At 43.0% G+C, this 64,778-nt stretch overlaps 2 protein-coding genes across 2 annotated transcripts; one reads left to right on the top strand and one right to left on the bottom strand.

The window, feature by feature from the left end:
* The first annotated feature begins 6,738 nt into the window (after positions 1–6,738).
* On the top strand, positions 6,739–51,880 carry MTAP (methylthioadenosine phosphorylase). Its single transcript, XM_037491730.2, has 8 exons — positions 6,739–6,878; positions 15,965–16,051; positions 17,131–17,189; positions 19,783–19,950; positions 36,558–36,660; positions 40,251–40,490; positions 44,487–44,609; positions 50,140–51,880. The coding sequence occupies exons 1-8, from the start codon at positions 6,846–6,848 to the stop codon at positions 50,176–50,178; spliced, it is 852 nt and encodes a 283-aa protein (XP_037347627.1). The 5' UTR covers positions 6,739–6,845; the 3' UTR covers positions 50,179–51,880.
* Positions 48,569–49,921, bottom strand: LOC119230525 (FGFR1 oncogene partner 2 homolog). Its single transcript, XM_037491731.2, has one exon. It carries the CDS (start codon positions 49,801–49,803, stop codon positions 49,156–49,158), a length of 648 nt encoding a protein of 215 aa, XP_037347628.1. The 5' UTR covers positions 49,804–49,921; the 3' UTR covers positions 48,569–49,155.
* Positions 51,881–64,778: the final 12,898 nt, after the last annotated feature.

The raw sequence follows: 64,778 nt of genomic DNA, 5'->3' as shown, positions 1-64,778 counted from the left end.
TGACTCAAGCACTAAACAATGTTGATCTGAGGTTTTAAAAAAAAGCAAACTTTTGCTGCCCTCTGCTGCTTAAGTTTCTTAGCATGCCTGAGCTAACCTTTCTTGCTAAACCTAAAACATAATTAATGTGTTTGGTCTCCCACTCATTCATCTAATCGTTCGCTCATTTATTCAATGAATGAATATAAACCATGCTACAAGCTCAAGAAGCATGCATTATGCAAGATCCCTGGGACACAAAGCTGGCAATGTGACAAAGAAAGAAAACTGAAAAATTTGAAAATTCTCCAAATTTACATGAAAAATATATTTTAAAGTGTCCATAGAGGGCCTCCCAGGTGGCGCAAGGGGTTAAGTCTCAGCACTATGAAGCTACCCACAGCCACTGCAGCACAAGTTTGATCCCCAGCCAGGGAGCTACCCACATGGCTCAGCAGACCTCTCCTGGCTCTCCCGCTGCTCCCCTTAGCAGTGTATTCTAGTACATCTGGAATACAGTCCTGCTCCCCCCTCTCTCTAGTGAATCTTCTCACCCCCTGCACCCCTGGCTTACACCCCAGTTCAAGTGGCACACGGGAGAGGGAGGGAAAGAGACAGTGAGTGGGCACATTGACCCGTGGGGACATAATCAGTCCAATAGCACGAAGAGGTAGCTTGTGGCTTCTTCTTTATTTGAAGTCCATTATAAGCCTAAAGAGCTAGGTGAGATCAACAGGAATATCTCCTTTGGAACAAAATTTGTGTCTGATGTTTCCATTAATTCTGGCAATTTTTGTTAGATGGGCTAGACTAAAACTTTGCATCTGCCACAAGATCTCTCGGGAGACCTATGAACGTTTTAGCAACACTATGCTGCCTTCTCCTTCCTTCTGCTCCACGTGACCAGCAAGAGAGATCCTCACAGTACGATGAGAAGCATATTCTTTAAAAATCAGCCACTTGGGGGGCCTGCCCGGTGGCGCAGCGGTTAAGCGCTGGGTTGCAAAGCTGCCCGCAGCCTCTACAGCGCCGGCTCGATCCCCGGCTGCCGGACGAGGGTCCCATATGGCGCAGCAGACCTCTCTTGCCACGCCCGCTGCTCCCCTCAACAGTGTACTTCGTCATTCTGCCTGTTCTGTTCCCCACTCTGCTGAATTCTCTCACCCTCCCGTGCCTCTGACTGTACCCAGTGCTTGTAGAAATAAATCTTAAAAAAAAAAAAATCAGCCACTTGGAACATATGGCAGTACCAAGAGAGGTGCCTTATCTCCATGAAATACTGTCACTTGACTCTAACCTCTCCCTTTCCTCCTTCCTCCCCCCTTAACGTGCTAAGTAGGAAATGTCCCCCAAGCTTCCTATCACATATCACCTCCTCTGGGAAGGCTCATCCAATTCTTCCCACACTACCAATCTCATTCCAGTTTCCTGATTTATTTATGCATACAAGAACTGTGGTTCAGGCAAGAGGTGCAGGGTGGGGGTGGGTGAGAGGATTCTCCAGAGGCAGAGTAGGGAACAGGACAGACTGCCTGAAATACACAGCTGAGGGGAGCATGGGAGACAGAGGAGAGGTCTGCTGCGCCATGTGGGTAGCTCCCTGGCTAGCTGGGGATCGAACTTGTGCTGCAGTGGCTTCAGATAGCTTCACAGTGCTGTGCTCAACCCCTTGCACCACCGGGGAGGCCCAACCCTCAGCACTTTATAAATACACTTCTCACTAACTCTGAAAATATTGCTCAATTGTTGATAAACTCCTCTGCGACCTCAACCTCCTTATGAATTGTCTTTTCCACATTTTTGCCTTTACTGAAACCTGATCGACCAACCACCTGACACCCCACACCCCCAACTCTCTCATTGGGGAAGCTGATATCCTCCTACTTCCCTTCTATGAGAGGAATGAGGACAGGTAGCCTTCTCCTGGTTCCTGGCTACTGGTTTGATTCATGTCCATGACCTCTATAAAATGAATACTATTGTGAGTATCTTTGTAGCATCCTGTGGCTTTGATTTGTCAACCCCTTGAGCAATTAGACACTGATTCATCATTTTCCTTTTATCCCAGGCCCATGGAGATGCAGTATTCAGACAACAGTATGAATTCAGACAACACTCACCAAAACACCTTCTATTTGGGCCTCCCCGGTGGTGCAGCAGGTTGAGCGCAGTGCTGTGAAGCTGTCTTCAGCCTCTGCAGCACTGGTTCGATTCCCGGCCAGCCAGGGGATTGTCACATGGCACGGCAGACCTCTCCTGTCTCTCCCGCTGCTCCCCTCAGCAGTGTATTTCAGTCAGTCTGCCTGTTCTGTTCCTCTTATCCTCCCTCCCGCGCATCTCACCTGTACCCCAGTTCTTATATGCGTGAATAAAATAAATCTTTTTTAAAAAACTTGAGTATTTTCTGAAACAGAATTAATTTTATACTTATTTTGAAGCTGTTGATATGACTCAGAAATATAGCAAATCAAGTATCTTATACAGTTTGATACTGTATAAAAACTTAGTCAAATTATTTTGTCTTTTAGCTTAAAATCAGACTTATAAATAATAGCACGTTACATTGATATTACAAAGGATAACCTGTGAAATTCTATGTCTGTTTATATACTTCTAAAAATTTTAAATAAGAAATATAGGACTTTGTTTTCACTTAACTTGAAGGTATTTATACTCTCTGTATGACTTCATTTCTGTATTCAAAACTTTCCCAAGATTACAAGACATGTCCCTATGGTTGTCATACCTCCTAAACTTGGACAGTTTGGAGAGGGAAAGTGGAAACACTAACAATAATTAAAGTATCTTATTGGATTTATATAAGAGATAAACCAGGATTTTCCCAGGCAAACCAGGTCACCCCATACTTATTCAAGTACAGGGCGTACTTGGCTGAGCTGGACGTCCTGGGTCAGCTGGTAACAACCTCGATGTGGTTATATAAGTGAGATATGAGACCAGGTTACAGGCCAAGCGTCACCTGCTTTCTGAGAGGTTCTGTCTATACTGCAAGTGAACCTACAAGGTCCTTTTTCTACAATTGCTGCACAACTAAGAACTTCCAAATGCATGTCCCTCATAGTGATTTTGTGATTTTCACCTCCCAAGTTCTTAACCTAATTTTTTATTTCCTTTTATTGCCTGATTTAGGTAGACCGAATTCTCTACCATCACCATCATGGGTTCCTTTCCAAGTTTCCAACCAGTCGCAATTCTAAAGTCATTTTAGTATCGTCTCACTGGCTTTGGCATTTCCTTCATAGTTGTTTCTGGCTCTGCAATGACAACTTTTTGTCATGCTAAGGGTTAAGATCACCAACAACTTCCTTACAATAAAATCTAGTCAATCACACTTCTAATTTTTATGAACTATATGGTATTTAATGATCTAAACTCTCTACAACTTCAATTCCCTTCATATCCCTTTCTCTCTCTTTCTCTCTCTCTCACAAACACACACACGCACCACACACACACACACACACACACACACACACACCATCTCCCTAATTTCTTGGTTTATCCCTTAACACTGAACTCAGATAATTCTTTCTCTAGGAAGACCAGGAAATGTATCCAGTGACAGTCTCCACCTCACCCTTAGCACACTTATACAAAATCTGACTTCTCTTTTTTTTTTTTTTTAAAGATTTATTCATTTATTTATGCAAGCACTGGGTACAGTCAGAGTGCAGGAGGGTGAGAGAATTCACCAGAGCCAGAGCGGAGATCAGAACAGGCAGACTGACAAAGTACACTGCTGAGGGGAGCAGCGAGTGTGGCAGGAGAGGTCTGCCGCACCATGTGGGACCCTTGCCGGCCGCCGGGATCAAACCGGTGCTGCAGAGGCTGCGGACAGCTTCACAGCGTGGCGCTCAACCACCTGCGCCACCAGAGGAGGCCCTCAGCCTCCTCATTTATAAAATGGGGATTAAAGCAGCATCCAGGTCAAATCCTCAGTAATGAGGATAAAATTAAGATTGCATTTTTTAATAAATATTATCTCTTTTTATTGTTGCCCTTGAAGACGCTCAGAGGACTAACATAACCCCATTTATTTGTAGTACTTTATTTCAAAATAGCAATGGATATATTGGGGGGTGGAGGGGGATAAACAATCTTTCTGGAGCTATTTCTTATATCTTCATTTTTCTTCTCCTCTGCCCACAGGTGCACCTGAAGTTCTACAAGCAGAATGAAGAGTATTAGCCACACAAGGGCCATTTTTATGGACCACTCATTGTCTTAGTTCAGCTGGAACCAAATCCACAGCCTGGGTGGTTTAAACAACAAACTTATTTCTCTTCTCATGTCGCCATTCAGTCCCTGCTCAGTTCCTGCTGAGAAGAGCTGATTATGCTGTGAAATTAAAATAAAACTCGGCATCTGTAATTTCTCAGTCCTTTTCTATATAGAGCAGAAATGAATGTCCCTTCTTCACCAGGGAGGTGCGTGGGATTCAGGTTTTCATCTTGCAGTTCACTTATCCTATGATAACTCTACTTCATATGAGATGAAGGGTCCAGGATTCCAGGATAAGTAGGCGTTTTGCCCAAGAGAATATATTCTTAATGTTCAGGCTTATTCTAGGGTCAGTGGAACACTGGATGTTTCTTCACTACATCCACATATGTAATTTGTCATCTTCAACAGGGTCTCCAGAAATGAAAGGATAGATACAATTTGAAGTGAATTTTGAAGACAAAATGACTTTGAATGGAAATATTTCTAGCCTCCTCTTCCTATTTCTAGGGTCATATGAACTTAGACTAAAATAAGGAGGGAGAAAACAACAGTAGAACTTGATTGGATTGCAATGATTGGATTAAACAGTCAGGGGGAATCTCCAACTATTTGAAGCACATCAAAACCACCCCTGCTTATCATATGTCAAAACTTGTGACTCTCCCCTTGACAAAGAATACAGATGCCAAGTGTTATGTCATCACTGGACACTACATTTTCATGAAAGGTTATTACAAGGGACTGCCACCTAAAACTTGCTATATTTTTAGAGAAAGGTAACTTCTAATTCTCTCTACAAAGTATGCCACAGTAAAATGTATTGTAAAGATTTGAATAAATTATATTATTTAAATAACATTTTCTTTCCTTGTGCCAATTTACTATGCTTTTTCACTCTGCTAATGGGGGAATGGAGGGTTTTTTCCTTGTTTTCTTAAAATTTTAGTCTAAATAATAATCACTTAATAAATATAAGACAAGTAGAAGAAATTTAGAACGAGCCGATTAAATAGACCCAAGTTTCCAACTCCTCACTTGGGAAGGTGAGGCGTTGTGAGAGGGGGTGCGCTAATGCTTACAAGAAATAACTTGTTTAGGGATCTATCTTCTGGAAGACAGGCAGGAATAGGTGGAAATTGAACTTCGGTCACCTCAAAGTTCCTAAGTTGGTCAAGATTCCATAATTGGGTAGCAACCATAAAACCTCAGGCTCCCCAGAGTAATGGGGCTTCTGCCCCCACAAAGCAATTAGCAGAAAGGCTGTAAGAAAACCTCTAGAAATGTCTCCCCATTACCTGAGCACACCAGTCTTCTACTTCATTTCTCTTTTGCCATTTTACTTTATGATTTAAAATAAAGACGGTTTCATGACTTAAAACAAATAGAAGAAAACTCTACATTGTAAAAGTTAGACCAAGAGAGCAAATAAAGAGTGAAAGTTTAAATCGGTGATAAAAGCAGCGCGGGGACAGCGATATTTGACAGGAATTGTACTTGTGTCTGGCTCCGCGGTGCTATAGGGAAAAAGGTAAGTCTATCCTTCACAGCCATCCTGCCACGACCAGAGTGTCTTGGAACACTACTGCCACCTAGTATTTTGTTCAGGAGAGCTTAATTCATCGAGGCAGGTTAAATTGGATCATGCCAGTAGAGAAAGGAGGTGGATTTTAAGAATAAGGGATTATCCTAGTGGAGATTGGGTGGGGGTGTGCATGGTGGGAGATTGTGGGAGCTGGTTGGGTGGAGTCAGGGGCAACCAGCCGGTGCTAAATGGTGGAGATGTGAGTTCTGCATTTTGAATCCTGGGATACTGGACGTTGCTCCAGGGTGGAAAGGGTTAAAGAAGGCCCTGGCCAGGTAGAGCCAGGCTAGAAGTGGGGCAGTGTCTCCTCCCCATAAAACCCTCCCCTCAAATTGAAGAGGCGTAAACCACAGCCTGCAAATCAGAAAGGTTGTCCAGCAGCCTGTGACTGTTCATTTCGTCTTTGTCAACCCTGAGTTTGGGGTCCACCCCACCCCTCCACTGCCCTCCAGCAATCAAGAGAAAGGAACAAAGGCCGGGTTCGGTCAGGGAAGTGGGCGAGCACAGCGCGCCCGAACGGTGTTATCAGCTGGAGGGAATCTCCAAGAATAGCCGGTTTCCTCCGGGTGACCAGCCTCCCGCGAGAGCTTCTGGAATGCGCCCTGGTCAGATTTCCCACGGGGGCCGAGGGCGCAGCTCGTCCAGGGCGAGCATTTTTTGTGAAAGTTAACGGAGCTGATTAAAGTCTGGCACAGCCAAGCGCTCAATGCACAGCCTCCATTCTGCACCACCACGATCACCAACCCGTTAGTTATAAAGGGGGTTGGGGGTTGGGTGGGGACGGAAAACCGGAAAGGTCCGCAGAAGGGGGCGGGACGCGGGAATCTCGATTTGGGGAGGGGCGTGGAGGGAGGGGAGCCCACACCAGCAGCCAATCCAGCTGCCCCGGGGAGGAAGAGGAGGAGCCAGGGCACCCCACGCTGCAGCTCTGCTCTGTCCCGCGCCGGGCTGGAACCTGCTCGCGCTTCCCCGCCAGCGCACCAGCCACCGCAGCCTCCTGCGCGCGCTTGGCGAGGCTCCGCGCCTTCCTCACGCTGACATGGCTTCAGGTGCCGCCACCACCCCGGTGAAGGTGAGATCAGCCGTCCCTGTGGCCACGGTCAGCCCTGCCCGGTGCGCTCTGGTTCGCGCCCCGGGGGACCGCGCCTCCGGGCCATGCGCTGGTGCGCGCCCCTGCGGCGGTGGTGCGGGTCTGGGGTACCCGGGCGCGAGCGAGCCAGCCCAGGCGCGGGAGGCGGGAGCAATTGCACACCAGCTCCCACTCCCACCTTGGAGCTCAGGGACACCCTCGCCACGCTGGGCTCGCAGAAGCCATTTGGTGAGGGGCGATGGGCGGGGGCTGCGCGCGCCCCAGGGCTTCCCGAGCTCCACTTTTTTATGGGGAGATGGCGTGGGGCTGGGGTGGGTGTGCCCGGGGATTGGCCCCTGCAGCTGATGAGACCGGACCTTCTCGGGTTTTCTGCCTCTGCCAGACTCTCGCTTCCGTTCTGGCTGCTCATCGCCCGCGGCCCACGTGGGAAAACTGCGTGCTGGGTCTTCTTGCCAGCTTCCGGCTCTTTTTCTTCCAAAATGTAGACCTTTTTGTGTCCTGAAGTTTTCCCTCGCGACGCAATGCTGTGGGGATTCGGAGACTTTAAACAAAAACAGCAGAACACTGAGAGGGAGTCCTGGAGACCAGGCCCCTCCTCGTTGGAGAGCCCAGCCTTGCAACTGTTTTGTTTGCAACCTTGAAAGTGAAACCGTTTGCTTATTCCCGGGGTCTCCGAGCCCAGGTTTCAGGGTACGTGGTGTGATGGGAGCTTTGGCCAGAAGAGGGCATGAGTTGAGGGGTGCACGCCAGCTTCCCAGGGGCTTTTAAACAGTTCTTTCCTGGTTGGTGTCTCGAAAGAGAAAGTGTAGAATTACAGTGCCGAGGAAAAAATTGATAATGAAACTTAAAACCTCTTCTGGGTTGCTGATGATTGGCTAAGAACTCAGTTAACTTGTTTGACTTGTAGAAATTCTTCTGGCATGGGCTGCCCTATCTCTTGAGTCCCCGCTGTGTGTTGTTTTCTCCTGGGAGAAGGCAAATCTCTGCGGATCTCTGTGTCTTTGCTCAGTGGTTGGTTTATTGGGACCTTGCAGCTCTTGAGACATTTTTGTTGGTAGGGGTGAGGTCGGGTGGGGTGGGGCGGAGATTTAGATAAGAAATTACTTCTGTCATTTTGAAGAGAATCTTGCATTCCACAAATAGCTGAAGACAGCCTCTTCCTTCCCAGTCACAGAGCAAGACAGTTCTCAGGAAGCTCATGGGCAAAGTATAGAAGCTCCTTGGTACCCCTCTATAAAGTGGGGGTTTCACTGCAGAGCTTGCTGGGAGGGTTGGAATTTTCTGCCTAGCACGTGGTTGACACTCAATAAATGATAGTGCATTTTAAGTGGAGGAGCTGGATTAAACTTGAGCACCTTTTTTCCAGCCACTAAATTATTAGGACAGATATCATTAACGCACAGCTTTTAGCAGGCAAGCAGGAATATATTTAAGGTGATATTAAAAACATAGAGAGATGGTATTTAAAATAGTCTCGCTTTAATCGGATTTAATCTTCTGCCAACCACAGTTTCCCTGTAAAATTAGTGCAGCATTTAAGTGTGGAATGGCCTGTGATGAAAGCCCTGGTGTAAATATTGAATGATGTGTATTTTTGGTCTTGGCAAGCTGCTGAATATAAAACAGAGAGGTACAGAGAGTGCTAGACTGCCTGCTGATTTGTCTTTGTGGTTAGAACAGGTGACAGCTCTGTGGTGGGGAACCCATGATGCCAGCAACAAACCCTCTCACTGCCAAGGCAACATTCTATATAGAATACACAAGGTGCTGATGTCCGAAGCAGAATAGCTCCTCAAAACTATCTGATCCCCTGTTCTTAGAATGGCAGAACTGGAGGATTCCTTAAAAACTAGCCATGCAACCCCCTTTTTTTTTGCAGACGAAAAAGAGGCCCAAGAATGTCAGAATGACATGGGCCTAGGACCTGGCAGATCACCAGCTCCATGGCAGACATTTCTGAGCTCTGTGTGGTCTCTGCGCCCCGTGTTGTATGTGCACTCAGCTGTCATGCAGCCTGAGGAGCTGGTGTAGGGGACTTGCGGGCCCCACTCTCCACCCTGCCCCTGCCGGGGGCTGCCACAATGGGGGGTGGGGCGCCGCCTCTACTGACAGGTGGCGCATGAGCTCAGATTCCTGCAAGGTTCATTTGGTCTTTGACAGACCATCATTGCAGTCGGAGGCTGGGTCTCTCCCTCCCCTTCCAGCCGTCTAACTGGTGCCTCAGTCTCTAGCTGGGCATCGGGCAGGACCAGCCCACCGCGCAGGCCTCTTCCAAGCAGCACGTGAAAGCAGCCGCGTTTTCAAGTTCACAAGCATCACACAACCTGTGGCCAGCTTAAACCCAGATATCTGATATACCGTTCCAATCTAGCTGTCCTGGCAGAATCCTCTTCAAATATATTAACCTAGTACTAGCCAAACGCTGGGGATAAATTCTGGTAATGTTGCAAGCTCTCCTACCTTCTACAAGCTCCTAGGGGTAGGAGTGAAAGACCCACAAATAGTGGGAGATATTATTAGCACTTAAGCTAACCCTGGAAAATGAGCATCCAAAACCACGCAAAGACCTGGAAGACTGTGGCTGCCACCGCCGGAGCTCAGGTTCTGAAGGGATGTGAGCTCCTGTCCCCGCCACAGTGGGTCTAGAACTTGGTGTCATTGTGGACCGAGCAGCAGCTGGAGCCATCATGAAGAATTTGGATCTCATTCTAGATGTTTTGGGAGCCATCGAAGGCTATGAACAGAGGTGAAGCCTCTGAATTACCCTTTCAGACACACTCCCTCTGGCTGCAGCAGACAGGGGGATAGCCAGGAGATCAGGCCTGAGGCCTTGGTGGGGGAGCCAGGGTGGCGGTGGAGGTTGTGAGAAGTATGGAGGGAGCCTTCTTTTCAAGTAGAACAGAGAGCTGGGTGAGGTGTGGGGAGGGCAGGGAGAAGAACAGGAAGGTTCTGGATTTGACCTGGAAGCTGCAAACGAAGGCTTGCTCGTGAATCTTTACAAGCTGGGAGAGCAGGACCACCATGACACTCCTTGGAGCCAAGGAGTGTAGGATTCCTCCCTCTGCAGCGAAGGGCCTCTGCTATAGAAACAGTGGGTGACAACTGGGTGGAGAAGAAGGGTGGGGGTGGGGATGTAACAGGGTGGTCTCCAGGAAAGGGGGAGGTTCGAGGTTCCCTGCCCCACCCAAAGGAGGGTGGAGCTAAAGAGAAGAGAAGAAGCTGAGAGGTGACTGAGGAAGGAAGGAAGCAGGATGGAGCCAGAAGGAGACCTGGAGGAGGCACATGGAGCAGAGAGACACATGAAGAAACTGCACTTGCCTTTTGGTCGTGGACTGGGTGACACAGATGTGGGTGAAACCCGTGGGGAGGTTCACATTGGCAGCTTTTATATTGGTTTGATTTTGCTCTTTTCCTCCCAGACTTGTCTGGTTGTTTCTGACCCTTTTCTGTGGGTCCCCACTGGAAGATGCTTTAGACTTGTGGCAGGCTTTGGGGCCTTGCTCTGGGCCAATCCTGCATGGATGGACTTTTCCCCACGAGGGGATGAGTAACTTTGGGTGCTTGATTTAGAAACTATATTCTTTGCCTTTCCTGTGTTGTTTCCTAATTGTATTAAAGTTCCTTTTCATTAAAGTCTCATATGTTTTGTGTTGATGCGGCAGATGGTGGGTGGAACCTATTTAGAGCAGACAGGTTTGGGGGGGTCTGGCATGCCCCTCTCCCTGCCCTGTAACAGGGAGAGGATCCACATGGGCAGCCATGGTGTTAACAGTCACTGTCCCAGAGGACCGCAGATAAATGCTGGACCACACAGAGGATTAAAGAGTTCGTTCTGGAAGCTTGAGGGAGGCGAGGGCTCCCCCAGGCAGCTGTCCAGTTTACCCCCTGGGGGAGGAAAAGGAGTTTTGCTATGCGTGGTTGCTGTGATGAGATTGGGGATGTGTTTCCAAGGTAAGTGGGTGGTGGGCAGTAAACAAAATGGCATGAGGGAGGAGGAGCATGTCCTGGAATCTAGACCTGGAGAATGGGCCTTATAAGCTCTCCTCTTGTCCTTTTTACCCCCAGTGATCAGATAGTGCATTTAATAAGTGCTGTAACTACTCAGGAACTTATGCAACCTTGTGAATAATACAGTAGAAAGTATTTGCTAATCAAAAATGTTCTCAGGTTTTTAAATCACATTTTAAAATGTGAGTATGGGGGGCTGGTGGAACCTGGGTGGTGGGTGTGGTGTGGGGACAGCCATCTGAAGAGGTGTGAACCTGTACCCCTAAAGCATGTATGGTGTTTTTTTTTTTAATTTTATTTTTATATTCCCCATACAATTACAACCCCCTTATTTTTACCCCAAGCCCTCCTTTCCCCGCCCCCACCCCCATAGAGTGTCTCTTGTTCATAGTTATTTGTTGATTTTGATTTTTTCTTTCTTAAAGTTATTCTTTTTCCTGGTCCCTATTTAGGTTTTCTAAATTCCTGCTATGAGTGAGACCATCCGGTATTTTTCTTTTTCTTTCTGGCTTATTTTGCTGAGCATGATCCCTTCCAGCGCCATCCATGTTGCTGCAAATTGCATGTGTTTATCTTTTTTGAATGCTGAGTAATATTCCATGGTGTATATGTACCACATCTTCTTGATCCAGTCATCTATTTTTGGGCATTTGGGTTGTTTCCAAAGCTTAGCTATTGTAAATAGTGCTGCTATAAACATAGGGGTGCAGGTGTTCTTTTTTTTTTTTTTTTTTTTGTGGGACCCTTGCCGGTGGCCGGGGATCAAACCGGCACTACAGAGACTGCGGGCAGCCTTGCAACCCAGCGCTCAACCGCTGCGCCACCAGGGGAGGCCCTAATGTACGGTGTTTTGAACCAGTGTTACTGCAATTTTAAAAATCATGCAGTTAGGGCCTCCCCGGTGGCGCAGCGGTTGAGCGCTGGGTTGCGAAGCTGCCCCCAGCCTCTGCAGTGCCAGTTCGATCCCCGGCTGCTCCCCGACCACCGGAGGAGGGTCCCGTCTGCCTCTCCTGCCGCCCGCTGCTCCCCTCAGCAGTGTACTTCGGTCCTTCTGCCTGCTCTGCTCCCCGCTCTGGCTCTGGTGAATTCTCTCACCCTCCCGCGCTTCTGACTGTACCCAGTGCTTGTATAAATAAATAAAAATAAATCTTTAAAAAAAAATCATGCAGTTAAAAATGAAGACATGTTAGTGTTGTATTCTCTGAAAACTGCACTGCTGATCACACTGTTTCCCTTGGCATTTTCTTTCTTTAATTATCAAAAGACTTCGTTGTCCGTGCATAGCGGATAGCATATTTAACAAAGTGGTAATAAGTGTTAATTCAGCAACTAAAATCCTTAATGTGAATTCTGTATAATAAAGATCACAGCCATCTATGTAATAGTCTCACAGCAGAGTCCTGGCTATGTTGATAAATTTTTAGAGAAGCTTTATCAGTTGGCAGTGCATCTTCCTGACATTCTCTCCTGTTGAAATCTCTGACTGAGCACACGGCTGTCAGAGTCCACGAACTGGGGGACTCAGAAAACTGGGGGACAACCCACAGACCCCAGTTGGAAACCAAATCACCAACAAGGCTACTTTTTTCCCTAGGGACACAGAGGCATGTGGAGCAGGATGATTCCTTCTGTGGGACATATAGCACATCTCTGATCTCCCCCCATCCATAACCTGACCTACAAGGATGGTTTATAGAAGGGGGGTGGATGGAGAGATGGCCTCAGTATCATTTTGCACATTTTGAACAGGCATCCAACTGAGGTGCTTGGCCACCCAAATACAACTGGGCTTCCAGATGTTACAAGATCCAGGAAGCCTGAAAGTCACATCGGCCTGATAAAGAGGCTTTTTAACCTGCTGTGTTTGCCAGACCTGCTGGTGGAACCAGGGCTGAAGGATGGAAATGCTCTTTCCCTCAGGCAGCCTATCTTCCTGATTGAAGCTAGTTTCAATGGCCTGGGGTTATGGGGTTTTAAGACTACTCTATTGAAATGCTATAGGTTCCTTAATGCAGTGTGGCCAGACCCTAAAGTGCTCTTCTTGAAACTGAGTGCATGGGGAAATAGACACAGAGTGGATGGGGGTTATAGGAGCCCTTTTAGCCTTGCTAGAAGTCACTGTTCTGGCCCAATAAGCCACCATTTATATTAAATGCTTATAAAGTCTTAGCAAACCTTACCTTGAAGAAGTGACAGTGGGGAAGTATAGGATGAACACTAGCTCTTAAAATCTGGCAGTGATCTTACTTGACCAGAGGGTGCTTATTTCCAGAACTTTATCTTGAGTAAGGCAGACAGAATTCCATTTCTGTCTCCAAGTGCATTTCCCAGGCAGTCTAGGATGCCTGTGCCGAGGGCAGAGGGTGGAGGCTTCCTGTATGTAGATGAGGTCTTCAGTGAGGGCCCCTCTCCCCTGCCAGGTGGTTCACTCACATGTCCAGTGTCACTGTTTCTAAGTTGAAGTTTGATCTTGAAGTGTGTGACCTTGGTCAAGAACTTGAATTCTCTCTCCACATCAGTATCATGATGACATGGAGACTAACATTTTTCCTGATACCTTGTGATATTATGAGATGCAGGAAGTCGTACATCATAGTGGTTGAATTTAAAAGACCTGGGTTCCTACCTAAGCTTCACTACTTAGGATTTGCTCCTGGACAAGTTTTTTCATTTTGTTTCTCTTTACTGTTGTAAAATGGGTGTACTGAAAGGTCTACCTACCTTATAGAGGGGTTATGGAGATCAAACGAGATCAGGCTGCTGAAGCACTTAGCAACATGCCTGTGACATGCAGGGGCTCAGACAGTTACTTTATTTACAAAAGCAGCTAAGTTTACTTGAATTACTTCCAGGAGGAAGACAGGAGCAGACAATCTGTACTTGGGCATTTCATCCTAGTTGTACTTTGCTGTGGTACCAGCAGGTGGCGACATTGGCCACATCTTGACTCCACTGGCCTTTGTCTGCCAGAAAAATGGTTGGTTCCCTGGCATAGCAATACTCAGTTACTACATTGTTCTGTATCCATTGCAAGATAAGGTTTCTGTTAATGACTAGAACATGTGGGTGACTGGCCAGATTCACCTGCAGATAATTCCAGTGCCAGAGGCCCCACGTTGACTCTCCGGTGAGCAACTCTGACTTCCATGCTCAGTACTGAATGTCCCCTGATGAGCGCTGAGTTGGCAGTGACTTAATGTAGGATCATCATATAGCCAAGATGGTGAGAACAGAAGCTTTGCTGCTGAGGATACATCTGAAGACACTGGACTTCAACCTACTATTTAGCATTTCTTAATCATCCCTGCAATGCTGGACTAGCTTACCTATGGCTAAGAGGGCACTCTGAAGACAGATTGATTTATATATCCGAGTCTTAGAGTCCACTGTTGAATCTAGAGTATGAGATCCCATGGCCCAGGGAACATCCAGAAACTTCCAAGTCAAAGTGGTATTGTGTTATTTGGGTTTTTGTTGTTGTTTGTTTGTTTACTTTTTACTTTGGTTGTTTTAAAAAGCCAAAGCTTTCATGAGTAGCTGAATCCCTGAAGAGTAGACAAATAGTAATCAGAATCAGCTAGTCACATCTGTGGTCTGGGATGATGGGTTGGACAGAAAATAAACCCCCCCATGATCATTGGTGCTTCAGAAGGATAGAGTAGGAAAGGCCAGCTAGAGGAAGGTTTAGGTTTGCATGAAACGATTTAAAAGCAAAAAATCCTATTGGACTGGCATGATTTAAATGTACTGACTTAAGTTAACACTTCTGTTGATTTGAAAATTAATAATGGTTAGTTTTTACGTTGTTAAATTGTAACTAGTAGAGAAATTTGGGATGGTAGAGCATAGTAACCAGTTGTGGTTTCAATAGTGTACCACTAGGTGGCGCCAACTTCAAAGCATATTTTAGTCACTTGTGGAAGTTGTAGGGAAACCATGAACTGGTAATTTTTAAATAAAAGCTCACTAAATTATCTTATTTTCTTGTTTTTAAAGATTTTTTTCCCAGGAATCTCAGGGTCACAAAGGTGACAATTTTTCCGCACATTAATATAAATCAGCTTCTGCGGTCAGATCTGAAAATTATTTAATAATAAATGAGATAAATCAGTTAATTCTTAACTCTGGAATTTTTTCTCAAGGGGCTATTTTCTGGTAGTAGCAATGTAGTGGCAATAGATTTTAATTTTTATTACAAAGAAATGCTCTTGTCACTCCCATTAGGATTCTAGTAAAGTGTCATCTGTTAGCTTATTTGGTTTTTAATTAACAGTTAATATTTAGTTATCTTTGTAATTGTTTTAGTGTGTTTCTGTCACCAAATTAGGTTAACTACACAGACTAGTGTAGTACAGGTTAACTTCAGAAGTTTGTGAAGAGAAGTGCTGTTCTATAGTCTCTGGAAAATGCAATAAACACACAAACTTTACCTATCTTTGGATGATTCATATTTACACACATATATATGTGTGTAAGTTATATGTATATGAACAATGGTATGATTTCATAAATAAACATGAGGCTGATTTTTCATTCCTCTATCTGTAATCCTTACATCTCTATGATTTTAATGGCAAAGAAAAGAAAATCTTGCTTGTTTATCAAATGTGGTAATAAGGAAAAATCATTACCAAATAGGTATCCTGGATAGTCCCTTATCCTTACAGTCCCTTGGACATTCTCTGTTCCATAGCCCTAAATTTAGTAGGGAAAATGAAAATGGTCGGGAAGTACTGTCTACAATCATATTTGTCTATTTTTAGGATTGATTTTCTAGCTTTAAGCTAGTGAAGGCACCTGCCTATGCTAATTTGTTTTCCAAATAGTCCACAGTATATGCGATACAGTCAAAACAGTACCCAGTGCTTTAATTATTCCTGGGATGCAGGAGGTGTTCAAATGCTCATTGAATGACTTTTTCAGTGATATTCAGCTTATCTTTAAAAAAAAAATTTTAATACTTAACAGGAATGGAGTGAATAAATGAATTTGCTTAAAATAATGATTTTTGTCGTGAATGAAAAATGACAAATATGGTATCTCTTTATTGTTTCCTTTAGATTGGAATCATTGGTGGAACAGGCCTGGATGATCCAGAAATCTTAGAAGGAAGAACTGAAAAATATGTGGATACACCATTTGGCAAGGTTCATATCAGTTAGTGGAGACATACTAGCTTTTTCCTCTGACCCTGTGCTAGCCTGATTTTTAAGATAAAAAATTTATTATAATTGCTTTTGTCCTGGGAGTCAAGCTGCCTGCCCACATCTGAGGGGAGCCAGAGCCCTGTCGCTGCCACCCATGATGGAACCAAGGATGCCTGGGACTCGGCCATATTGAGAATATGGCTTCTGAATTTGCAAACGTACCTTCTCAGTTTTTACCCCTAGAGGCCAGATATTCATTTCAGACACGCCAAATGACTTTTCAGATCTCTGCATTCGAATAAACTTCTTACTTCTTATTTGGGGTCATTATGTCACACCACACTAATTTAGGAGGTAGACTGATGACTAGGGGGAGGAAGTGTGACCTTTTTAGTGAGTCCTGGCCCTAAGGGAGATGTCATGGGAACCCAGAACACCATCGCACACTGAACTGCAAATAGAATGTGCTTTTCTAGTAGGAGACTGTTTGTGCCCGTCCCTGTGTATCCAGCCTGGGCCAGGGTAGGCACCTGCTTCCTAATCCCTTAGTGCTACTGGGATTTACTGCATTTCCTCTCAGCTTCCTATGAAGGTACCTGCATCTGGCAGTCCCAGCCAGCTTCTCCGATGGACTTAATGTGCCCTCAGGTCTTCTGCAGCTTTGGCCGTCAGAGCCTTGTGAACACAGTGCTGAGTCCTTGCTTGTGACCGGTGGCCTGATCTGATTTCTGCATTTTACTTTCACACCTGTTCTCCACACATCTGTTTGACCAACCTCCCATCAGAGTCCCCTGGGGCACTTTTTACAAATACATGGTACTAAATGGTACATACCTACACCTCAAGGCATCAGCAGTTGTCAGTGAACTCTATCTAGGCTTACCGTGGACTCAGTAAATAGTTGTCAAGTGTGATTACATTGGTCCAGCAAATCTAGATTCTTGCTTTTTTAAAGTATATCTTTCAACTCCAAGCTCCAGGAATCCTATGGTGGCTGAACAATTGAAATGACAGCTTTTTGTTGTTAGTATATATATTTTTTAATTCACTGATGTGTGGCTATTTTTCATTATTTGCAGCCTTCTGATGCCTTAATTTTGGGGAAGATAAAGAATGTTGATTGTGTCCTCCTTGCAAGGTAAGGCATCTTGAGTTTTTTGAATGTTACCTCCAAAGGAGAATTAAGTTCTGGAGAAAGAATTGTTGCCAGTGTGAGTTTTTTTTTGTGTTGGTAGAACCAGAACCTCTTAGTCACCTCTGTTGACCACTAGTGTTTGGGGTAAATTATATTGATTTTGGAGATCGATGATCTACCCACTCCCCTCTGAGGTTGAGAGCGTGGTTCAACCAATTCACTGTGTGAGCTTTACTAAGATTTGTGCTCTGGCTTCATTTCTCACTGCAAAAGGGAATATTTTTTTCTTTTTTCTCATTAGAAATATGAAGAAAAATAATGCTTTATTCATGACCTCTTGTGAAGTAATAGCTCTAGGTTTATGAAGTGTTGGATATTGGGGTCCCTGAAGTGGGCCTTCCCTGTGGTGTCCACGCTCTTTAGTCCTTGACTGTTAGAAAATGAAATATATTCATTTTCTTTTGCTGAAGAACAAATGACATTTGTCCCCTTATTCACAGTTTCCGTTTCTGCCATTTCAGTTACCCTTTGTCAACTGCAGTCTGAAAATAATTACCTGTAATCAGATAACTTGAGGGGGGCCTACCTTCACATAGCTTTTATTACAGCATATCGTTATCATTGCTTCTATTTTATTTTTTGTTAATTGTTAATCTCTTATTGTGCTTAATTTATAAGTCAGACTTTATCATAGGTTTCTTTGTACAGAAAAAACGGCTTAGCACGATTCCAAGTTTGAGGCATCCACTCAGGGCCTTGGAACAAGATTCCCTGAGCATGAAGGGGAACTATCAGACCACAAATTCAGCAGCTCAGAACCACACACATTCTCTCACAACTTCACACATTAGGAGTGTGTGTGCAGCTCTGCTGAGTGTTCTGCTTGGTGTCGGGCGAGGTACATTCAAGGCCTTGTTTTCCCCGGGAGCTCCAGGTCCCTGTCCAAGCAAATGGTGGTTCTTGGCAAAATTCACTTCTTCTTGGTTATGAAACTGAGGTCTTTAGCTCCTAGGGGCTCTCCACAAATATCCCTGCCAAGTGGCCCTGGACACATGTAGTTCGGTGACACGGCTCTTCAGGGCCAGTGCCCAGCTGTCTGTAGGGCAGGCTGGCAGAGCCTAATCACTGGGGCAGCTCCCTACACCTTTGCTAATCCTGTGGGTTTGAAGCAAAAGTCTAGTGTCTACTCGCCCTGTAGGAGAGAATGATACCGCATGAAAGCGGAGCCCCTCCTCCATATACACACACACACACACACACACAGTGCCAGCCTGCCACACTGCATGATTTGATATGGAAGAGCTTTGCTGAATCCATCAAAACCAGATTTTTATTTTAGCTGATTATATGAGGTAGAATTCAGGCAACTTTCATGGGTCTGTGATGATCACTTAATTGTTCCCAGGCTTTAAGAAAACTGGAAGTGGGGCCTTCCTGGTGGCACAGGGGGTTAAGACGCAGCCTATGTAGCTGTCCACAGCCACTGCAGCATGAGTTCGATCCCCGGCCAGGGAGCTACCCACATGGCCCAGCAGACCTCTCCTGTCTCACCCACTGCTCCCCTCAGCAGTGTGTTTCAGTAGATCTACCTGTTTTGCTCCCCACTCTGTCTCTGGAGAATCCTCTCACACATACACTTCTCCCCATTCCGTGCACCTCTGGCCTGTACCCTAGTTCTTGTATGCATAAATTAAAAAAAAAAGAAAATTGGAAGTGGTGAGGGCTTTATACTCCTACCAGCTGAAGTGAACCATCAGACTGAAATGCTTGACCCTCTAATGCATTGCTTTTGAGTTTTGAATGCCAAGATTGAGGTGTTAGCAGGTTGCTTCCTTCTGAAGGGAGAAGGAAGGAGTTATTCCAGACTTGTCGATGGTCATGGTCTCCCCGCTTTGCTTGGTCTTCCCTGTGTGCATGTCTGTCTTAATTTCTTCCTCTCATAGGGACATCTGCCATATTGGATTAGGGCCCACCTTGATGATCACTGTTAGTGAAAGACTGCAAGACTGTACTCTCCAAGTACAGTCACAGTTTGAGGTTCCAGAGGTTGAGAGTAAGTGTAAATTTGCGGGGAAGACCCAGTTCAGCCCATAACACTGGTCTTGCCTGAGATGATCAGTGACTGAGCAAAACCTGCTAATGTCAAAAAGCCTGGAAATTATAATATTTTCAGAGTTTTGTTACCTTTGGTGGGGGGAGGGGTGATCGGGCAGATGGGAATAGAGACATTTACTGGAAACCTGAGCTTCTATTTCTGCTTCGTGTCTTCATTGGCACCTCTTGTTCTCTGTGTCACGGCTCCTGTGAGATCTGGGGCCTGGTGTCTCTGAATCTGAGTGTTGGTGCCTCACAGGATAGACACATGCAGCTTCCTGGAGGACAAATTCCGTGCAAGTTACTACCTATTCTGGGTAGGAAAACACAGAATGTAAAGCTGACCTTCCCTTCAGAATGTTATTACCTGACCTGTTCTCATTCATCCTCAGCTAGTGAAGGTACTTTGGTACAAGGGCTAGGAGCTCAGTTCTAAATTCATTTTCTAGCCATATAATGGTGCCTGTTACCTCACCTACACTATTGGCTGTGCTTTCCCTAGGCACGGGAGGCAGCATACCATCATGCCCTCAAAAGTCAACTACCAGGCCAACATCTGGGCTCTGAAGGAGGAGGGCTGCACGCACGTCATCGTGACCACAGCCTGTGGCTCCTTGAGGGAAGAGATTCAGCCTGGAGACATCGTCATCATCGACCAGTTCATCGACAGGTGAGCCCTCATCTAAACTACCTGGGCTCTCATGAGATCGCTCCCAGTTCCCATGGGATGTGTAGGAACTGGGGGAGTGGGAAGGGCAGCCTCCAAGTTTGATTTAAGCATATGCCAGATGAAAGGATAATCCTGAATTCCCCAGTTCAACCTTTTTGTTTTTTAAAAGATTTATTTATTTATGCATACAAGTACAGGGGTACAGGCCAGAGGTACGAGGAGGGGGTGAAAGGATTCACCAGAGACAGAATGGGGAGCAGAACAGGCGGATTGACTGAAATACATTGCTGAGGGGAACAGCGTGAGACTCGGAAGAGGTCTGCTGCGCCATGTGGGTAGCTCCCTGGCTGGCTGGGGATCAAACTCATGCCGAGCTGCAGTGGCTGCGGATAACTTCATGGTGCTGCAGGTTAACCCCTTGCGCCACCAGGGAGGCCCTCCCCAGTTCAGTTTTAATTCTCAGTTTCAACTTTCTTCCATTCACTGCTCACTACAGGGACTTTTTAAAAAACAAACTGACTGCTAATATTTCCTTAGTTGTAAGTGGCCAGGCAGCGCTTGCCTGTCCCTCACCAGCTCAGTAACTTTGTTCTAGTAAGTGTCCAAGGGGAATTCTGCCCATAACACTGGTGAGCTTCTCAATAAATGCCTTTTCATTTGAAGGGTCCAACCCCTTTTTCTTTTCACCCTGAAAAGTCTCCCCACATTCTAAATTTTACTGATTCATCCTTAAGTGTCATTTAGTGTTTTCCCCTGTCCCCTGTATTTGCTGTAACCCAGCAGTTCACTCTGGAAGCTTGTTCAAAACCAGGTTCAAATTCTAGATAAGAATCCTCAACCTCATTATCAGGAGGCACCTTGTCTTTTCACCAAGTTAGGCTTGATCTGTTGGTTCAGTAGTTGGGGGATTGGGGGAGGGGTGGTAGTGGGGGTTGTAATTTAATTACATAATAATGGGCTGCCAGACTCCTGGGCTTTTTCTACACTTGCTGATAGCCAGAGCAATCACTAGGCATCCCATTCCACAACCCCATTCCTGGTGGAGCGATCACCTCCCAGGATGCTCTGGAAGGGGATGGTGACCGCACCTGGTGGGCCTGAGCAGTGGGGAGCAGTGCACAGAGGGTGAGCCACATGGGCTCCTGCCAAAGCCTCAGACCAGCCTGCTCTTCTGCACTCTTCTGTCTCTGAACTGACAACACACCTCTTACCTCTTCTGGTCTGTGAAGAAGGTTTATTCAGTCCAGTTCTTATGTCTTCTGCCATTCAAGGATTCATTACAGTTTTTAGTCCATCAGAAGCCTTATTGATTATTTTCTAATGAGATGAAGGCATTAGATTGAACCATATGAAATGGCCCATCCTGTAAGTCAGATATGGTTGAATATCAGCAATTATATGTGGTTCAATCTAATAGTGGGGGTAGACTGAACTCATGACATGCCCCTCTTCTGTCATTTTTACTTTCCTCTTGTAAACATTTGACACCATCTGTATATTAGCCCTCTTCCCCTCTGGTATGTAAGTCTCATGAGCCATTTGTCCTGTTTGCCACTTTTACCCTTATACCTACTGCTCTGCCTGGCCGGAGTTGCTCAGTCTGATATTTGAGGCATTGAATGATGTGATCGTTCGGAGAGAGAGGGAGACTGCTGTTTGTGTTTAGAGAAATATTTTTTTTTTTAAGATTTATTTATTTATTTATACAAGCACTGGGCACAGTCAGAAGCGCGGGAGGGTGAGAGAACTCACCAGAGCCCGAGCGGGGAGCAGAACAGGCAGACTGACCAAATACACTGCTGAGGGGAGCAGCAGGTGGCAGGAGAGGTCTGCGCGCCATGTGGGGCCCTCACCCTGCGGCAGGGGATCGAACTGGCACTGCAGAGTCTGTGGGCAGCTTCGCAACCCAGCGCTCAATCGCTATGCCACCGGGGAGGCCCTGTGTTTAGAGAAATCTTGATCAAAAGCTCTGTCTCTCAAAGTCTGTGTTAAGGTAATGGCTTAAGAAAACATTTGTAATATGGTGGTTTAATAAAGCAGAGTACCAAAACTATATATTCAGGATGATCTGGATTTATAAAGTATTATAGGTGACACTGAAAGAAAAGTCTGACTTGGGCACTAAGCCTGAGATTAGTTGGTGACTTAATTGGTATATCACTACACTGCTACACTAAACCATTGCATTTCCCACATCCTCTTTCTCATGAAGACATTCATGAGAATGTTTAACAGTCACAAAAATGTTTTCATGAGAAAACATTCACTGACTGACTATTGCTAGAAAACATTTGGGACAAAAAGATAGAACCAAAAGACAGTGGACAGGTGTTGATACTTGTTTCGTTTTTTTTTTTTTTTTTTTTTTAAGATTGTTTATGCATCCAACAACTGGGGTGCAGGCCAGAGGTGTGGGGGATAAGAGGATTCAGCAGAGGCAGAGTGGGGAGCAGAACAGGCAGATCAGGCAGATCCACTGAAATAACACTGCTGAGGGGAGTAGCGGGCGAGACAGGGGAGGTCTGCTGTGCCATGTGGGTAGCTCCCTGGCTGGCCAGGGATGGAACTTGTGCTGCAGTGGCTGGGGGTAGCTTCATAGGTTGCGTCTTAACCCCTTGTGCCACCAGGGAGGCCCCTTGGCATTTTAGATGTGTAATTCTGAGATCTAGTATCTTGGTGGTTTGTTGTTTTTTTGTTTTTGTTTTTTAATAATGTGCTTCCTTAGTCTTGCCTTGGAAGTTCAAAGTCTCCAGCAAGTGCCTTTCGTGGGCCCTAGCATATGTTGCCTCTCCACACAGTGTGGCCATGGGGTATTGACCACAGGGACCCATTCTTAACATTACTTGGTAACTGTAAAAGGAAATCTGTCTAAAGATCTGTTCCTTGATCCCTGAGGAACTGTTATTTGGAAGATCTCAGATTTCGTATTGATTCCATATTAAAGTAGCAGTTTGGATAGGCAGGTCAGATGAGAGGTGAAAGCTCATTTTACCTTTTAAAACAGCCACTAGAAACTTTAACAGTATGTATGTGGCTGGCATTGTGTTGCTGTTGGACAACATCTTCTAAGTGATACTGTTGGGCCTGTGCCTCCCAGCTAACCAAGTTGTGACACGTAGGTGAATCACCTTGATTGTGTTTGAATGTCTCGTAGAGGAGAATCAGAACTTTTCACCTTGTTGAGTAATGTTCTCGTTTGTTGAATGATAGCACATTTTTGAACAGAATAAATCTTGGTGTGTTGAGGCAAGTGCCTGTTGGCTCCCAGGGTGCTGTAGTCAGATGCAGATGCAGGTTAGAGGCTTACTGTTGCCACCTGAGGTTCCCACAGCTATACCCACTGCTTTTGACAGTGTTGCAATGTTCTACAAAGCCAGCTGGATTAAACCACTGGAGCTGGAGCATTGAACTGGGTGATTTTATCGTGGCTCCACTTAACATATCACTTTTACCCTGTGGGCCTCTTCATAACCAAAGCTTGAACTCTGCCACCTCTCAGTCTCCTCTCCTGCATGTCCACCACCATTCCGGGGACACACAGTTGTCTGTTGCCATAACTTTGCTTAGTATCTCCTTTTATCCTGAAGTGGCCCTCAGAGGCTAAAGGGATTATTCATCTCCCTAACGTAAATTCATAGTGGAAGTATTGGAGCGGAATAGTAGGGCTGTTCTCATTAAGTAGATAGCAGAACTGAAGAATGTCCTTATCTGCACTTAGTGCCCAACATAGGCGAAACCCCACTACCCGCATGACAGCTGGCGCTAGCTTGGCAGCATTTTTACTCAAATTGGAACAATTCAGAGGTTCGCATGGTCTTGTGTGAGAGAAAGGCAGCTCTCGTTTTTATGGTTGTCTTTAAAAACATTACATTTCCACAAATATGCCTTTGAAGAAATCTCACAACTCACCATATTTATGATGCACATATTAACAGGAACAACTAGATCTGTAACTGGAAAGACGTGCATGTAGTATTGGATTTATTTTTTTAAAGATACAGACTAGTACAAGCTCTTAAACTGCTGCTCATACTAAAATATCAATAGAGGAAGCAAAAATGGGGTTCTTACTCATTTTGTTTAGGATTCTTTTTAATAGAGGCTTTTATCAGGAGTGTTTTGCAGATAAGGGTTTGTTGGTGTTTGTACAATGCGGAAAAAAAGTAAAAAAAAAACAAACAGGGGGCCTCCCTCGTGGCGCAAGGGGTTAAACACCACACTATGAAGCAATCTGCAGCCTCTGTAGCATGAGTTCAATCCCTGGCCCGCCAGGGAGCAACCCACATGGTGAGGCAGACCTCTCCTGACTTGCCTGCTGCTCCCCTCACCAGTGTATTTCAGTCAGTCTGCCTGTTCTGTTCCCCACTATGTCTCTGAATCCTCTCACCCCCCACATGATCTGGCCTGTGCCCCAGCTCTTGTATGCATAAATAAATAAATCTTTTGGGAAAAAAACAAAAACAAAAACAGGGCATAATTCCTAATGCCAGGTGTTTTCTGCAAAAACACGTTGGTCTGTTATGCCTGGGGCCCTGGTTAGGTACTCCTGGAGGAATGCAGTGGAAGAAAGGCCCAGCTTGGAAGTGAGACATCCAAAATTGTGTCCTGGCCTGGCCCCCTAAATTCCTTTGTCACGTAGTGTCCTCATTTGCTGTGTGAGGGTGTTCAACTGATGTTCAACTCCTAAGATGATTGCTTTCTCCAGGCTGCTGATGCATCTTACTCATCAGGAAAGTCCCACGCTAAATATAATGCTAAGGGCTTATGTCACAAAGAGCCTGAACTGCCTGGGCTTTTTTCACCATGTCAATAGAGCTAAGTTTTCCCCTTTCTTGTATTCCACCAGGCTCTTGGACATGATAGGCCACAGGAAGCCTTTGCTTAATTCTCCCATTCCTGTCAGCAGCTATTTTAAAACCCTTACTGTTCTCTGTTTCCTGCCCATCTCTTTCACTCTTAGTTGGGAATGTGGCCTCTTTACAACAAAGCAGATGCCGTTGGGCATAAACTCACCATCTTCCCTCACCTTTCCTTTCACTACTTACTTCCGTTCCTGTCCTGTGTCATTTTCCTGCCCAGAGCTGGCCTTTAGGTGGGGCAGCTGATCCCACGGGAGCTTGTGTCTTTCTTGTGTTTCACTCCATGACCTGCTGGTTGGAACAGTAAGTTGTTACATCCTTATGGTCACTAAAAATGCTGATAAACCCTCCAACTTCGGAGTTCCTTCTAGGTGCCACACAAAACAGAGAGTCCCACTCACTACGCACAAGAATGGTTCTCCAGTTGAGTGTTGTAGAGACTTAGCTCAGAAATGTTGGTCATTTGCTGATATGTGGGATGTGTGGCGCTTGAACTTGGGTTAATCTCCAAAACCTGTGATGTCAGCTGCCCCTGATGTCATAAACTTCCAACATTGTTCGGCTTCTAATCCCACACCCTCCTTTCTGAGCTCTCCCTTCTCTACTTGGTAAATTGGTAGGTTGGTGATAGTGTGGCACTGCCATCCCCTCCTTGGTCATTGCTGTGAATCAGTGTCTCTCCACCCAGGTAGTTTCCAGGTCAAGCCTTTTCATGCCTTGACTGCACCTTCCTTCTCGATCACTGGTCTCATCCCTGTCGGTTCTTAACACACTTCCCTCAAATATAGTTTCCATACTGCTCCCTGAAAATACAGCAGTAACTAAGATACAGCTATAGAAATGCTGGGAAGCAAGTGCCCACTATCCTTTGAGTGAGATTGCCCTAGATCTGGCCCTCGGGGTGCCACTGAGCAACACTGGTTAGCACCAGCTCAACCCAGATTTTTTTTTTAAAGATTTATTTATTTATGCATACAAAAGCTGGGGTACAGGCCACAGATGCGGCGGGTGAGAGGATTCACCAGAGACAGAGTGAGGAGCACAACAGGCAGATTGACTGAAATGCACTGCTGAGGGGAGCAGCAGGCGAGACAGGAGAGGTCTGCTGCTCCACGTGGGTTTCCTTCTGGCCAGGCCGGGGATGGAACTCGTGCTGTAGAGGCTGCAGATTGCTTCATAATGTGGTGCTTAACCCCTTCCACCACAAGGCAGGCCCTCAACCCAGACTTTTGAATTGACAGCATTTACCAGCACGGTCAAAGGGGTATCCTAAGATCTGTATATGAAGACCTCACTTCTTTCTGCATTTTAATGGAATCTGTTTTAGTTCCTTTTGTAAAGGAGGATGATCTTTGACATTCTTTTTATTTTTTAATGCATACAAGAGCTGGGGTACAGGCCAGAGGTGCAGGGGGTTGAGAGGATTCACTAGAGGCAGAGTGGGGAGCAGAATAGGCGGAACCGCAGTGGGCGAGACAGGAGAGGTCTGCACCCTGTGGGTCACCTCCCTGGCCAGAGAGTCAAATTTGCTGCAGTGGCTGTGGATAGCTTCCTAGTGCTGTGATTTAACCCCTAGCGCCACCAGGGAGGCCCCAATCTTTGGCATTCGTAAAAATATCACATCACCTTTGTGGCGATTACTTCCATTGCTTTTGTGTTCATTTCCCTCTTCGGTGAAATATTGATGTTAATATTTATTATCTGGTCACATCTGGCCTCCTGAACATGAAGTGAAGTGATTTTGGATGATTCTGATATGAATGTTGAACTCTTAAGCACATGTCACCTGTTGTTAGACCTTGGATAGCTAACACGCACACAGCTACAGCTAGTGGAGATGGCTAGACCCTTTATAAAGAACAATCTAGGGCCTCCCTGGTGGCACAGGGGTTAAAGACAGTGCTGTTAGGCTATCACCGGCCACTGCAGCGTGAGTTCAGTCCCCAGCCGGCCAGGGAGCTACCCTCATAGCCAGCGGACCTCCTCCTGCCTCACCCATTGCTCCACTCAGCAGTGTATTTCAGTGGATCTGCCTGTTCTGTTCCCCATTCTAGTGACTCCTCTCACCCCCACACCTCTGGCTTACACTCCAGTTCTTGTATGCATAAATAAATAAATAAATCTTTTTTAAAAAAAATATATAACACATTCTGAAATGTTTAAAATATAATGTATGACATCAAATTAAAGAGCTTCTGTACAGCAAAAGAGACAATAACAAAAACAAAGAGAAACCCCACCAACTGGGAGAACATTTTTGCACACAACACTAATGATAAAGGACTGATCACAAAAATCTGCAAAGAGCTGATGAGACTCAACAACAAAGAAAATAATCCCGTCAAAAAATGGGCAGAAGTGGGGCCTCCCCGGTGGCGCAGCGGTTGAGCGCTGGGTTGCGAGGCTGCCCGCTGCCTCTGCGGCGCCGGTTCGATTCCCGGCTGCTCCCCGGCCACCGGAGGAGGGTCCCACATGGCGTGCAGACCTCTCCTGCCGCCCGCTGCTCCCCTCAGCAGTGTACTTCGGTCCTTCTGCCTGCTCTGCTCCCCGCTCTGGCTCTGGTGAATTCTCTCACCCTCCCGCGCTTCTGACTGTACCCAGTGCATGTACAAACAAAACAAACGAACAAACAAATAAATAAATAAATAAAACATGCCTCTATAAAAAAAAGAAAAAAAAAAAAAGGCAAAACCCCACAATTTCCCAAAAAAAAAAAAAAAAAAAAAAATGGGCAGAAGAGCTAAAAAGAAACTTCTCTGAAGAGGAAATGCAAATGGCCAACAGGCGTATGAAAAAATGTTCAACATCACTTGTAATCAGGGAAATGCAAATCAAAACTACCATGAGATACCATCTCACACCAGTGAGAATGGCACATATTAAAAAACCTAGCAACAACAAGTGTTGGCGAGGGTGTGGAGAAAAAGGAACTCTTCTGCACTGTTGGTGGGAGTGCAAACTGGTCCAACCACTATGGAGAGCTGTGTGGAGATTTCTGGACCTACTAAACATAGAGCTTCCATATGATCCAGCAATTCCACTCCTAGGTATTTACCCAAAGGACACAGAAACATCAATTCCAAAGAACACCTGCACCCCTATGTTTATAGCAGCACTATTTACAATAGCCAAGCTTTGGAAACAACCCAAATGCCCAAAAATAGATGACTGGATCAAGAAGATGTGGTACATATATACCATGGAATATTACTCAGCATTCAAAAAAGATAAACACATGCAATTTGCAGCAACATGGATGGCGCTGGAAGGGATCATGCTCAGCGAAATAAGCCAAAAAGAAAAAGAAAAATACCGGATGGTCTCACTCATAGCAGGAATCTAGAAAACTTAAATAAGGGACCAGAAAAATGAATAACTATAAGAAAGCGAAAATCAAAATCAACAAAAAACTATGAACCAGAGACACTTTTTGGGGGGTGAGGGGCGGGAGGGGAGGGATTGGGGTCAGAATGGGGGGGTTGCAATTGTATGGGGAATACAAAAATAAAATTTATTATTTTAAAAATAAATAAATAAATAATAGTAAAAAAAATAAATAAAATAAAATATAATGTATGGGGCCCTCCCCAGTGGCGCAGTGGGTTGAGTGCAGCGCTGTGAAGCTGTCCGCGGCTTCTGCAGGGCCAGTTCGATTCCCAGCCAGCGGGGGAGATACCCACATGGTGTGGCAGACCTCTCCTGTCTCACCTGCTGCTCCTCTCAGCAGTGTTTTCAGTCCATCTGCCTGTTCTGTTCCCCGCTCTGTCTCTGGTGAATCCTTTCACCCTTCCATGCCTCTGACCGGTACCCCGGTTCTTACATAAATGAATAAGTCTTTTTAAAAAATAACATTTAAAATATATATATATATATATATATATATATATATATATATATATAAAATGTATATGCCTTGCCAACCATTTGCCCTTTGGAGAGCAGCCCAGAGCACTATTTGAGCAACCACACCATGGTATGTTGTGAAGCTGTGAGCAGGATTTGTTAAGAGTTACACAGGTCGAGTGATACCTGGCAGGGAAAACAAAGCTGTTCAGTTGCAGCACCAGTAAATGCTTGCATGATTCTTATTACGCTCCTGGTGCCGCAAGCGGTCACAGCACTGGGAGGCATCCCGTCCAGACCTTACTCTCCCCTTTTATAGGTGAGAAGACTGAGGCCCAAAGAGATTGTTCTTACCACCTGGTTGTCAAAACCCAGATTTTGACTCTGTTTAGGAGGACTTCATGAGAAATGTGAATGAGAAAAGGAAAACTGACCTGCTTATTGAGTAGTGTTGCCTCGTGCAACATAACAGCAGTTGGTTTTTCTCCTTTACAGGAACTCTCTGAGATAGAAGCAATGGCAAGATCTTAAAGATAATGGTTCAAATTCATAAACTTTCAGTACCTTGTGGTTAATAGAATACTCATTCCTCATTTGTTGCTATTGATGTCAAAACGTCTCTACTTCTCTTCACTGGGCAGTTAACCCTTGAATGACTCTAGGGGTAAGGGCATGGACCCACCTCTATTGCACACACAGAGGAAAATCCTAATATAAATTTAGCCCACATCCCTCAAACTTACTAGCTACCATGGGCCTGAGCCTTCTCGCTTATGTAATGACTAACATTTTGTGCTCATTTTCTGTGCACTGGGTCATCATAACGGTCCTTGTTCTCACTTGTCTCGATGTTGGGCAGCTGTCTCAGGCTGGTGGAGGGAAAAGGAAAGACAGCCCATACATTTAATTCTATGGACTTCACATCACCATTTCCGTTTGACCTTTTTGTGCTTTTTCATTTCTCTAAAAATGTTTCTATATGATATCAATCCATCATCTACTATGGGCTTTATAGTTTTAGCACCCATATCACATGTCATAAAAGAAGTTAAAAAGTTAAAAAGCAGTGTTGAGTAATCTGGACCTTTCTGCAAAATTATCTAATGTCACTTTGTCTTCTGGGGCTTCTGCATCAACTTCCTCATCACTGGTCTGGAAGTGCCCTCTCCCTGAAGTTGGTTAATTCCTCTGTTGTCTCGGTACCCTCGCAGTTCAAACCTGTATTGTCAGGGTCAGCTGTAGCTTTAAACTGTCCCTTTCCTGACTCAGCAGTGCCTCGCCTTTGTTCTGTAGGTTAGAGAACTTTGTATGCAGATTCCACTACCTGGATTTTCTAGATCTGCTTTCAAGCTTGCTCATGGCAGCACTGTCCCTAAATGTGTGCGTACACCCCCACACAAGTATACACCCAGAAATTTAGATCATTCTTACTTAATCCTTTTAACTTTGTGACTCTGCACATTGCCACAGGCATGAATATCATTTTGAACTCACCAACTGGTGATTTGACCTTAAGTTTGTCTTGCCCCATCCCCACCCCCACCCCCCACCCCCACCCTTTGTATGCTTTAGGCTTGGGTTTTTTGGTTTTCATTTAGGTAGTGTTTGGAGTCCTGATGCATGCTAAAACTAAAATGCTGTCCAACTGATTATTTGTATTTAAAATGTTTATTATTTGTTAAAGATTTTTTTTATTTATGCATATAAGAACTGGGGTGCAGGCCAGAGGTGCGGGGCAATGAGAGGATTTACCAGAGACAGAGTGGAACACAGAACAGGCAGATGTACTGAAATATACTGCTGAGGGGAGCAGCGGGCAAGACAGGAGAGGTCTGCTGTGCCATGTGGGTAACTCCCTGGCTGGGGATCTGAACTCATGCTGCAGTGGCTGGCAATAGCTTGAGAGCACTGAGATTTTAACCCCTGTGCCACCAGGGAGGCCCCTATTTTAAAGTGTTTAAATGGTAATATATGTTTGCAAATACTTGGTGAGAAGCAAGCCTTCCTGTGAACGTATGCTTTGCTGTTGCCCTTTGAAGGGCAGTTTGGGGAAACACTATTAAATTTTAAAATGTGCTTGTCAATTGACACGAAAAGTCTCTTTGGTTTCTTGAGAAACTCCTGCCCAAGGGAGCTCATGCGAGGTACCAACTGTAATATTTTAAGGACCCATTCATTGAATAGTAACAAAATACACCGAGAGATCCATGGCATTCTATGTAGCACCTTAATAACAAAATGAGTCAATTTTTTATGGCTGATACAGAAAATTTCCAAGATGTGTCATCAGCCAATCATGAAACAGTCCATAAACATAAGTAACAAAATACACCGAGAGATCCATGGCATTCTATGTAGCACCTTAATAACAAAATGAGTCAATTTTTTATGGCTGATACAGAAAATTTCCAAGATGTGTCATCAGCCAATCATGAAACAGTCCATAAACATAAGCTTATATATTTTTCTTAACACACACAAAAAAACTGTGTTTGTGTTAATCTTGGAAAAAAAGAATGTAGTTTATGACTTGTTCTCTTCTTTAGTCATTACTTTCAGCTTCCCACACATGTAACCAGATGCCTCCCTGTTCTTCCTCATGCTGATTGCTATTTTATTGTTGGGTGTGGCTTTTTTTTTCCAACTTTTTTTTATTATTTTTTACATCATTGTTCATTTTTAAACAATATTTGCTTCCCCACCCCAGGTGTTGCCCCCATAGAATTTCCTTCACCAGTGCACCCGTGCACCATCACCTCAGTCCCCTGTTCTCCAACCACCCTCCCTCTGATCCCTCTCCCTCCTCTTCCCCTACAGGATGTCTCTGGTTTATAATTGTCTTGTTTTTGCTTTATTGTGCTTTGTACTGTTATTATTTTTTTACACTGATGTCTTATTTGGTTCCCCTATATTCCTCCTATGAGTGAAACCATCCGATGTTTTTCTTTTTCCTTCTGGCTTATATCACCGAGCATAATTCCTTCTAGCTCCATCCACGTTGCTGTGAATGGCATGAGTTTATCTTTTTTGATTGCTAAGTAATATTCCATTGTGTATATATACACCCCATCTTCTTGATCCAGTCATCTATTTTGGGGACATTTGGGTTGTTTCCAGGTTTTACCTATTGTGTAAATAGTGCTGCAATAAACATAGGGGTACAGGTGTTCTTTTGAATCAATGTTTTTGTGTCCTTTGGTTAGATCCTTAGATGTGGAATTGCTGGGTCATATGGTAGCTCCATTTTCAGTAGACTGAGGAACCTCCAAACAGCTTTCCATAGTGGTTGGACCAGTTTGGGCTCCCACTAGCAATGTAGGAGAGTTCCTTTTTTTTGCCACATCCTCACCAACACCTGTTGTTGCTAGTTTTTTTGATATTTGCCATTCTTACTGTGTGAGGTGGTATCTCAATGTGGTTTTGATTTGCATTTCCCTGATTATAAGGGACGTTGAACATTTTTTCATAAGCCTGTTGGCCATTTGCATTTCCTCTTTGGAGAAATATCTTTTAAGTTCTGCCCATTTCTTGACTGGATTGTTTACTTTGGTTTTTGTTGAGTCGTGTGAGTTCTTTGTAGATCTTTATGAACAGTCCCTTATCAGTTGTATGGAGTGCAAAATTTTTTTCCCAATCCGTGGGGAGTCTTTTTGTTTTGGTTAAAGTCTCTTTTGCTGTACAGAAGCTTTTCAGTTTGATGTAATCCCAGGTTTTTATCTTTTCCTTGACTTTCTTTGCTTTGGGTGATGAGTCTTTAAAAATGTTACTAAAATGTATGTCTTGTAGTGTTTTACCTATATTTTCTTCTAGATATTTTATGATTTCAGGTCTTGTGTCCAGTTCTTTTATCCATTTTGATTTGATTTTTGAGAGGTAGTGGTCAAGTTTCATTCTTTTGCATGTGGATGTGTGATTTAAACAGCATTTTGAGGGCCTCCCCAGTGGCACAGCGGTTGAGCGTTGGGTTGTGAAGCCGCCTCAGCCTCTGCAGCACCAGTTCGATCTCCGGCCATGGGTGAGGGTCCCACATGGCGCGCAGACCCTCCTGCCGCCCGCTGCTCTCCTCAGCAGTGTTCTTCGTCATTCTGCCTATTCTGCTCTCCGCTCTGGCTCTGGTGAATTCTCTCACCTTCCCACACTTCTGACTGTACCCAGTGCTTGTATAAATAAATAAATCTTTAAAAAATAATTAAAAAATAAACAGCATTTTGAGGAGGCAGGGAAGGAGAGGTTGAATTGTTTTCAGTTCACTGTTTGCATCAACAGAACTTCAGATAGCATTTATATTTCTCGTTATTGTCATGTATGTATAAATGCGTCTGTGGAATTGTAGGATTAATTGCTAACAGTCACTGGGCATCCAGGAGACTAACAGACTTGGTATTGAAAGCACCTCTACTTTCTCATTCAAGTTCAAGCTTTAATGAAAAGAGGTGCTTGGAAGGCTTTTCTGTTTTAACCTAGTTTCTTTTTTTTTAAGATTTATTTATTTGTTTGTTTGTTTGTTTGTTTGTTTATACAAGCACTGGGTACAGTCAGAAGCATGGGAAGGTGAGAGAATTCACCAGAGTCAGAGCGGGGAACAGAACAGGCAGACTGACGAAGTACACTGCTGAGGGGAGCAGCGAGCATGGCAGGAGAGGTCTGCTGCACCATGTGGGACCCTCGCTGGTGGCCGGGGATCGAACCGGCACTGCAGAGGCTGTGGGCAGCTTCGCAGCCCAGCGCTCAACCGCTGCACCACCAGGGGAGGCACTTAATCTAGTTTCTTAATTGAATTTTTTTAAAGATTTATTTATTTATTCATAGAAGAGCTGGGATATAGGCCAGAGATGCAGGGGGTGAGAGAATTCACCAGAGCCAGAGCGGGGAACAGAACAGGCAGAAGGACCGAAGTACACTGCTGAGGGGAGCAGCGGGCGGCAGGAGAGGTCTGCGCGCCATGTGGGACCCTCCTCCAGTGGCCAGGGAGCAGCTGGGGATGGAATCAGCGCCACAGAGGCCGCGGGCAGCTTCGCAACCCAGCGCTCAACCGCTGCGCCACCGGGGAGGCCCCTGCCAGTAAATTTTTTGACTCATGTTCCTGCATGCTGAGACTTGTAGTGGACACACCTATGCTGTGAAATCACCACAGAAGATGTATTGTTTGTTTCTCCTGGGTGACAAGTTTTTCCCCCTGACCTCATGCATCGCTCAGGACTTCCACAAAAGAAACAATGAGATGACCATCTTTGAGACTACTCAAGAGTCATGATCCAGAAACAATCCTTCTCTGGCTCCTACCCCATCCATCCCCCATGCCTGAAAGTGCCCAGGGTCCTCTTCTTGACCATCAAACTCCTTTCTGTTATCAGTTTACATCATTTTGTTTCCTTCACCCTCCCACAGATATGGTATGTGTGTTTCTGCACCAACTTTTCTTCCCATGTATTCCTTTTTGACCATCTCAAGCAGTTTTGAGGTTGATACCCCTGACTTAGACTGATACCCCTGAATTCAGTTGTTTCATGCTCTCAGTTGGCAGATGGGGAAGTGAAATTGCCTGCTTAGTCATGTGAGCAAGAGTTGTACGTTACTGTATTAGTTTCCCGTGGCACCAAAAAGAAAGGTGGTGGCAAACAAGGTCCCATTCCCCACCAGATACCCACACCCTAACCCCCAGAACCTGTGAAAACATTCCCTTACGTGGTAAAGGCAAATCAAAGATGCTAATTGGTTGACCTCAAAATAGTCTAGCCTGGATTAACCTGCTGGGCTCAATGTCACAAATTTAGTGTCTTAGCATGGTTTTATTTAATTCTGTAGCTTAGAGATCTAACATGGGTCACACTGGGCAAAAATTGAGATGTCACAAGGCTGCATTCCTTCCTGAGGCTCAGGACCATTTCTTTCCTTCCTTTTTGCCTCCTGCCTTCCTTGGCTGTCATGATCCTCCTGCATCTTCAAGCCAGCAATGGCAGCGCAGAGTCCCCACATCTCCTGACTCACCCACGTGTAAGCACCCCAGTGAGGACATTGAGCCCAGCAGGTTAATCCAGGCTAGACTGTTTCAAGGTCAGCTGGTTATTAGCATCTTTAATTTCCCTTTGCCATATAAGGGTACGTTTTCACAGGTTCTGGGGGTTAGGATGTGGGTATCTTGGGGGAGAGTGGGGCATTCTGTTTGCCACCACAAACCTCTCATTACTGTATGAAACACAGCCACGCATAGAAGGTGTGTATGATCCTTCTCATTCTTCTCAACCAGAAGCTGTAATACAGCTTCCTGTCAGGTCCAACCAATTTGACATGTCATGTGAGGCAAATTTTGTCCATGGGTCAGGAATAGATTTTAGTTGTCTTTCTTAGTGCAAGGAAGAACAGACTCCAGGAAGGTACCCTCACCTCACTTGGGGGCTGTTGTAGCTTTAGTTTCTTCCCTCAAGCTCTCTGCAGGTATCTTCCCTTGACCTACTCTACATGCTGTTCAACTACATCTGCACCCGTGTCCCATGTGCTTTAAGTGACCAAATAGTGTGTGCTAGATGCTGGGCCTGTTACCTCATTGATCTTCAAGGCAGTAGTAGAAGTGCTTTGCAGGAATTATTATAGATTTTATCCCCAAAATTCACACATTTGATTTACAAAGAGATTCACTGCAGTGGGTAATCACATATTTTGGTCCACCTGATGTCGAGGTGAAATGACAGGTTTGGGATTTGCAACCATGGAAAAGCCAACTGCTGAAAGCAAGTGTTTCAAAATTTTGTGATTGTTGGATCTAGGCAAACACTAATTGGTGTTTGGTATGCAGTCCTTTCCATCTATGGTGATTGGAATGTTTCATACTAAGTGTTTTACCTGCGCTCCTAGGCCTACAGCGAGTGGCACCATGCCTACAATGCAGTGTGGTTAACCTGTCCCAGCCACTAGACCACAGATGTATTAATTCCTGTTGGAAAGCATGTTGCCGCCAACCCAGAGCCCGCAAAGCCAAATGCCATCCTGGAGATGGTTGTGTAACCACTGAGCTTATCCAGAGCTGTTGATTCTGAAGTGGAGGCCAAGATATTGACCTAGATAATGGTTAGGTTCACCCATCTCCAGAGGATGGAAAGATGACTTTAAAAAAACTCACAAGGGGGCCTCCCCGGTGACTCAGCGTTTGAGCGCTGGGTTGTGAAGCTGCCTGCAGCCTCTGCAGTGCTGGTTCGATCCCCGGCTGCTCCCTGGCCACTGGAGGAGAGTCCCACATTGTGCGCAGACCTCTTCTGCCTGCTCTGCTCCCCGCTCTGGCTCTGGTGAATTCTCTCACCCTCCCGCACTTCTGACTGTACCCAGTGCTTGTTTAAATAAACAAACAAACAAATAAATAAATAGATAAATAAATCTTTTAAAAAAAAAACAAAACCTCACAGGGCCTCCCTTGTGGCGCAAGGGATTAAGACACAACCTGTGAAGCTATCTGCAGCCACTGCAGCACAAGTTTGATCCCCGGCCAGGGAGCTACCCACATGGTGCAGCAGACCTCTCCTGTCTCACCCGCTGCTCCCCTCAGCAGTGTGTTTTAGTCGGTCTGCCTGTTCTGTTCCCCACTCTGTCTCTGGTGGGTCCTCTCACCTCCCGCATCTCTGGCCTGTACCCCAGTTCTTATGTGCATGAAAAAATAAATCTTTAAAAAAATAAATAAAAATTTTAAAAACCTTGCAGCAGCTCTCCAGCCCATGTGTTACTATGCAGGTGTTTCTCTTCACCAATTTTCTCCCTTTGCAAAGCAGCTCCTCCTTAGGAGGAGGCAGCTCCTCCTAAGGCTGCCTGCTTGTGTCTGTGTGAGTGTCCTTTACTCTTCTCACCCTTTTTATAATAAACCTGCCCTTTGTATATAAAAAATATAAATAAATAAAACCCTTTTACTTTCTTTTGCAGGACTGCCAAAAGGTCTCAGACCTTCTATGATGGGAGTCACCCCTGTGCCAGAGGCGTGTGTCACATCCCAATGGCCGAACCCTTCTGCCCCAAAACGAGAGAGGTTTGTCATCCTTCTGAAAAGCACACCAAAATAAATTGTAAGGACTTGGGGTGGTGTTGAGAGTTAGATAAATGGGCTAAGCACATAGTCCCTCTTCTCCTCTCCAGTTTGCTCCTTACACCAGTTTTTATGAAGAGTTGTTTCCCTTTGGTGATGAGGCCTCCTTGCCGTCAGTTATTGGTGAGCGACTCACTCAGACTTTTTTTATAAGGTTAATTTTGCTGTCAGGAAACCTTTTAAATAATCTAGTAGAGGATAGCAAATTTGTGAAGAGTATAAAGCCTAGAACCAGGTTATTAGGATCAATTTCTGGTCTTCAGTTTAATGGCTGTGTGTCATTGGACAAATTACTTAACACTTCTGGGCTTCAATTTCCTCATTTGTAAAATGAATATAATGCTAGCATGTATTCATAGGCCCACATGAGGGATAGAGTTGCTACTGACAAAGTACTTTGAACAATGCCTGTCTGTTAGTAATATTCAGTGACTGGTAACTGCCTTTATGAATTAAGTTACTATTAATAGATTGTAAATTGCCAGATTGTAACATTTGCCTTTGAATTGAAATTGGCCGTTACTGCCCATCTTCCCCTCTCGAGGATTGGAATGAAATCTCAGAACTGAGAGGGCAGCCCTACAAAGGCCAGTGATGGGAGAAGGTGAGGAATCACAATTTAAGCTATCAGAGAAGAGAAGTTTCTTACACAACTCCAAAGTTCATTGCTTGATTCATACCTGATACTTTTGATCCCAGTTTTGAAAATCAAGGTGACTGAAAAGATCAGAAGTGTTATCTGAAGCAAACACCCTCAAAAAATCTACTTTTATAAATTAGCTTAGTATCAATACCTAAACATGTTAATCAGGTAATTTTAACACCTGGAAAAGGAAAACAGATTTATTTTGCCTTTTTATATTCAACCCTGCATGACCTTATGAAGCTGGTTCCCTTAACAGCAAGTGTACCTTAACCTCACCCTGGTCTCAAACAAAAATCTAGAAACCAGAACCAGGGATAATAGGGAGCCAGTTCAGATCTACCAAGTCAGATGTTGATTCTCTGATTTTTTTCTGTGAAAGAATTTTTTTACTTATTAAAAAACCAGAAGGTTCAGTTTGTATGTATTTATTCATATGTGTATGTCTGGATAGTTAGAAAAATCTGTCAGAATGCTGCAAGTCTTGCCTCTGAAACAGACTTGTCCACATAATAAATTTGCTCTCCAGCAGAAATTAGCTAGGTATAAAATTCTTGTCCACTTTAAAATGGAGCCAACTTGGGGAGAAATAGACTTAGGAACAGAATATTCCAGTCAGTGTGAAATCTGCAATCTTGTTCCAGGTAGAAAGCAGTGATTTACAGTGCTATGAGTAGAATAGAGGTGGTAAGGGAAGTGCTAATGTGTTTATGTGTGTGCATGTGTAAATGTGGTGACTGGGTGATAGTCAATATTAACACCGTTTGGCCTGACTTAAAACCAAATTAGTTTTGTTATTATTTAGCAAAACCAATGAGTATTTCAATGACTAAGAGTGCTGGGGGTGGGGGTAGTTAAAGAAATGGGAAAGTAAGTCTTCAGAATATTTCTTTATTATTAAACATTGTCCAAAATGTAAAGAGTAAATGGTGCTTCCCCTCAGCAACTATCACTTTAACTTTCAACATTCACATGATTGTTCGCGGACTGAGGAAGGTGAATTGTCAGGTGACTAAGACAAACTTGAAAGTCCTGGCAGGTTAAATACATTTAGTCTGGTGATCTAATATTGCTATTGAGTTGGTGGGGATGGTGGTGAATTCCGAGTTCATTTTGATTACTCAGGACAAGGAAATGAGGTCATCTAAGCCTCAGATCTTGAGATCTCAGCCTGTAGTTTTTATTTCTGGTACTTTATCATGGTATTACCTCATCCCTGGGGAGAGCAAACTTCTGGTTGAATTGACGCCCTGTGCCCTGTGTCTGTCACTATGGCATGTCCACATCCATGTGTCTCTGCTTCCTCTCCCCACCCTTCCCCATCATGGCACCCACCACCCAGGGTGATGGTGAGGACTGACATGCGTGCTTAACTACATGTAGTTACATGTAGTATATATAGTTCACACATCTCTAGAAGACATGAGACTTGCAACTTGTTTGTTCAGGATGGTTAAAGACATCTAAAAGATAGGACTGCCTATATCATATCATACTTTTAAAAAAGAAAAGGTAGAAAGGGGAGAAGAGTGATTGTTCAGGCCCTTGCATTTATAGCTCATACTCTTTAGGGGAAAGTTCTAATTAAGTGTGATCTTATTTTCAGCATGTAAGCCTGATGATGTATCAGTTATTCATTGACTGACATCTTATGGTTCTAAATTTGGAGTTGCCAAGGCTCTTGTTAACTTTTTCCCTTTGCCATAGATAAGTAGAAGTTTAAGGAAATAGGTTGATTTGCTTATGTGATAAGATGTGTACAGGGCAAACTTTGGTCTAGACTGGAGCCTTATATTGACTTTGAGTCAATCCATTTTATGGTATCAACAGGAAACTTTGCCAATTATTTGACAAACATGTGTAGAAGCTGCCAGGATTAATAATCCTTAGAAGACAGGTTTGATATTTATATAGTGTTTATTCTGTGCCTGACACAATTCTGTGCTGTATATACCTTAGTTCATTTTGTCTTCACAATATATTTGTTATACATTGTTATTATTCCCATTTTACAAAACTAAAATCTACAAAGAGAAAACTAAGACATAGAAAGGTTAAGTGAATTTTCAGCAGTGCTTAAGTAGGTTGACAGTTAAGTTTTAAAGACTTATTTTAATTAAAAAGGAACATTGAAGCACCAGCTAAGGCGAAAAAATGAAATGAATTAACCTGACTATGAGGGGTGTGTTATTAATTAAACACTGGACAAAGTGAGATCAAACTTTAATTAATAATGTTTCTAAAATGTATCTGTGACCTTGCACTAAAGGTGTGCCTTGGTAAGATTATCCCTGGGGAGAAAAAAAATCAGCACAGCCCCTCTGCTTTTGCACTGTGTCCTGGCCTTGAAGAAGCTACAGGCAAAAGAGATTATTGAAGAAATCATTTTTCTGACCCAAAAAAGCTTTTACAGAAGTCTTCAGATTCCATATTAAGAGCAATGAGAATGAATTTCTCAGGACCTGGAAACAGTTTTCAGCACATTTCATTCAACTATGAATGACAAGTGGCATTTCGGCTGAGCCTTGCAGGTTAAGAGCCGAGACTCAAGCCCATTTCACAGCCCAACTTAGTGTCTGAAAGCTGTTAAGAAATAAAAAAGAATAAGGTCTCTAAACAAATGCCTCCTGCTTAGAAAAGGCTCGCCGTTTGCTCTTACAGCTCCGAGCTGTATGTGCACCCAATTGGGGGAGCAGAGGATTTTGCGAGTGAGTGAGGGTCTCCGAAACACGCTTCTGTGGTCTCCAGGTTCTCCCTCCAGACCTGCAGTGTACTAGGCACTTACAATAGAAATCTGCTTTAAACAGCCAACTTGTTAAACACCGGGCGGGGGGGAGAATAAAATATACTTCAGTTTGTATGTTCTTTGAGTTGAGTGGTTCTTTTCCAGGTCCTCATAGAGACCACTAAGAAGCTGGGACTCCGGTGCCATCCACGAGGGACGATGGTCACAATTGAGGGACCTCGTTTTAGCTCCCGGGCAGAAAGCTTCATGTTCCGCACCTGGGGCGCTGATGTTATCAACATGACCACAGTTCCAGAGGTGGTTCTTGCCAAGGAGGCTGGAATTTGCTATGCGAGTATCGCCATGGCAACAGATTATGATTGCTGGAAGGAGCATGAGGAAGCGGTAGGTAGAATTCTTTTCTGAGCATGTATGGCCTGGGTTTGCAGATGCCATGAGAGCCATTAAGAGGATGTCTTGACTATTGGTTTCTATGGTGCTAGTTCCAGAAGGTACCTTTTTACTAGGTCTGAAGTCAGTTCTTTTGTACACTAAGCTTAGGTATTAACTTTATTATTTCTTTCATTATAATTTTCTTGTGCTCTGCTGTTTACTATGTTATCTGTTTAACCTACTAGGCTGTGTACTAAGCTTGATGTAGGAATATGACAAATAGACAAGACATAAGGAGTCAATTTTTCAGTTTTTGAGGGGGGTGGGGCAAAGGTTAAGCAAACCAATGTGAGGAAAGCCCAAGGCTATAAAGAAATGATGTGGTGAGACGTAGGAGTACATATCCGATTGACCCAACCCGATAACTGAAGGCTGGGAAGTCTCCCTGGTGTAAGTACCATGGGAAGGATGAGCCTAATTAAGTGGAGGGGAGAGCAGATGGGAGGGAGGCTGGGCCTTGTAGATGGTGTAAGGATTTCATATGGGAGATCACTGAGGGGCATTTGACAGGAAAGATAGCAAGGCCCAGCTGGTGTTTGAGGACATATGACTAATAAGGGCAAACTTCCTAAACAAATATTTCATTATGGAAAACTTCAAGCATCAAAGCAGAGTCTATTATAATAACCCCCCCAATTCCACATCCCCTTCACCCAGCTTTTGTGTTGTCATCAAAGTCAGTCATATGTCACATATATTCCATACCCATTTCTCTCTTCCCTGGCCCTCACTGTTTTGATATAAATATTTTTCTAAAAGTTCCTTTAAAAATAAAATAATAGGGCCTCCTTGGTGGCACAAGGGTTAAGATGCAACCCTATGAAGCTATCCACAGCCACTGCAGCACGAGTTCGATTCCCGGACAGCCAGGAAGCAACCCACATGGCGCAGCAGACCTCTCCTGACTCACCCCACTGCTCCCCTCAGCAGTGTGCTTTGGTCCGTCTGCCTGTTCTGTTCCCCACTCTGTCTCTGGTGAATCCTCTCAACCCCACCCCGTACTTCTGGCCTGTACCCCAGCTTTTGTATGCATAAATAATCAAATCTTTAAAAATAATAATAATAAAATAATAATTTTTAAAACCATGATACCATTACATAATCAGCTATCTAGACTGTTTGCATTTTCTCTCTTACATAATTTTGAACCATTCAAATCGGGGTCCCTTAAAAGCCGCACATGGTATTTGAATGCTGGGCTCTTTGGTGTCTTTTGATCTAATATTCATCTCCCTCCTTTTCATTACTTGCATTTGACAAGATCATTTGTTGTTCATCTCATTTTGAAATAGAGAAAAGGACAAAACTAGGGCCAAGGAATTTTGAAGTAAGGTACAAATGTAGAGGTGACTATTCTGAGCACATTTAAGAAGTGCCAGCTTTAAGGAGACTTTGACTATTTTCTCAGGAAGCTGCTTGTTTCACTATCCAATTTCATGGAAAGCAGAGGAAGATAAGGTGGTTGTCCATCTGTGCAGGTATTTTGAGTTTGTGTCCTAGATGAACACAGGTTCTTTGTTTTGCATGAATGACTTATCCTGACTCCTAGTATGATAAACTGATGACAACTAGTAGGAGACTTTTTATGCAAAAAACTTGCAAGTCCTGACTCAATATAATCTCTGACTTGGCGGTTAACCGTTACTTAAGGAAGAACTCTAGACTCATGGTGTTTGGAAATGGTTCCAATCAATTGGAAATTCCAGCCCTCACCACTCCCAGCAATCAATGGCTGTACCTTTTCTGCCCAGTCTGGGAACACATCTCTACAGAGTCCCGATGCTTTCCTTTATTGGGTCATGTCAGGTTGGGAACACAGTCACTTGGGACTACTTCAGTTAAAAGTACAGTAAACTCTAAGACAGGAAGACAGACCAAGATGGCATCATCCCAACCAGCTGTCATGTCCTTGTGCTTTAAGCCTGACGTGCAGCCTGACATGGCGAAGTAATTTTAGAGTTATCTAAATCCACCTTCCTGTTCCTGTTGCTCATTTACTTGTGACACCAAGCATGTTGTTGAATCCATTTACTCTTTCTTTTTTAACATCTTAATTTTATTTTTTTTTTTTAGATTTATTTATTTATTTATACAAGCACTGGGTACAGTCAGAAGTACGGGAGGGTGAGAGAATTCACCAGAGTCAGAGTGGAGAGCAGAGTAGGCAGACTGTCGAAGTACACTGCTGAGGGGAGCAGCGGGCGGCAGGAGAGGTCTGCGCGCCATGTGGGACCCTCACCCAAGCGGCCGGGGATCGAACCGGCGCTGCAGAGGCTGCGGGCAGCTTCGCAACCCAGCACTCAACCACTGTGCCACCGGGGAGGCCCTCCATTTACTCTTTCTGTAGGGTGCAGCTAGAGCTTTGGGTGAAGGATGTGAATTGTTTGGTTACCATTCTGACCTTGTAGGGTTACTGGGACAATTAACCCAAATGATATATGTAGAACAATAAGTTTGGTGCTGGGCCTTGGAGGGGTAGTCATCATTTGATAACTGATAAATACGGGGAGACCAGATAAAAAGGTTATGAGAAAAGAAACTTGAGATTTGAGCTGGACTTTAACAGAGCACTAGATTTGATTATAAAGAGTTAGTAGAAAGAGCATTTGGGTGGAAATAACAGCAGGAACAAAGAAGAGAAAAAAGGGTCTATACAGAAATATCAGTAACAAGAAAAATGTAAGGAAAGGAGTTAATATAAGATAGGGTCTCTTAGATGCTTCGTGAACCTGTATCCCTGCTCATGAACTGGCAGGCACTCAGCTGGTCACTTAAGGGAGCGCGTCACTTTCTTGTGTTCCCACTGTATTGGGTCTATTGGGTCTCCCTTCTGCTATCGTGTGCATCTTTAAAAAAAAACAAACTTTTTTTTGGTATGGGAGAAGTTTGGACTTTTCTACTCCAGGAAATAAAAAGGTGTGATCATTGAACCCCCTAAATCATGCACTTCTTCTAAGTATACTGAAGAGTGACAAGTACTGGACCTCTGATCATCTATTTTATATTAATAACTTTTCAATTTCCTTATGAAGCAATTTCAGTCATACACAAAAGTAGACAGTAGTATACACTTCTTTGAATCCAGCATCCAGTTTGAACCATGATATCCAATTACAACCAATCATATTTCATCTCTATTCTCATCTATAATTTTGTGCATAAGCATGTCAGGAGAGATCTAACATAAACACATTTTGTTGATACATGCCATGATAATTCCTTAACATCCAGACGAGGTTCAAGTTTCTAGTTAACAGCATCAGTAAAAACCTTTTTTTCCTTCTAAGTTTCTAGAAAGAAACTATACAGCAATTGTCCTATGGAGCTTCCCACAATATGATTGCTGAAGGCAGTTCCTTAGGGTTGTTTGACAGGTCTCTCTGTCCCCTGAATTTTCTGAAAATTAGTAGTTGGATCTATAGACTTGGTCAGATTCAGGTGTCATAACGGTGTTTTGTTTTTCCATCAAGAAGCACATTTAAGTTATTTTGGCTTTAGGGTTTTTTGTTTTGTGGTATTAGCAACCTATCTATTAATTTATTAGGAACTATAAAAATGGTGATACTTTGGTTTCTTTATCAGCTGGAAGACTTCGCAATAGACAAATGCACTTATTTTCCAGTTGGCTATCCAGGGTAGCCACAGTTTAAAGAACAGTGACCCATTCTCAAGGACATGAGTGAACAGTCACACCCTTTAGAACGCACCAGCATGTTAGTCATCTCAGAGTTTCTCAAATACCATATTGAAAACCAGTGGTGCTTTTCAGAGATGTCATTGAGACCCCACCCTTGGGACCACTGCCATCTTGATAAATGCAGAACTTGGGCTCAGAGGTTCAAACTGGAATAAACTGATTTCACAGATAAGATAAGAACTCAGGAAAATGTTCCACAAAAAAGCAGTGGGATTTTTAATTGCTGACATCCTGTGCTACTGTTTCTCTAGGTTTCAGTGGACCGGGTCTTAAAGACCCTGAAGGAAAATGCCAACAAAGCCAAAAGTTTACTCCTCACGACCATACCTCAGATAGGGTCCATGGAATGGTCAGAGACACTCCATAACCTAAAGGTAAGCCTATGCCATCTGTAAGCCAACACTTCCAGAAACCCTTAGCTACTTTTTCCCTCTTATTTGCCTTTCACCCTGGGTCCATATCCTCATGTTTTTTATGCTAGCCTAGATACTTTCTACACGTTTTTGTGCCTTCTACCATACTAGCCATCGGTGAGATTGGATGCAAGACCATTGGAAGTTAAGATTGGGGGAGAGTGGGGCCTCCCTGGTGGTGCAGGGGGTTAAGACGCAACCTATGAAGCTATCCGCAGCCACTGCAGCAGGAGTTCAAGCCCTGGGCAGGGAGCTACCCACATGGCGCAGCAGACCTCTCCTGCCTTGCCCACTCCTCCCCTCAGCAGTGTATTTCAGTCAGTCTGCCTGTTCTGTTCCCCACTCTGTGTCTGGTGAATCCTCTCACCCCCACCCCCCACACCTCTGGCCTATACCCCAGTTCTTGTATACATAAATAAATCTTAAAAAAAAAAAAATAAGGTGGGGGAGAGTTTAGTGGCTTAGTCTACCAGGGTCTTAATATTGTCCTGCTCTGCAGTGTTTGCCTAAGTCTTAAGATTATTAGTGCTTGCTCTACGTGGCTTGCATTGTTGACCAAGCTGTTTTCCCTTTGGTAGATCTGTGCTAAGGGTTAGCAGCCTTTAAACTCCAAACACTGACATACAATGTCTACTTAATTAACGTTGCAACAAACTAATATAGTTATTAATGACAAATACGAGCTGGGATTGCATTTTGGTAACTTCTTCTCTAGTCCTATTACCCAGAATATAATTTAGGCTGATTGCGGATTTTTGCAGACATTTTGTGATTCTCAGTTAACCACCTTAGATAAGGAATCCCCCAAAGTGACTGGATCCTATAGTCACCTAGTATCCAAAGAGAGAAGTCAGCATATGCTAAGGTCTCCTAGAACACACTGATTCTTAATATAGGTAGCTGAGAGAGGGTCTGAGCTGTTTGGATAGAGACTCTCCTTGAAGAGTCTTTAGGGAGACGAAACCCTAGAGTGAGAGCCACTGTATTTTAGGGTGGTAGCACATGATAGACAAAACTGCTGGGAGTGGAGGGGCTATGATTTGTGTTTTTTGCCAATTTATGCAGCGTAAATGTTCTTAGCATGGGCGATTTCAAACTACCAACATGAAGCCACTGCTAAGTCTGTTTTTGTAAGCTGGTATATCACACCGCATACATGCTAGCTAAGGTTTCTGTTGGCCTTAAGGACTGGCAATCAGGAAGACTTAAAGCTGTCATTTAGCTTCTCTCAGTCCACATGGAGCAGGAATTGGGTCTGTGGGCTTCAGCCTGCATATTTAGGAAACAAATGCGCTTTCCAAATTCTCCAGATGTAGGTGAATTGTAGCCTCTTAACCCCTTGAAGCATTTCATCATCTTTGAAAAACAGGAAACTCTTTATAATGCTGAAGAAAAGGGCAGCAGAGAAAAAAAAGGGGGGGCAGCAGAAGCAGAAAGTAGATTCTAAGAATTGAAACGTTAAACTACAAGTGGTTACAGTGAGTAATAACTTGAATATAATGCAGTTGAGCATGACTTTTAATTTATCTAAATAAGCATGCTATTGATTTGTGGGAAATGTGACTCATCTCTTTGCTGCAGCTAATGATACCTGCCAGATGGGATGGGTTGTGTTTTTTTGGTTTTATTTTAGGTTTCTTCACTTCACTACATCTTGACCACAGTCTTTTGAATTTGAAGATGATTTCTCAAGCAAAGAATTTATTATTTCAGTTTTATTTTTTAAGTGAAAATGCTTAGATGTTAGGAATCAGTGTTCTCCTTTCCTTCTCCAGATCTTCTGGAAAGGTGTGTGTCAATAGTATGATTTTGGGGTGTGCGTTTTTATTTTAATTTTTTATCAATATATATTCAGCTTTCAAGTCTTTTTTTTTTTTTTTTTTTTTAAGATTTATTTATTTATTTATACAAGTACTGGGTACAGTCAGAAGCGCGGGAGGGTGAGAGAATTCACCAGAGCCAGAGCCGGGAGCAGAGCAGGCAGAAGGACCGAAGTACACTGCTGAGGGGAGCAGCTGGTGGCAGGAGAGGTCTGCGTGCCATGTGGGACCCTCCTCCGGTGGCCAGGGAGCAGCTGGGGATCGAACTGGCGCTGCAGAGGCTGTGGGCAGCTTCGCAACCCAGCCCTCAACCGCTGCGCCACCAGGGAGGCCCTGCATTTTTAAAGGGGGTTAGTATATATGGCTTTCCTCTGGAAAATATAACCTAAAAAAACACCCAGTCTATGTTAAGCTGAGGTTTGAAAGAGACATGACTTGCTGTGATGACCAAGACTGTCTTCTGTGTGAAGATACAAACATTAAAATTTTCGTGAATGGGTAAAAGAAGATGGATGTTTCTTAAACGATAATCTGGGAGGAGGTGATATATATAAATGTGTCCTAATAGATTACTTCCCTGGGGAGGTTGGGGAGAGGGATGGTTTGGAAATAGTGAGATTTAGAACAGTCTGCCAAGGTAAACATCATGAAACTCTACAGAAAGAAGTGTGAGGACCTCAAAAGTTCGAGATAAGGTAAAAGCCTCATCTGGTTAATGATGGTTCGACTTTTATGGACATGAGAATTTTCTAGAGTTTATGAAAAGCTTATTTCCTATGAGTCCTCACTCTGTAAAATCAAAATCTGTTTTTTTTTTTTTTTTTTCAATTTTAACCACTCATCTTTATTGATAAAATAGGCTCCTTTGCAGTTCATATTATCTGACACAAATTTAAGGAAGGTTCTGCTATAAAAAAAAAAAAAAAAGTATGGGATGGAAAACTTACACAACAGTGTCTTTAAATACCAAGACCTTAAAATCATATCGAAGCAAGAAGACCAACAATAAATTAACTGGTTACAAAAATAATTATTTATCAAGTAATGTTTTTATAATAAAGCTGCCTAAATGACTTGCCTCACACTTAAATCTCAATTGGTGTGGCTTATGTTTTTTAATTCTGACTTGGGATAGAAACTATATGAATGAATATGCCATCAAACTAAGGGATACATCTCCTAACACCAATAGAAAAGCAAGAACTGTCATTTACTTATAAAATATCAATTAAGGCCTCTGAATGAGAAAAGAAATGTAATGTTTGGGCCTTTAGCCCTTTCTATTCAGTCAGCCCCATCAACCCCACTTACCCCAAACCTTAGAAAAATTCCTTAAGTGAAAAGTAGTTTTGAATTTTACCAATATATGAAATTATACATAAAAGTTACCATATGAAGTAAGTTATTTAACAAATTATATACTCAAAAGTAAAGATTTCTATTGTGCTGATTTTTCTATGTATTTAATATAAGTGAATAAATTTTATTGTATTTGATATTCCTTTTATACTTTTCTTCTATACTCACCAGAAAATAAGAAAAATTTTAGGTTTCAATTGATGTTAAAAGCATATTTCTGTTATGGTGACTTTAAAAAATTGACATACAAGATGTGATATTTTACAAAAAACACAAATACTTCTAAATTCATGTATTTTTTGCCCTATTGACTTAAAGGCCGAGAAAAATCCTACAGGTTATGAGGATCGGCTGGAGTGTAAGAATAGATCAAGAAAAATTTTTTTGAAATTTTAATTTACCTTTCCTGTATCTCCTAAGAGTAACTACTTTTTTTAAAAAGGGGGCCTATAAGCCAGAGGAATTACCAATTTACTTCAAAATTACCACACCTAACTTTCTATTTCAAACATTTCAACTCTGTTAGCTTAGCTACATACTGTCCTGACAGATCAACCAAAGAGATAAAACCTCATTTTCATTATTAGAACTGAAACCTTTTCTTTCAAAGGAGTAGTTTAACCTACTACATGTCTGTTAAAAGATCTTTCTTAGAAAATAGTCCTTCTCTTTCATTCCTGAAATCATATTTCATATATTTAAACAAGTTATGGACGATTGTTAACTAAGATATTTATGGCAAGTTAGCTCAAATTACTTTTGTTTATGGTACATACAAAACATCCCTGCAGTCTTTAAAACTGAATTTTCTTTGACAAAAATTTAACGGGAAAGTAGATAGGCAATCATTAAAGCTTGAAGCCTCATGTATATCATGCTATTTGTTAACCTTGACACCAGACAGGGAGGGTAAAATTTAGTGAGCACCCTCCATCTACAAAATTGTAGCTAAACTTGTATTCTTTAACAGGAATAATCTTATGAATTCTCAAATGTTTACTAGGAATAGTCATTTATCCAAGTATTATCCAGGAAGCCAACAATACTGCTAAAAGTGCTTGATAGGTTCAGCAACCACCCACTGCAAAAACCTCAAATTGTTCGCCAGTTAACGAAGTAAGGCTTAGTTTTAACTTTTCAGTATGTTTAGGAATAAAGCCTGTGACCATTAACTATGCAGTTTTTTGTTGCTATCTCTTAAAAATGTGATGGCCAGTACACTACATAATACAAAAAACTAAAAAGGGTAGCATGAGACGGAGTTTTCTGCTCATTCATTCAATTGGTCGGCCAGTCCCAGTGAAGTCTGTAGTCTTCCAGGAAGCTCTTCAGTTCTTCCTCAGACTCAGATCACTGCTGCTCACTAATGCTGACAAAGAAGTACTTTCTGACACGTCATCTTTTTTCAGATTCAAAAATGATTCTCGAGTTATTTGAAGGATCTCTCTCAAGCCTTTGTTTTCTTGCTCAAGTTGAAATATGCGCTCCTGTTCCTTGCAGCCCTGTCGTTCTTCAATTTCAGTGACCTTCCTCATCACTGCTGCCATTTCTGTTAACTGGTCGACGTGAGCTTGCAGTTCCTTTGAGTGCTGCTCTTTTAACTTCAATATTATACCCGCATCATCTTTTTTGCTAGCCATTAGCAATCTAAACATTTGCTCTCGATATTTGCTCATTATAATTTCCAAGGCAGATTGGTGTTCTTCTAGAGATGTACGTAATTCTTTGTTCTCCTGCTGTAATTCTCTGATTTGTCTGTTTTCTTGCTGGATTCCCATAACTAATGTGGATCGTGGTCGATGTCTTGCAACTTCATTAAGTTCTTGAATTTCTTCCTGATACTGCTTCATGGCTTCTACCCGTTTGTTCAGAGCTGTGGTTTGCTCGATCAGAGACTCTGCTGCCTCGTCATGGTCTTTCAATCTTTCCACAAGAGCTTTGGCATCAGCAAGTGCCTTTTCAATTGTGCAACTCATTTCTAAAGGAATACTCTGGCCTCCGTCCCTCGCAGCCGTCAGCCGTGGCCTCCGCGAACGGGACCTCGCTATGCAAGGGAGGAGACGCCCCTCAGCTCTTCAGCTGGCAGAAGCAGAGACCGGCAGCGGCTACACGGCTGGGGGAACCAGCCGGGGCAGCCCCATCCCGGGCCCGGGGAGCGCCTCCTCTACAGCCTCCGAGCCGACCGCCCCTAGCGCCAAATCAAAATCTGTTTTTAACAAGCACATCAGATGATTATCTTGCTCACACAGGTTTGCGAATCATATTTCTATGAGTGCTTAGTAATTGAACTCTGTCTATCTTCTCTCTTACAGAATACGGCCCAGTTTTCTGTTTTACTACCAAGACATTAAAAAAGCATGGTTGCCCAGAAGGCAAGAAGACTTTTAATTCTGGTCATTTGGGGAATTTCTACTTGCCTTGGAAAAACAGGAAAAAGACCTGCAATTTTCCTGTCAGAAGAACATGTGATAAAACGGTGCACATGTCAGCTCTGGCTTCGAAGAGACTTTGATTGGAAAAGAGGGAAAATGCATTTGATGACTTAGGAAAAACACAAGACCCCATCATTCACCCTTCCCTCATTAATTTGTAACAATAAAGGGTGCAGAGTAGCATTTAATTTTTGTGTTGCTAAGGCCTCTGAATAAGAAATAGGGCTCATAGGCCAGATACTGATGTGACTGTTACAATGGGATAAATTTTTTGGAGGGCAGTTTGGGAAAATGTATTCAAAGACTTAAAAAAACTTAGATCCTTTGTGCTGTTTACTCCTAGAATTTATCATGAAAAATTATCAGTGTTACCAGAGAATTATATATGAGGAAAAATGTTTAATATAGTGTTAGTTACAATAGCAAATAATCAAAACAAGCTGAATATCCAAAAATGGGAGATAAATTATGGTTTAGCCCTAATTTTAAAGCAGCCAACTGAAGATCATGTTTTAATAGAATATTTAATGGACTGGTTGCTCTCTAATACAAAATAAGGACATGCAAGCATTTATGGTACTAAATTCAATTTAAAATTCTACATAAATGTACAAAAAGACTAAAGAGACATATGTAATCATGTTATATTTTGAGGACAGAACTAAATTATTTTAATTTTCTTTATACTCTGCCTTCATGTTTTCTACAGTGCATATAAAGAAGTAGTAAAATTGTTTTGAAAATAAAAATGGACTTAGAAAGATCTTGTTCTTGAAAGCACTGTTTTTGGTAATGAAGCAAAATTTAAGATGGTGATATTAAGGAGTTCTGTTGGAGTTCCATCTTAATTTTGTTGAAGAGGCTCATTCATGACATGCAGTCAAAACAATACGTGGGTTTTAAAACTTAAGAAAAGCTGGATGTTGGGCCTCCCTGGTGGCACAAGGGTTTAAGATGCAATCTGTGAAGCTGTCAGCAGCCACTGCAGCACGAGTTTGAACCCCAGCCAGGGAGCTACCCACATGGCGCAGCAGACCTCTCCAGACTCACCCGCTGCTCCCCTCAGCAGTGTATTTCAGTCAATTTGCCTGTTCTGTTCCCCACTCTGTCTCTGGTGAATCCTCTCCCCCCACCACACCTCTGGCCTATACCCCAATTCTTGTATGCATAAATAAATAAATCTTTAAAAAAAAAAAACAAAAAGGAAAAGCTGGATGTTTAAAATCGAGATCGCCGTGAAGTTGAACTATTTAAGAGACTACACACATTTTAGTGTGTCCGATATTTTTAAAGTTCCTAATTGACTCTCATTCTCCTTTTTATGAGTTGATATTTTATGTGAGTTAATGATTTTTGTTTTTTAATAAAGAAAATGGAAGCCTGCTTCTTAACTGCTTTTTATTTTTCTAGGAATATATTTTGTTTTCTATCACAGTGATGCCCTTTTTCCTCAAAATTACTACTTTTTACCATGGTCAATAACAAGGTCCTTCTGTGATGTACTTATGCCTGTTTAAGAATCTGTAAAGTCGATGTAAAGTTTCTGTCTATGAGTTTGCCTTCAAATAATAAGCTGTTAATTGTAAATGGTGAAATAAACGAGTTACCCTCCAGCATTATCCTGAGCTATTTGGATTTACATGTGATAATGACTCTCAGATTCTCTGATGCAGTGTGACCACTCTGGTTGTACATTAGAGAACCAGGAGAACCAAATGGATCTGAACCGAGGTTCTCTGGCTGTAGCACCTGACTACTCGGTACCCTGAATTTACATTACACCCTATATTCCCTCATTCTCAATGTCTAAGGATGTCAAGGCAAAAACATGGACATTTTTCCTGCTGCCTTTAGAAAGTACAGATCTGGGCCTCCCTGGTGGCGCAAGGGGTTAAGCACAGCACTGTGAAGCTGTCTGCAGCCTCAGTGGCACAAGATCAATCCCCTGCCAGCCAGGGAGCTACCCACATGGCACAGCAGACCTCTCCTGTCTCGCCTGCTGCTCCCCTCAGCAGTGTGTTTCAGTAGATCTGCCTGTTCTGATCCCCACATTGTCTCTGGTGGATCCTCTCACCCCTTCCACCTCTGGCCTGCACCCCAGCTCTTGTATGCATAAATAAATCTTTTTTTTTTTTAAAAAAAAGGAAATATTCGAGGAAATGCACTAGAACTTAACGGTGAGAGTTTAGTGTTTGAACTAAGATCTCTTCTTTCTCTCATCTCAGCAAGATGGGCACTGGGCTTGGTAGTCAAGAACACTGGGCTCCATCTTGCCCAGTTTCCAGCTGGTGGGCTGGTATTCCTCAGGGGCAGGATTCCAGTATTTCTCATCCTGCCTGTACTTGTCTGTTACTGAGGCTAAAATTATGGGCAAGTGTAAGTGAGGAGGGGGCTCTCTTCTACCAAGCTTTCATGGAGATTTTTCTGGTTGAGTTATTTATTTTTTTTAATTTTTCTAAATTTTTTAAAAATTTATATATTTTTTACATTATTGTACATTTTTAAGTAACATTTCCTTTCCCCCTACCCAGGTGTAGTCCCCATAGAGTTTCCTTCACCAATGCACCCGTGCGCCATCACCTCAGTCCCCTGTGTTCCTCCCTCCCTCCAATCCCTCTCTCTCCTCCTGCCCTGCAGGATGTCTCTGGTTTATAATTGTCTGCTTTTTTTGTTTTGTTTTGTTTTGTTTTGTTTTGTATTGTATTGGTCCTCAATCCTTTGTCCCAGCTTGATAGTGAGTTCATGATGGGAGAGTCCAGGAAGAAGAAGCAAAAGATACTTTCTAAAGGCAGCAGGAAAAATGTCCTGCTGAGCACTCAGTTCCTGAACGGAAAGGTCAGAGAGAAGCAAGCCATTGTCCCTACTTCCATCTCATAACTATAACTCAAAAAATATTTTGCCTGGAGAGAGAACAGACCATAAACCAGAGTGCTTCTATTCTGTTTCTGAAGGAACAGACTTTTCCAACAATGTGGAGGAGAGCAAGCCTAAGGGTGCTCTCAAAAACAGTGGAGGTTGTTACGAAGGGCAGTGAGATGATATTGCAATCATTGGACATATAAGTAAAACTGTAGATTAGCAACTTTGCATGAAAGAATATGGCTTGTGTAGATAGGTCAATAGAAATCCCAACGAATGGTTTCTAGGAATATCTCTTCAAACCAGTCTATATTCCATTGTTTTAGTTGGTGAGCATTATTGTAAATAACAAAGCAACAATTTGCTATTTATAGTAACAACAATTTGAGTGTAACATTTGTGTATGACAAGGGAAACAAGGCCAAAGAGCAAGATCAGCAGTTCACCAGAGAAGAGAAACATAATCTACTAAAAAATAAAGTAATCCATTCAGTGATTAACAATAGCAAGCACCACAGGGAAGGCACCAATACCCAGTGTTCCTACAATATAATATCTAAAATGTCTGGTTTTCAGCAAAAGTTATTAGGACCTCCCTGGTGGTACAAGGGGTTGGGTCGCAGCACTATGAAGCTATCCGCAGCCACTATAGCACAAGTTCGATCCTTGGCCAGGGAGGTGACCCACATGGCACAGGAGACCTCTCCTGCCTCCTATGCTGCTCCCCTCAGCAGTGTATTTCAGTAGATCTGTTTTTTCTCTGTCTCTGGTGAATCCTTTGTCTCCGGTGAATCCTCTCACTGCCCACTCTCCACCTCCCGCACCTCTGGCTTATACCCCAGTTCTTGTGTGCATAAATAAATCTTTTTAAAAAGTATTAGTCATACAAGGAAACAGGAAAGTATGACCAATTCAGTGCAAGGGGGATGGGGGTGCTGCCTGTGAGAGTGGCCAGAAGTCAAATTTAATGTAGCCATTATAAATATTTTCAAAGGATTAGAGGGAACCATGATTAAAGACTAAGAGGTGTGATGAAAATGTTGCAACAAATAAAGACTGTCAGAGATAGACATTATTTCTTAAAAGAACCAAATAGGAATTCTGGAGTTGAAAACTCACTAGAAGGACTCAAAAGTGGTTTGCATTAGCGGAAAAAACAATCCACAAATTTGAAAGAACAATAGAGATGCAATGTGATGTATAGAGAGAGAAAAATGAGGAGAAATGAACAGATTCAAGGAAATGTGGGACACTATTAGGTACACCAATATTTGAAGAAGTAATGGCTGACAATTTCTAAAATTTATTGAAAAACAATCCATGCATCTTGGAAGTTCAACAAACTCCCAGCAGGAACCCAAAGAGATTCACAAACAGAAACATCATAGTAAAAATACTGAAAGCCAGGGCCTCCCTGGTGGCGCAGGAGTTAAAGACAGAATCCCCAGCCGGCCAGGGAGCAACCCACATGGTGCAGCAGACCTCTCCTTTCTTGCCCACTGCTCCCCTCAGCAGTGTGTTTCAGTAGGTCTGCCTGTTCTGCTCTCCATTCTCTCTGGTGAATCCTCTCAACCCCAGCAACTCTGGCTTATACCAGAGTTCTTATATGCATAAATAAATAAATAAATCTTTAAATAATTAATAAAAATACTGAAAGCCAAAGACAGAAATATAGACAGGCGCAAAACCAAACAAAACCAAAAACTACTCTAGTAATTTACATGGGAACTCCAGTAAAAATGGAACCACCCTATGACCCAGCAATTCTACTCCTAGGAATCTACCCAAAGGACACAAAAACATTGATTCAAAAGAACACCTGTACCCCTATATTTATTGCAGCACTATTTATAATAGATAAAATGTGGAAACAACCCAAATGCCCAAAAACAGATGACTGGATCAAGAAGATGTGGTGTATATACACAATGGAATACTATCCACCAATCAAAAAGATAAACTCATGCCATTTGCAGCAACATGGATGGAGCTGGAAGGAATTATGCTCAGTGAAATAAGTCAGAAGGAAAAAGAAAAATATCGGATGGTCTCACTTATAGGAAGAATATAGGGGAGCCAAATAATACATCAGTGTAAAAAAATAATAACAGCACAAAACACAACAAAGCAAAAACAGACAATTATAAACCAGAGACATCCTGCAGGGGAGGAGGAGGAGAGGGATCAGAGGGAGGGAGGGAGGAGCACAGGGGACTGAGGTGACGGTGCACGGGTGCACTGGTGAAGGAAACTCTATGGGGACTACACCTGAGGGGGTGGGGGGAAGCAAATATTGTTTTAAAATGAACAATGACGTAAAAAATAAATTAAAAATAAGAAAAAAGAAAAAATTCTGTAAATTCATGAACTTGATGCCAACTCAAATGAAAGGTAATTACAAACTATTAAAAATAAATAAATAAATAAAATCTGTCTTCTTAATCCTTTCACTCCCACACCTCTGGCCTACACCCAGTTCTTGTATGCATAAATAAATAAAATAAGTCTTAAAAAAAATCTGTCTTGTTAGCATACCAAAATTCCTATATTCAGCAAATCTGTCTTTAAAAAACAAAATTAAATTATAAAAGATACTTACAAATAGAGAATCTGTTCCTAGCAGACCCTCCTTATAAGAAATTCTAAAGGAAGTTAGACTAAACAGCATCAATGTGTATTTTTCATATTTTCTTACCCAATTTAAAATGCAATTGTATAAAACAACGTGTGTATAAAGTATCAGGCAAATGAACATATAAATATATTACTGATAACAGCAAAAAGGTGGTGCATGGGAGCAAAGTTGTAAAATAACTCCAAAGTTGGGGGCCTTCCTGGTTGCACAGCGGTTGAGTGCTGGGTTGCGAAGCTGCCTGCAGCCTCTGCAGCGCCAGTTCGACCCCCGGCTGCTCCCCGGCCACCGGCCGACTTCTCCTGCCGCCCGCTGCCTTTTTTTTTTTTTTAAGATTTTTTTTTTATTATTTATTTATACAAGCACTGGGTACAGTCAGAAGCATGGGAGGGTGAGAGAATTCACCAGAGTTAGGGTAGAGAGCAGAACAGACAGACTAACGAAATACACTGCTGAGGGGAGCAGCGGGTGGCAGGAGAGGTCTGCGAGCCATGTGTGGCCCTCCTTCAGTGGCCAGGGAGCAGCCGGGGATCGAACCGGTGCTGCAGAGGCTGAGGGCAGCTTCGCAACCCAGCGCTCAACCGCTGCGCCACCAGGGAGGCCAAAAAAAAATTCTTAAAAAAAAAATAACTCCTAAGTTGAAATAACTCCAGATGGTAATTTGAATCTGTAAAAATAAATGAAGAGAATGAGACATAATAAATAAGAAGGTTAATATAAGAAAATCTATAAATATATGTTTGTCTAAAACAAAATTATGTAAAGGTAATAGTTATAACCAAGAATTACTAGGTTTGTGACTTTTACAGGTATAATAACAAAACAGAAGAAAGGAAATACAGCTATGTAATGTTACTAAATAGCAAAGGAATTAAGTTGCTATAAACCTGATATTGATTCTGATAAGATGTATGTAGTAAGCCCTAATTCAACTAGCAGTCTAGTTTCATTCTTTTGCTTGTGGCTATTGTTTTTGTTGAAGAGATTTTCCTTTCTCCATTGTATGCATTTGACTCCTTGTCATAAATTAACTGTCCGTATAAGTGTGGATTTATTTCTGGGTTCTCAATTCTATTCCATTCCAATGTTTCTATTTTTATTCTATGTTTCTATTTTTATTCCAATACCACAATGTTGATGTAGAAAGGAAAGTCTCTTTAACAAACGGTATTAAGAAAACTGTATAGGGGGCCTCCCTGGTGGTGCAAGGGGTTAAGCACAGCACTGTGAAGCTATCTGCAACCTCTGAAGCACGAGTTCCATCCCTGCTGGCCAGGGAGCAACCCACATGGCGCAGCAGACCTTGCCTGTCTCGCCTGCTGCTCCCCTCAGCAGTGTATTTCAGTAGATCTCCCTGTTCTGTTCCCCACTTTGTCTCTGGTGAATCTTCCCACCCCCCCCACATCTCTAGCCTGTGCCCCAGTTCTTGTATGCATAAATAATCTTTAAAAAAAATTAAGTGTCCAAGGACAGATGAATTAAATAAGAAAATAAGGTATAAATTTGCAATTGATGAGGGATCAAGATACTGACCCAGGGCTAAGCTGCCAGGAAAAATACACTGAAGCATGTTTCAGAACTGATCTGGAGATAAAACTGCTTCCTCCAGGATACAAATACTGCCATTTCCATCCACATAGATGGTGTCACTAGCGAGGCAAATCCTATCTGGTAGCTTCTGGTTGGTAGAACGTATGTCACGTGACTTTGCCTGACTGCAAAAGAGGAAGAGAAAGTAAATAGCTGGCATATTTAGCTCCTGTGCGTCATGCATAGTGTGCATGGTAGGCCATTTACACAATAAATTTATTCTGCAAACATAAAAAATGGTTCTGCTGGGCCTCCCTGGTGACGCAAAGGGTTAAGCACAGCACCACGAAGCTATCCGCAGCCACTGCAGCACGAGTTCGATCCCTGGTCAGGGAGATACCCACATGGTGCAGAGACTTGTCCTGTCTTGCCCACTGCTCCCCTCAGCAGTGTATTTCAATCAGTCTCCCTGTTCTGCTCCCCACTCTGTCTCTGAATCCTCTCACCCCCCACATATCTGGCCTGTGCCCCCAGCTCTTGTATGCATAAATAAATAAATCTTAAAAAAAAGGGGGACCTCCCTGGTGGCACAAGGGGTTAAGCACCGCACTATGAAGCAATCCACAGCCTCTGCAGCACGAGTTTGATCCCCGGCCGGCCAGGGAGCTACCCACATGGCAAAGCAGACCTCTCCTGTCTCACCTGCTGCTCCCCTCAGCAATGTATTTCAATCAGTCTGCCTGTTCTATTCCCCACTCTGTCTCCAGTGAATCCTCTCATCCCCCGCATCTCTGGCCTGTACCCCAGCTCTTGTATGTATAAATAAATAAATCTTTAAAAAAAAAAAAGATTCTGCTGCTGGCCAGCCAAAGAGATAACAACTATTCTGACAATAGCCATAGATCATCCAGTTGTGAGTTTGGTGTATTATCAATGAAGTTAGTTCGGGGATTACAAATTGTGCCCATACTGACTTACTAACCTAAATATCCTCAACCAGATTAGATATGTGAAATACTGTATTTATTTACTGTTTTCAAGTAGAGGCTTATAGAACATCTGTATATGCAGTTTTCTTACATCAGTTTAACTTGATTCAAGAGTAGACCTAAGAATGCCCAGACGAGTGAACAGAAATAGCAAATCCTTTTTACTGTGGTAAGGACTTTTAATCAAATGTCATTCATCAATTTAAAAAGCAAATGATTAGGTTTGAACAGAGATCTCAACACAAACTACTTGTTTACTTCAAAAGGAAATTAGTCACTCTGAGTAGAAATGGAAATTCCCCACCAAAATATAAAATTCAAAAGTCGCAGAGGTATATATGAGGAAAAATTGAAAATGGCAATAATCATAGGAAGTTATTGGGGACAAGAGCAATTCAGCTGTTGGCACAACCATCTCCTGATGGGTTCTGTTGTAGTTTTGTGGACAGTGGTGACAAAGGGGCGCGCCAGCTTTGTGAGATGACTTCACTCCAAGGCTATTTCAGAGGGTGGATCCAATAACAGTATGCTCAGAGTACAGCTGCTAGTGAGCATGTGTGAGGCCTGGTTAGGTTTGCTGCGAAAGGATCCTTGGCTTGTACAAACAAGTTACTCTGAAACAAGTTAGAAAAAAAAAATCCAGTTTTAACTCTTATTCAGGGTCTAAAATGTCCTATACTGATAATATAATATGTAGAATTTGAAAGAAATGCTCCTGCAAACAGAAGAGAGGAAAAATATGGTCCACAGCCTCTAGAAAAAAGCCTTTTCAACAGCTAGCAGGGCTTTCTTTGATCCCAGTGTCCCTAGTGGCTACTCTCTTTCATCACAACCATTTCTGTGCCCCTTCCTCCATGAATCACTTTTTACCCACAGTTCACATGAGCCTGGGTAATTGTTGAACAAACTGAACAAATTATCCTGACACACTAAAAAGGAAACATGCACTAGGCATCACAGCCAGGATGAAGCAGAGAAAAAAAATCAGGATAGAAAAAATAGTGGATCATGAGATCATTTTGGTCATTTTTGCTGCTGATCAATACTTTCGTTTTTTTTAATTTATTTATTTATGCATACAAGAGCTGGGGTACAGGCCAGAGGTGAGGGGGGTGAGAGGATTCACCAGAGACAGAGTGGGGAACAGAACAGGCAAGCAGCAGGTGAGACAGGAGAGGTCTGCTGTGCCATGTGGTTCACCTCCCTGGCTAGGGATCGAACTTGTACTACAGTGGCTGCAGATAGCCTCACAGTTCTGTGACCCAACCCCTTGTGTCACCAGGGAGGCCCAATAACTTTATTTTTAACACCAGATTTTCAGTATATAATTGTCTCAACCCACTTAGAAGAATACCAACGTCAACACTATCTTTTTATGATAGATAATTGCTTAGAGCTAGTATCATGGGAATTTGATTTATTTGTTATTCCTGAATGAATACAAAGCAATAAATTAAAGCTTACCTTCAAAAAAAGCTATTTGTACAGGTAGGTGATATGTTTCTTGCAATTTTCCATTAACAATCCTACTTAAAACACACACACACACACACACAATCACTGCCTTTTCCAAGAATATGCAAGACTAAAAAGATTAAAAATCTTTCATCATATGGCCTCCCTGGTGGCACAAGGGGTTAAGACACAGTTTATGAAGTTGTCAACAGTCACTGCAGCATGAGTTCGATCCCTGGCCAGGGAGCCACCCACATGGCTCAATAGACCTCTTTTGACTCGTCTACTGCTCCCCTCAGCAGTGTATTTCAGTTAATCTGCCTGTTCTGCTCCCCACTCTGTCTCTGGTGAATCCTCTCACACCCCTCCACATCTGGCCTGTACCCCAGTACTTGTATGCATAAATAAATAAATCTTTTTTTAAGAAAGAAAAGATTGTACCACTTGCTGCCATAGTGGTTTTGAATGGGGAGAGACATCTTGAGAGAAAGTCTGCCTTCAAGTTGAGTTAGCATTTATTTTAGTTGCCAGGTCTAAATATCTCAAGCTAAAAAGTTGACTATATATGGTCATATTCCTTTGAGACTGGATGGAAACAAACAGAAGCAAAATGCTTTGAAGAGAGTCACCTAAAACCTAGGTTACACAGAATTTTTCTGGATAAAATTCTACTTAAAATGAACTCATTTTCCAAAATACAAACTCAAAAGAGAGCAATATTCCATGAACTAGATGGTTAATTTCCTAGCGACTTGAGATAATAGAGATATCCGTTCCAATGGTCATAATTTAAAAGTAAAAATATGGCAGTGGTTTTCAGTGGACTTTTTAAAATGGAGTTATGGAAATGATACAGTCATTGAAAATAGAAACCACTGGAAGGCATAAACTGCAGATGAACACAAATGAAGCCAGTAGGTAAACAGGATAATAGACCTGAAGCAATGTAGAATGCAGCTGAACCGAATTAAAACTCTTATGAAATCATAGGTCTTTTCCACTAATTGAGGGTCTCTGATTCTATGGAGGAGTGGAGTGGGGTAAGAGAGAATATGCAAGATATGTTAAAAGACATGGAGTGGGGCCTCCCTGGTGGCGCAGCGGTTGAGCGCTGGGTTGCGAGGCTGCCCGCAGCCTCCGCAGCGCTGGTTCGATCCCCGGCTGCTCCCTGGCCAGGCCACCGGAGGAGGGTCCCGCATGGTGCACAGACCTCCCCTGCCACCCGCTGCTCCCCTCAGCAGTGTGCTGCGGTCCCTCTGCCTGCTCTGCTCCCCGCTCTGGCTCTGGTGAATTCTCTCACCCTCCCATGCTTCTGACTGTGCCCAGTGCTTGTATAAATAAATAATATAATATATATTTTAAAAAAGACATGGAGTGTAGGGGAACTAACATAAATCTAATTCAACATAAATCTAACACAAATCTAACGTAAATCTAATATAAGAGCAGGGAGAACAAGAGTGTGGAGGATTGATAGGCAATGTCGATGGGAAATACAGAGGTGGAAACATTGACCACAATTGCAGAGACATTTAAATACCTAGTTTTGGGAAAAACAAGTTCCAAGTTGGATAAATTAAGGTCATAGCAAGACAAATGATGGTGGGTGTAGGGTAAGGTAAAAAGTATCAGGCTTTTCTGCCCTCCTGCCATTAGGATAGATGAGGGAGCCCTGTGGTCCTGAACGCATGCCTGATGGCGGGCACCTGAAGAGGGCACACCTGGGCTGAGAGGCTGAGTTTATAAGGGCGGCGTCACGGGGACACCAGCAGAAGCAGAGAAAGAACGGAAGCAGAGAGAAGAAGAGAAGCTGAGAGATCGCCAGAGAGAGCCCAGAGAGAGTGAGGATTTGCTGGGGGCTGGGAGGCCTGCCAGCCTCCCGGTCCCCCAGCACCCCTGCCTGCCCTATGCCTGGTAAATCCCAATAAAAGCCTGAAAAGCCACTGAGGGCTCCAGGACTCCTCCTTTACTGGATCTGCTGGATCAGAAAACCTGCTCCGTGTCCTGTTCCTGTCCCTACAATGAGACTGCAGAATTTCAGGTTAAGTAAAATTCTTTTGTTTCTGCAGAAACAAAGACACATTTTGTTTTGTTGGTTTATCAAAACTGTCCTTTTTTATTAAGACAATGCTGATTTACAACACTGTATGTGATTTAGGGATATAGGTTCATACCTCTTTAGATGTATGTTACCTGCCACACCTCATCTATCAAGCACCCAAACTCCTCCAACATAGTCCATTGGGCCCACCCCCCACCTTTCCCCTCTGATCTCAATTCTACAGTCAGATTTCTTGGATTTTTTTTTTTCAGTTTAGTTTTTTTTTTTTTTAAGATTTATTATTTATTTATTTATGCATACAAGAGCTGGGGTACAGACCAGAGGTGTGGGGAGGCCAAGAGGATGCACTAGAAATAGAGTAGGGAACAGAACAGGCAGACTGAAATCACTGCTGAGGGGAGCAGCAGGTGAGACAGGAGAGGTCTGCTGCCCCTTATAGCTCCCCTCCCTGGTCAGGAATCCAACTTGGTGCTGAAGCAGCTGCAGATAGCTTCCTCATGCTGCATCTTAACCCTTTGCGTCATCAGGGAGGCCCTTTTTTTGGTTTAGTTTTGTCTGTACCTTTGTTTCTTTTTATTCCACATGAAAGTAAATCACCCAGTATTTGTCTTTCTCCTCTGGCTTACTTTGTTCAGTGTAAATCCCTCTAAGTGCCATCTGCATGGTTGCAAATGGCAAGATTTCATCTTAGAATAACTAAAGATAAAAGGTTACTTACAAAAGAACACTCATCAGCATGATAGCAGATTTATCCTCATCAACAATAGAAGTCTGAAATCAGTGGAAAGAATTACCAGAACTTATAGTGAACTATGCCCTCTGATTTTCACATGCACTTATTTCAACAAGAAAAGAAGTTGAATCATTTCCTGTTAAGGAATGCTTGGCAATAATCCAGTAAATCAGTATAACAGCCTGTCAACTGCAATTTGAGCCAAGCAATTGAAACCGATCTTAATCACAGATATTTTCCATTAATTAAGGCTCTGTGATTCTATGAAGGAAATGTGGTCAGGTTAACAGTTGAGTTGGAAATCCTTACTGAAGAAACAGCTCATGATAACCAAGCACATTGCCAAATTTGGGGGTCAGATTAATCTAGATCTTGGCTATTTAGACAACAGTGGTCAGCAGTGATTAATTCGCTTTAGGTTTTAATAGTGACCTGTACAGGCTGTCACATAATATTTTTAATGTTTAATAGTTTGCATATAATAAAACCAACCTATCAGTGTGTTTCAAATGGTTTGATTAGATTTCAGGGCTTTTATTTTTCTCAGCAGTGAGGCTTTTTTAAATAATGGAAGTAATTCCTACCTATTATAGAAAATCTGAAAGATACATACAAAGCCACAACAGAAATTTTTCATTTCCTTTAATCTCACCACCCAAAGAAAAAACATTGATCAACTTTTTAGTAGGATAGTTCAAGTATATTTTAGTTTATTACTTTTTAATTAAAATTGTTTGAAACTTACAGATTATCATGCAATTTGAAGAAATAATACAAATAGATCCTGGTTATCCTTTATCTGGTTTCCTCGAATAGCAGCATCTTATAAAACTGTAGTACAGTTCTACACAAGGGAAATCTTTATTATATTTGGTATCTACCCCTCTTCCATTTTCTGCTGGCTCGATCCCTCCTTCCTTCTTTCTCTCTCTCCTTCTTTCCTTCCTTCCTTCTCTATCCCATGTCCTCTCTCTCTGACTTAAGTATCTAGTCACTCTTTTCTCCTCCCAAGATAGAATTAAATAATGCCAGATTCCTCCAGTACCCCAGCCTATGCGAAGATTCTCCAGCAAATCCCACAGAAGCAGGAAGTCATAACAAAAAGTCAAAGCGTGACCTTCCCCAGGATTCTTGATCAGAGATTATTCTTCCCTGCCAGAGAGCCAAAAACCTTGCTTAATGCAGAGTGCCATGATAGAGTGCTGCTGACTGGTCCTAGGAACAGGTGTGTGCCAAGGAAATGAAATACTTTGCATGTGAAAACTCAGCTCATTTACAAGATTGATGATATCCAGGGATGGAGAGGGTATTAATGGGAGAATAAATGAGCAGTCTTGGGGGAGGAGGATAACTGATAGCCCTTCTTGAAATTTATTTTTTTTTTGGTGAAATCCTCTTTTTTTAAAGATTTATTTATACAAGCACTGGGTACAGTCAGAAGCACAGGAGGGTGAGAGAATTCACCAGAGCCAGAGTGGGGAGCAGAACAGGCAGAAGGACCAAAGTACACTGCTGAGGGAGCAGCGGGCGTGGCAAGAGAGGTCCGCGCGCCATGTGGGACCCTCGCTGCCGGCTGGGGATCAAACCAGCGCTGCAGAGGCTGAGGGTAGCTTCGCAACCCAGCGCTCAACCACTGCGCCACCAGGGAGGCCCCCTTCTTGAAATTTAAATGCATGCACCCTTTGACATATCAATGTTACTGGTATAAGAACATAACTTAGCCAACACCTGAATTGTAGTCTTGTGACTCTAAGCAAAGAATCCAGTAAATTCTACCAGGACTCCTTCCCAGCACACAGAAACTGTGAGGTAATAAATAAATAAATGTGTTATAAGTTACTAAATCTGTGGTGATTTACTTTGCAACATAATGGAGAAGGTGGAATTGTATCTAGAATTGGAACAAACTAAGTTGTTGTTTCATGCTTAATCAGAACCTGGAATTATTAGTTAGGATGAATGTTAATACAAATTATATTCATGCCAAAATCACTCTTATCTGGGCAGGGGTTAAAGTCTCACTCAGTGCTGTCAATCTATTGCCAGCCACTGTGGCATGAGTTCAGTTCCCGGCCAGGGAGCTACCCACATGGCGCAGCAGACCTCTCCTGGCTCACCCACTGCTCCCCTCAGCAGTGTATTTCAGTAGATCCACCTATTCTCTTCCCCACTCTGTCTCTGATGAATCCTCTCACATTCTCCCACTTCTGGCCTATACCCCAGTTCTTGTATGCATAAATAAATAAAATATAATAAGAT

This window comes from Talpa occidentalis, unplaced genomic scaffold (assembly GCF_014898055.3).
Source record: "Talpa occidentalis isolate TD23 unplaced genomic scaffold, MPIMG_talOcc4v2.1 talOcc4.7, whole genome shotgun sequence".
NCBI classification, from domain to species: domain Eukaryota; kingdom Metazoa; phylum Chordata; class Mammalia; order Eulipotyphla; family Talpidae; genus Talpa; species Talpa occidentalis.
Note: the sequence above shows the minus strand (reverse complement) of the source record. Positions and strands in the feature narration are given on the sequence as shown.

Bases quoted from the DNA above. Each gene is read 5' to 3' on its own strand.
- MTAP (XM_037491730.2), top strand. From the start codon at position 6,846: ATGGCTTCAGGTGCCGCCACCACCCCGGTGAAG. The intron at 19,951-36,557 runs GTGAGCCCTCAT...TTTCTTTTGCAG, and splicing joins ATCGACCAGTTCATCGACAG to GACTGCCAAAAGGTCTCAGA. The intron at 44,610-50,139 runs GTAAGCCTATGC...TCTCTCTTACAG, and splicing joins AGACACTCCATAACCTAAAG to AATACGGCCCAGTTTTCTGT.
- LOC119230525 (XM_037491731.2), bottom strand. From the start codon at position 49,803: ATGAGTTGCACAATTGAAAAGGCACTTGCTGATGCCAAAGCTCTTGTG.